The sequence below is a fragment of the Clytia hemisphaerica genome, unplaced genomic scaffold (genome assembly GCF_902728285.1).
Source record: "Clytia hemisphaerica strain Z4C2 unplaced genomic scaffold, Clytia hemisphaerica genome assembly, whole genome shotgun sequence".
Lineage (NCBI taxonomy): Eukaryota > Metazoa > Cnidaria > Hydrozoa > Leptothecata > Clytiidae > Clytia > Clytia hemisphaerica.
In genome coordinates this window covers 419,658-480,845 of record NW_027103359.1, presented here as the reverse complement: position 1 = coordinate 480,845, position 61,188 = coordinate 419,658, and the positions used below count along the sequence as shown (strand labels likewise).

At 34.7% G+C, this 61,188-nt stretch overlaps 4 protein-coding genes across 4 annotated transcripts; 2 read left to right on the top strand and 2 right to left on the bottom strand.

Annotated features, from left to right (window-relative positions):
* The first annotated feature begins 5,152 nt into the window (after positions 1 to 5,152).
* Positions 5,153 to 12,451, top strand: LOC136821971 (serine/threonine-protein phosphatase 4 catalytic subunit B). The gene is made up of 12 exons (XM_067078193.1): positions 5,153 to 5,318; positions 6,150 to 6,221; positions 6,440 to 6,542; positions 6,962 to 7,063; positions 7,307 to 7,369; positions 7,711 to 7,821; positions 8,478 to 8,528; positions 8,976 to 9,051; positions 9,289 to 9,362; positions 10,856 to 10,977; positions 11,421 to 11,499; positions 11,970 to 12,451. The coding sequence occupies exons 1-12, from the start codon at positions 5,293 to 5,295 to the stop codon at positions 12,018 to 12,020; spliced, it is 930 nt and encodes a 309-aa protein (XP_066934294.1). The 5' UTR covers positions 5,153 to 5,292; the 3' UTR covers positions 12,021 to 12,451.
* A 2,849-nt stretch (positions 12,452 to 15,300) lies between these two features.
* On the bottom strand, positions 15,301 to 31,863 carry LOC136821993 (pre-rRNA 2'-O-ribose RNA methyltransferase FTSJ3-like). The gene is made up of 26 exons (XM_067078213.1): positions 31,759 to 31,863; positions 31,435 to 31,540; positions 31,209 to 31,255; positions 30,743 to 30,822; positions 28,937 to 29,036; positions 28,619 to 28,689; positions 27,526 to 27,606; positions 27,254 to 27,295; positions 26,582 to 26,689; positions 25,803 to 25,922; positions 25,108 to 25,208; positions 24,807 to 24,881; positions 24,297 to 24,336; positions 23,865 to 23,923; positions 23,352 to 23,484; positions 22,881 to 22,992; positions 22,105 to 22,237; positions 21,650 to 21,749; positions 21,275 to 21,407; positions 20,279 to 20,389; positions 18,899 to 19,003; positions 18,293 to 18,371; positions 17,400 to 17,577; positions 16,694 to 16,788; positions 16,147 to 16,220; positions 15,301 to 15,784 (listed from the first exon to the last, which is right to left on the bottom strand). Exons 1-26 carry the CDS (start codon positions 31,823 to 31,825, stop codon positions 15,645 to 15,647), a joined length of 2,490 nt encoding a protein of 829 aa, XP_066934314.1. The 5' UTR covers positions 31,826 to 31,863; the 3' UTR covers positions 15,301 to 15,644.
* Positions 31,864 to 43,301: 11,438 nt separating this feature from the next.
* On the top strand, positions 43,302 to 46,623 carry LOC136821960 (trimethylamine monooxygenase-like). Its single transcript, XM_067078181.1, has 3 exons — positions 43,302 to 43,593; positions 44,048 to 44,974; positions 46,357 to 46,623. Exons 1-3 carry the CDS (start codon positions 43,324 to 43,326, stop codon positions 46,510 to 46,512), a joined length of 1,353 nt encoding a protein of 450 aa, XP_066934282.1. The 5' UTR covers positions 43,302 to 43,323; the 3' UTR covers positions 46,513 to 46,623.
* Positions 46,624 to 51,275: 4,652 nt separating this feature from the next.
* LOC136821430 (uncharacterized) lies at positions 51,276 to 56,672 on the bottom strand. Its single transcript, XM_067077668.1, has 4 exons — positions 56,567 to 56,672; positions 55,650 to 55,793; positions 53,303 to 53,476; positions 51,276 to 52,072 (listed from the first exon to the last, which is right to left on the bottom strand). The coding sequence occupies exons 1-4, from the start codon at positions 56,582 to 56,584 to the stop codon at positions 51,902 to 51,904; spliced, it is 507 nt and encodes a 168-aa protein (XP_066933769.1). The 5' UTR covers positions 56,585 to 56,672; the 3' UTR covers positions 51,276 to 51,901.
* Positions 56,673 to 61,188: the final 4,516 nt, after the last annotated feature.

Below are 61,188 nucleotides of genomic sequence, written 5' to 3'. Positions count from 1 at the left end.
CACAGGGTACGGATGCCCCTAAGAAGGCCTTCGGCCTTATATTGTGACTCTCGAGATCCAACCCTAACCCTAACTGATAATAACTGAACCCCCGTCTAGGTCCGCAGATTGAAATATTTCACTTGCATGCTGGTGGATGATATCGTCTGCTAACCCATTCAGTTAGCCACACTAGCGTCCCGCCAAAATACGTATCAAAGATTAATGCTGCGAAAGCGCTATATCGTTTACTTGACTCTCAAGCAAAAAAATGCACCGCAAAACTTCTAAAGGGATTCATGAAAAAATAACCAGGCCCTTTTTAACGAAATTAACATTTTCAAAAACTTTGAGAAATTGCCTAAAATTTGAGCCATAGATGAAAAAATTTGAGCCAAGCCAACCTTGAAAACTAATTTGAAGATCAACTTACCAAGAAAAAGATCTACGGGGGAGGCGGAACCCACCTAGATCCGCGCACTACCGGATAGGCTATATCCCGGAAATTTTGCCGGACCTCAAACAATGACCCATTTACATGTGCGTAATTGTTTTTACTTTAGCGTATAAACAAGGCCTTAAAAATTGAAGCGCTGTCTCGGGAATTGAATGACAAATTTTGGTTGGTTGATTTTGGCTGCTGCACGTTTTATTTTGTTTCCAATTTTCAAGTTTTAATTAATATTGTCTTGCGAACTTGATTCAGGTAACTCTCATCCTTGTTGTTGAAATGTATCCTGTAGATGACTGATGTTTTTTTTTCTGAAAGCTAGATTTCCTAGTGTGACTAACTGCCAATTGGTCTTGATAAACACATTCATTGTAAACTGGGTAATCACTCCATTCACCTCAAGTGTCTTGGCACTAATTCTAAAAATCTTGAATTAAACCATAAAATCTGGTTAAAACAAGTTAAAAAGCTCTAAATTATGCAAAATACTAAAACTTGGATTAAGGCAAATCAAGGCAGCGTTTTCCCTTCAGGAAGTACCGTGAGATTGGGTAACTTGCATCAGTGGAGGCCAACATGCATAGCCCTCAAATGAAAGACCTGGCTGGTCATTAAAATACAACTACGCAGCTCCGCTTGCAGCTCTAGTCTACCATTTTTGTTTTGATTTAACTTTGTATTTTAATGACCAGCCAGGTCATTCGTTTGAGGGCTATGCATGTTAGCCTCCACTGATGCAAGTTACCCGATCTCACGGTACAACTAACAACTAATTTTTTTTGGAGTTTTAAGCCATCCTATGTTGTTTAGACCCAAGCATCAGAAGGAACTTCAATTTTTGACATGGATTCATGTATAAAACCAGATAAAACACCAAATTTGGTCATCTAGTTCCGTTAAGTTTCAAATTTCAATTTCAAGTAAACTAGTCGGTTATTACTTATAATAAAACTGTCAATCAAATAATGTAAACACTAATTAAATATTCAGCGCGCGTGAGAGAAAAGGAAAATAACCAACTAGAAGCTTCTTCCAACGCCTTTTTTTCTTCACCTAAAATCGTTAGGAGAGACATACAAATTTCTGTATCGCCGTTTTTGCAGATTTTCATGGGATTTTTTCCTTATATTTCTATGTTTTTCACACAAAAACATTATTGATAACAATGCTCACCATCAAGCATGATTCAATCGTCAATAAAACTGATTTTTGCGACCAGAACTTTCTATTTATTTTTTCTCTCCCCCCATCAACAATCAATGATGAATTTATTGCGTTAATATGCATTTTCGCTAAACGCTATATTTTCTGACTGATTTTTTTCATTTTTCTCCTCGCATTGCTATCTAACTTTCATCGTCAGGTAGGTCCATTCAGCATCTAGCTTGTTCTTTTTGTTCAATTATGATTAAATGAGTTTGATTGTGATTAAATTAAATTGGATCACTCCGTTAGAGCTTTTTAGCGTGGACGGCCAAACGCTTTTAAAGTACCGTACGGAAGTGAATAAAATCTAATACAATTGAATCAATCGAACGTAATCGAAGCAATCGAACGGAAAATCCTGGGTACTCTAGTATTCGATTGCGATTCGATTGCGTTCTACAATCGAATTGTAATTATTCGGCTGTGTTCAGTTGCGTTCTTGATTCGGCGTTCAATTCGTTCAATTGACACCATCTGGTCTTAACTCTTTTATTACAACATAATACAATGCTGACAAGTTGACACAGCACATTGACAAGAGTAATCCCTGAGAGAAGGTTATATCAAAATCTGCAACAAAAACGAAAGTGGTCTCTTCTACTGATTGCTTCCTGGTGCTCCTTCACAGCTATTTATTAAATTTCCACCAATGAGGTTGCCGCATTTCAAACGGCCCTTCCTTTTTGGCACCTATGGCCTCTCAGTGTCTTTTAGTTTACGACGGGTGGCTGTAAAATCCCACCCATTATATATTTGTTTCGATCCGTGATCCTAAGGCTTAGGTTTTTTCTCATATCTTCAATTTACTGAAGAAAGCAGGAATTTGATGTGAGAGTTAGATTGTCAACAAATCAAAGTTCTGTAAAAAAATCATTGAATAAAAGAAGAACTTAAAATCTTAGATATTTTTATTTTGAAGAATTGGTGCAAAAAGTGTAACATACCGTAGAAAGGTTTCAATTTTCATTCCATTAATCAAAATTGGGTATTTGGAAAATTTTCTATGTTTTGTTTTGATTGCGCAAATCCCAAGGCTCAAATAAAGTTTTCAAGTGGGTTGGCAAGGTCTGAATGAGTTTCGAGCCCTAAAACTATGGGCAAGCACCCCGTTGCTAAGATGCTGGCTTGAAATTGAAAATGAAATCACAGAAAACGAGAGTAAAGTGGGCCCATACTCAAAATTCCGTAATTTTGGTGTACGAGTTTTAGTCTAAACTGCTTAAAGGAAATTCCGTAGAATTTATTAACATTTTCAATAAAGTATTAGAAATTCCAGATTTTTTCACCAAAAAAATGATTTTGTATTGGAAGTCCAGGAGTTCCAATTGTTTTTTTAATGGAAATCCAGGAATTTCTAACAAATTTCAAAAGAAATCCGCTGTTGTACACGCCTTGTAATGGACTTTACCTTAGTCATGTGAGCAACCAAATATAATTTTCAATACAGTGTTTACTGTAGTAGTAAACCTACCACCTCCTGCAATGGAGCACGGTGGAGATGTGAGACTGCTAAACAGTGTATTTGTGCATTTTGAAATTTTGGTGTGTGTCTTCATGGAATTTAGTAGTCTTTATTAATTTTAATTAATTACTGTTTTGTGAGTATTACTTCTTGTTTTGTTTTGAGTTATGAACTTAAATCTTTTATTAATCTTTGAGTAATATTTAGTAAAAAAAGGCTTTAAACTCCTATTTACCACTTTAAAGTGGGCATGAATAAAATGCAATACCTATGGTACTAAAACTGTTTTGTAACTTTCAAGCTTTTATGCCAGTTTGAAGTTTTGGACTTAAAAAAAATTGAAAATGTTCATTTTTTTCAAAAACTGTTTCGCTCTGGTTACTGTAAACAAAAATTTTATATAATTATAAAATTCTTTAAATTACTTTAAATTACTTCAAACTGCCCACTATTAAAAATGTTTTTTGAAGGTTATTAAAAATTGTTTTAAAAGCATTAAAAATACTTTGCAAGGGTCTATTAAATTTAACCCTTCAAAGCCGAAAGACGTATTTTTGACCACTTGGTTTAAAAGGGCATATATTATAAACAGAATGCTTTTTGAAATGTGTATAATTAAATGTCTTTCTTTTGGTACCAAAATCTTTATTTAGCTCTCAAGTTGCTTTAATGCCAGTTTGAAGTTTTGGATTTCAAAAATGATTTAATTTTTTTGATAGACTTATCACTGCACACCGCATCACTGCTTCCGATACATGTTTCAAAAGTAGAAAATTTTCAGATTTAATTTGAAATAAAATCCATGCAAAATTCATGATCAGATTTTGGCTTACAGTAAAACACTTTTGTAATACTCCTATTTGTGACAAAACCATTAACAGATTTAGTATCAATCTACTATGAAAGAAAAATGGAACTTTTCACTTTTTACAGGTTAAAAAATATTATCAATTCTGTTTTTGTTTTGAATTTCTAGTAGACTGTAGATTTCAATATCTGAATTTATAATGTAGGATCGATTGCACTCCTTAGAGATTTTAACATTTGTGGAGTGGCGTGATGCACCCTTAACTGGGGCTGAAGTGTAATTATAAAGGATAAAATAATAAGTTAAGACAATAAGACAATGCATAATCAATATTACATGCTTTAGTATTGTTAATGTCATTAATTGTTAATGAATTTGAATTGTAACTTTTCTCATAGGTAGGATTTGTAGTAATAACAATGGATTTTGATGAACCAATTTCCTTTGAGCAAAAACCAAGAAAAGATGGATTTGTTGGTATAAGATTTTGTCAAGAGTGCAACAACATGTTATATCCAAAAGAAGATAAAGAAATGAAAGTTCTACTTTATTCTTGTCGAAATTGTGACTATCAAGAAAAAGCATACAATTCTTGTATTTACGTGAATAGGGTTGTGCACGATACTAATGAAATGACTATGATTGTTGCAGATGTTGTGGCAGACCCTACACTTCCGCGTGCACATGATACTGCGTGTCCAAAATGTGGACATAACGAAGCTGTCTTTTTCCAATCTCAATCAAGTAAAGCCGATCATATGAAATTGTTCTATGTGTGTTGTGGACCTGGATGTATGCACAAATGGTCACAATGAAAAAAAGATTTTTGTTTAAAATCTGGGAAGCTTTTGTTTTGTCAATTGGTATTCCAATAAAAGGCTATCAACTTTGTAGTGTAATAGCACAATTGGATTTGTCATCTAGTCAGATGCCACAGTGAATTCTTTTAAAACTGCAAAATAGATTTACTAAATATAATTCATTTCCAAAGAATAAAACTTGGCATCAATATTTAATTCACATCTATAATGAGTTAATATTTTTAATTCAAAACTTTTATTCACTACTTATCCAATTTTTCGATTTAGAGTTTTAAATGAAGAAGTTTTTATTTATAAATACTAAATCTATGCTGCTTTTTACCACATGAACAAAGTTTTTATTCTGGTCAGGTTTTTCTTCCATTCTTGATTCTTGCATAAACTATTATGTATAGTATCCATTTACCCTCACATTATTCTTTTCTTTTTAGACTCGAACACAAAAAAATAAAATAAATGTAAAAAGAGCTACCTTGCTCTATGACATAAAAATATTTCATAAATGATCGAGAAGTGAAGACATTGGCTGTTTTTTGGAAAATAAAATCAGTCAATTATCTTTGGTATGGGTGATTGCAGTGACCTGGACAGGTTTGTGCTAAAAATTAGTTAAACCCCAGTAGACGTAGTTAGTGATTCCAAAGGGATCAAGTATTGGGGAATCAAACTGGTTTTTAGAAGGGCTGGTAAATGTTTGGTAAAATTTACAAAAGGTCCAAAAGTCCAATTATTTTAACGGCCATTTTGAAGCATCTATTTCAACTAACCCATACCAGTCCAGACTTTAAAATAAGGCCTGCAGACCGACCTAAAACTAAAATTAGATTGCCAATAGATTGCTCATAATACCCTACAAGGATTAGTACAATCTTCAGGTAGTTTTAATTACTTGGGACTCACATAATAGTCATTATAAAAAATTGTTCTATTAATTTATTTTGGTGAACAAAGCGTCAGCCTGGGTTTAGGTCCCAGGCAAAAATTAGGTCCCCCCTGAGTTTTAAGTCCCCCCAAAGATTTATGAATTATTTGTTAGCCTCCAGGACTTTTGACCCTAGACGCTTTCAAAAAATTGATTCAGTAAAAAAGGGTTTTCCAATGTAATTGCGCTCAGTTCTAAGTTTAAGATAAAATATTTTGCACACTTTCTATAAAAATATTGTGGCGCAGGCGAAAATTTGAGTAATTGAAGCCAACTATTAAGCTGAATTATTTTAGACCCCACGTTAAGTGATGAGATTTTAGCTCCCCCAAGTACATAGGTCCCCCCAAAAAAGTGGTGTACTTTCAGCCCCCTCCTTTTTGGGGAAAAATTTAGGGTGTAACCCCCCCCCCCCAACGAGCAGGGGGGCTGACGCTTTGAGGGAATTTGCAACAGTTGATTGGATAAAATTTAAGATGAGGATTTTTGTTTTATTTTAGGCAAATTGAACAACTAAGAAGATGTGAAATAATTTCTGAACAAGAAGTCAAAGCTCTCTGTGCAAAAGCTAGGTAAGTTAATAACATTAACAGGGCATTAAGTTTAATAAATCTTTTATTTTTGTCAAATCATTAAAATCAATTTAAACTTTTGCCATTATTTTAATGCCAGAAATATTGTGGCTGCTGTGAAACACTTTGTTTAAACCAATCACCTGTAGAATCTGGGTTGAATGTTATTACAATGATATTTTTGTTAACTTAAAATGTTTAAAAACCTCTTCATTTAGAGAAATCTTGATAGAGGAGAGCAATGTTCAACGTGTGGACTCTCCAGTCACAGTATGTGGAGATATTCATGGACAGTTTTATGACTTAAAAGAGTTATTTAAGGTAGGTCCATAGATATACAAGATTCCAAGTCAGTTATGTGTCAATCGTTTATCCATTCACTGTCAACAACAAGTATGCTATACTCTGTAGTAAGGTATTCCCAGTGGTCATTTTGGAAAATTTATTGTTCCTTTTGCTCATGATGAATTTGTACATCTCTTTTGCTGACATGGTTGATTCTATTTATTAGCAACAACCCCGAGAGTTAAAGGGACAAGGCTCAAATCTTGATTTCCCAGTATCTTTATTTCTGTTGTGTTAAGTTTATTGATTTAAAGTGTTTCTTTGCCATGAGCCCTGAGAAAAAAATCGAAACATGAATACTACATATTTATGAAATATCTGGAAATATCAGATCAACGTTCGTTCAAAAAGATTTAAAGAATAGATGGTAATTTTCTGCAAATTTCTTTTATTAGGTTGGTGGGCTGGTACCCGACACCAATTATTTATTTATGGGTGATTTTGTTGACCGTGGATTTTACAGTGTTGAAACCTTTCTTCTATTGTTAGCGCTAAAGGTAAACATTTGGTAATTTTTGGTATTATTGATCAACATTTTACTTTGCAAGCACTACCTACCTGCTCACTAAAAAAATATAAATAGAGACAAAATATTAATTAGAGTATTATTAATTAGAGTATTAATGGGTTCAACTACCTCATAGGACTGACCAACTACAGCTCCTTGTCAAACCCATTTAAATTCAAATCCAAAGCTTTATTTTGTCATTGCAAATTTATTGCTCTTTCGTTTCTTCAAGGTTCGATATCCAGACAGGATCACTTTGATTAGAGGGAATCATGAAAGCAGACAAATCACTCAAGTATTTATTTAAAATTTCTTAAAATTAATCTTTGTACCATTTGAGTATGTTTCGTTATACCTAAAACTAATTTCAAGGTTAGATCTTAGCCCTAAAACTGATAAATTTTAATAATCAGACTGAGAAAAGAACCTTTGAAAAGAACCTTTCTCACCAGGTCATATTCTAAAATAAGCAGGGTCCACTGAAGAAAACCAAAGCTAACACTCTTAATGTTTTTCCCAAAAAGGCTATTGTTACCACAATTTCAGTGATTTCAAGAAGCACAGTATCTGATAACCAGTTGGTTAAAAAGCATGAAAATTAACCTGGTCACCTAACCAGTGACTTTACATTTTCAGGTTTATGGGTTTTATGACGAATGTGTGCGGAAATATGGATCAGTCACTGTATGGCGTTATTGCACAGAAGTGTTCGATTATCTTAGTCTTTCAGCAATTATTGACGATAAGGTATTTGTTTATGACGATCCTAGCTACTTTCTTCCTTCCTTCCTTCCTTCCTTTTTAAATCTACATATTTGAGTAAATTTAAAAGGAGAAATATTGCGTTTATTATTTTGGAATATATTTTCGTGTAGTTTTTTTTTGACACAGGAAAAAGTCATCAGATCCTACGGGTGGGAAAACCCCATTTCCAGTGCTGGAAATTTTAAAAATTATTTGCTTCGCAGAATTTTTCTCAAGCTGTAAAGTGGAATTTTTTAAGCCAGAGGATTCGCAAAATCCCACTGCGGACTTTTTTCAAAAAATATTTTAGTCTGAAGTTTTAGACGTGTGTAATATTGAAATAAACCCTTCTTACGAGAAAAAGCACATCACGCTAGTGTGAAACGTAATTCCCCCCATTGGAATTTCCCTGCAATAAAATTCGGGTACAAATTTGAATATTTAGGATTTCCGATTTCACACCCTGGACTTTATCTAAAATATTTTGATACATCGATACATCGGTATTACTAATATCACACTGCGGAAACCCCTTTAGAGTCTTTTTGATATATCTTAGGTGTGAATTTCAAATAAACACTTAGCAATGTCAATTGACCTTCGATTCCTTATAAATTCAAAAAAAATCAAAGAAGCACTCTTTTACTTCTTCATTATAGATATTCTGTGTACATGGAGGTTTATCTCCTCATATCAAGACACTTGATCAGGTAATTATAATATTAATAATGTGCAGTAATTGTATAAAAAATATTGATTTTTAGGCTCTTTATACTGGATTCAAAGTCTGATAGATAGATCAGGAAGGTTCATCTGATGCGGTTGAGATACCATCAAATCGCTGATTTTTTCTGACCTGCCTTACTGCCTTTTTTGTTGTAACTATTTGGTAGCTTTTCTCGAGATTTTCCCAATCCTTTTTAAGTCTGTTCATTGTTGACAATTCTTTTTGACAATTTTTATCGCTATTTTACAATAAAAAGGGTCCACCGAAGTAAGTTGTTAGGTTTTAATAAAGCCTAACTTCAAGAAAAATTGGCCTAAAATGTTTGTATATATATGTATTTTGGAAAATGTATTAATTACATTCAATATACACAACCACAATAAAACTACTTCGCCTCGAGAATGAAAAATATATTTTTCTTATTTTACAGATCAGGCTGTTAGACCGTAAGCAAGAAGTACCACACGACGGACCAATGTGCGATCTCCTATGGTCTGATCCCGAAGGTACAAACATTAATTTCCATATGTCATTTATGACCTCAAATTTTGTCGAAAATTCATTTTAAATAGTGAAAGTTGAGAGATGCTTTATTTTGCCAAAACTTTTTACTATCAAAATATTTTTATTGCACAGGGCTGACTCCAAATTGTTGTATTCTTCGTTCGTTATCCCACTCCCAATGAAATATTGTTACTTTTGATTTGATTGTTTTCATTATTTTATCCATTTCTTTCTCAAAGATATCAAAAGCGAAAGTTTTGGAACAAGCCCAAGAGGTGCAGGTTTTCTTTTTGGAGCTCCCGTCGTTCAAGAGGTATAATTTTGAATTATTTTCAAAGTCTTTGAGATGTTATTTTCATGGAACGGACTTTATATTATACGTCATCTGATCTCTCAAATTTTCCTCTTCCCAATTCGAAGTCTTTTAGTTAATAGATAGAACTTATCAAGAGATTTGATTTTCAGACCTCGAAAAAAAACTTCTTGTTTAATCATCTTGAATTAAAGAACTTGTACCCTTCGGTTTGAGAAAATACATGTCTGGAAAATAACAATCTTATTTTGCTGGACTTTGTAATGATGATTTAAAAATACAACTTTTCATGTAAATTGGATAAACGTTTTAGTTCTTCCAAGTAAAAGTATTTTCTCGATTAAGTCGAACCAAATCTGTCCTGAAATAAGTATATGTAATCACATGATAACGAGTGCAATTCGAATATAATTGCACGAGTGATTTTTTTGTTATTAATTTTCCGAGTCCGAAAGGACGAGGAAAATTCGAAACAAAAAAATCACGAGTGCAATTTTCGAATTGTACGAGTTATCATGTGATTACGAGCTAATCGCACAATGGCTGTCACTACTTTATCCCAGTTAGGAAAGTAAATTACAGAAATTACACTGAGAGTTTTATATTTTTCTCTTCTCTCTGTGTCTTTCTTTTATTGTTGTTTATTGATTTTCCTTCTCACAAAATAAATTTCGAATGCAATTAAAACGTTCGAAGCAAAAAAAATGTAAGAAAAAACATTAAAATCAATTTTGTAAACATTGGCGCGGCATTGGAGAGTGTGATTAACGATTAATTGCTCTCTACAGGATGCAATTAACGATTAATTGCTCTCTTTGAAGGCGTGCCAAGTAAGAAAAAATAACCCATCGTGCGATTAAGAAGCAAAATTTCTCCTGTGAGTCACTCTTTTAATATGCATACAGTTCTTTGTAAAAAGATTTGTTTGAACGCTCTACTGCGTGCCTTAAAACATTTCGGACGTGAAACTCCTTTTCCGTTGAAATTGACATTTTGCAATAATCAAATTAATTCTATTATCTCATAATGAACATTCAATGACAACTTTAATTGCTACCTCATCAACACCACTAATTGCACATTCCAATGCCTGCTCGTTATCATTATCGAAGAATTTGGAATATTTAAAAAAAAAATTTAATTCTGCGAATTTACTTTTTTCAACAGTTATTAAACTTATTTGGAATTAAAGTCAAATGAACTATTAACGACATTATTCTTAGTAATGTCTAACAAGCACCCCCTCCGTTTGTTAATTAATTGCAAATTTTTCACGACTGACTAATTCTTTAAAAAACGATTGGCCATATAAAAAAAAAAGACATTAATACTTTAATATTAGGTACTTCCGGTCTTAAACCCTATGCTAACGTTCTTTTCTGTCCATATTATTATTTTAAATGTAAACGTACTTATAATAAAAGGCAAAGCCTTTTTTACTAAGAATACTTTTTCTTGCATATTCATCATTCGGAAACATACATTCATTTTAGTTCAACGAGACGAATAGTTTAGACTTGATATGTCGAGCACATCAACTCGTAATGGAAGGTATGAAGTGGCATTTCAACGAGTCAGTACTCACTGTATGGTCAGCACCTAATTATTGCTACAGGTATGAATTTTCGTTCTTCTGCCTAAAGGTGGAGTTTAAAGGTTTTGTTTGAACATAAGAACATAAGGACGGTGTACCCCCCAGCGGACGATTTTTTTGGGGGGCGCCGAAATACAAAGGGCGCAAAAAGACGCCTCTGATTACTAATTTCAGCGCCCCTTTGCTCTTTTACACCTTAGAAATGGCAGTTTTCAGCCAAAAAGAGAGAAAATACCCAAAAAATTTCATGCTCGCTTCGCTCGCATAGTTTTTACACAGCTATTTACTTTTAGTAGGGGGCACTAAAATCAAAATCCTTTAAAAACTGCCTCCCCAGTTTGCCCGAATTTTGGTCGACCCACCACGCAACTGCGTGGGACGCGCATAATCGGGTAACCGTAAGTTATGCGATTTTAATGTATATATCAGTAAAAACGAGCATTTCTCTCTTCCTTTCGCTTTAGGTGTGGTAATGTAGCGGCTATCTTGGAACTGGATGAGAATTTACGGAGGAGGTTTATCGTGTTTGAAGCAGCTCCACAGGTAAAAATAAACGTTGACTTCTTTTGGCTTAAGGTCTGGGTCAACTTAAAACAAATTTCATCAAAATGAAACATAATTAAGTTGCAGCTCAATCGCTACACTTTGTTTCAACTGGCCCCAGCCGCCTCAGAGAAATCTCAACAAAACCATTTTTGTCACCGTCACGTAACTGCAATGAAAGGTTTTCTGCAACTGTTTCTGCCTAAACTGTTGATGAATTTTACAAAAAGCCAGAAACTTATTTGTATCTTTTGTTTCCGTCCGTCATTCCGTCATTAATTTGAGGTACTACTAGTAACTTTTTTATCAAATTGTGACACTTTTTGTGTTTCAGTTTTCAAATGTTTCTATTTGATTATAAGATGTTTCAAGTGGCCCCCGATGACCTTTAAAATGACACAATTACTTTTTCAATAAGTATTCCCCTTCAATTCTCAATTAATTTGAAATCTTGGTTCTTTTTTTTTCAGAATGCTCGAGGTATCCCGGCTAAACGACCGCAAGCTGATTATTTCCTGTAAAGAGGGCATGTCTGGAAAGTAATAGAGAGAGGACTTTACAAATGGAGAAATGACGTGATAAATCAAATGAGGAGGGAAGATGAACAGAGATTTATTAATTTACGATTTGCTTATCTGCTCTATACTTTGTTACGGGCGAAGTGAAGATTGACACATAGCAAAGAAAAGTCAGCGTATCAAACTCATCGATGAAAAATGGCGTTAAGTTATTCCGCCTGCAACAGACGGGCGAGTGATAGCCAAGAACATTTACGAGCAGTACTAATGGTACTCTAAAAATCTTTTCCAAAAGAGACATTACTATTTAGGGAAGAGGATTTTTAATAATGTTTTGTCGAAGGTTTTTTCAAAAAATAGGAAGATTATAAGTTTTATTTTTAATTTTTTTTCAGCTTGTATAAATCTCAATAAAATGTATATTAAAAAAGTGATTAATTTTTGTTTAAGCGTTTGTTTACGAAATTAATGCAGCTAATTTTGAGTACATCATTTTGAATCCAAAAATATCTAATTTGGCTTATAGTTATAAGACAATAATTTTTGTAAAATAATCGGGTTAGACAATCAAAGATTTTTTTAGATTTAGGGATTTTTTCAGTCGTTAGCTCGAAATTGGGTAGACTTTTGCGAAAAAGACAAAAATTCAATCTACATCAATCAATCTATCCGAAATTTAATGCTCTTGTAAAGGTTTTGGGGACACGAGAAAAACCATGTTGCATTACACCAACACGAAAAAACTTGACCTGTCCCCAAGCCTTTACTCCTCATGTAGAAAATTCCTTTTTTATGATTTTGAGCTTGTACTGTTTACGAACAGGTTGAGTGAACGTTACGCTTTCTATGTGTCATGACACGAAAAACGAAGGAGAGACGTGTCGTAGTGGCAATGAAAACACTGATGATGAAAAAGTTATTTTTGCGAATATAAACTTTCGCGAATTTAGACATAAAAATGAATATTTTCACACGAAAAAAGGCGGAGAGGAACGACACTTCTTGAATCGGGGTGGAGCTCTTGTCCCTTGACTTTATGAGATCTTAACATGGTAAAAAGTGCCATAAAACTTACATTTTATTTTAAGTTGAAAGTTCTATTCTGCCATTTGCCAAAGAATTTTTTGCAAGCATAAACTTTCGCGAATGGCCCTTTCAGTAATCTTTAAAGACATTTACTTTCGCGAAATAGGCTAAAATTCGCGAAAATCGCAAAAGTTGTACGCTTAAGGGCTCTGACCATAGTGAATTTTTGATTTTTGCCACTTACAAAATGTAGAGTTCTACCTGATGTAGCCTACAAAACTGTGGCATCTTATACATTTTCTGTTAGGCCAATTATCCTTGAGTCTGAAAATTTAAGAATCGCAATGAAAAAATTTGATGAAGAACTTTGACGAGCTTAGTTTCGGCGGAGAAAAAACATTTTGAAAATTTTTTTGCGGTAGGTGTATCTTTTATCAAACTAAAATTATTTTTTCGGAAAATTTTTCTAAAAGCTTATTTGTCTCAAAATCTTGAAAATAGTGCTTTTTGACCAATTTTCCATCCCAATTCTTCATAGAAAAACAACCATAACTTTTGATGCATTAATTTAGAAAATTTTTCCGAAAAATCTAAAACAGTTCAATTCCTTATGCGGACAGTTTGAAAAAACTTCGAAACAAAAAGGTTAATTACCCATTAAAATTAGCACTTTTTATAAAAAAAGGTGATGCAACATATTATTAACGTCTTTTTAAAGTTCATAACGTCATTTTTTGTAATTAAATTCTTAATTACTCTTAAGGGATTTGATTAAAAAGCAATTTATGAAGGCAATTCTTTGTTAAAAGTGTTAAAGAACCTAAGATATAACTTTTATGTTCAATTACTAAAATCAATTTTCCGACCATGGTCAGAGCCCTTAAACTAGCTCTAGAACGGAAATTTTATACACGATACGCATGTCGCATCCCTTACACGCTTTTCTTGTTATAAGAATAGTGTACTTTGAACAAGGGTCAAGTATTCTTAAGAAATTGTCAAAATTGAGGGTGAAATATTCTTAACGCATTCTTACTTTTTTAGACTTGACTTTTTTACAAACGAGAAAAGATCAATTTTGAGAGTTTTGGACTTTTGGGTTAAAATTACATTTCTTCCTCAAATCTTCAATTTATCTCTAAGAAAGGAAGCAGTTTTTTTATGTTAGTGTTAACCAAATACAAAATGACTGTATTCTTATCAAATTCTGTGAAATTCACCCTAAAGGATATTCTTATAGAATAAGGTATTCTTATAAATTCATCACTTTTCTGTTTCCCGTTTTGGTCAAGGACTTTTAATCGTCCCCGAACGGGAAACAGAATCTTTGGAAATAAAGCAGATTTTTATTTCCCGATCGAGAAAAAGTTTCCAAATAGGGAAGTTTTTAATTGGGAATGGGGAAAGTAGAATTAAGAAGCGATTACCCGGTGGATTTCTTAACTACCTAGTGAATATTATTTATTCTCCTTCCTTTACAAGAGGGACAAGTTTTAAACTTTCCACGGCATTTCCGGAGTGCTCAGAGGCCACTTTCCCGATCGGGAAACTGGTGAACTTACCCCGGAATTATTTCCCGTTAAGGCAATAGTTGCCTTTTCCATGTAGTGGCCCCGACTGTGTAGACATGATTTACATTTCATGATTTTTTTTCAGATAAAACATTCAAGATTCATGCAAAATATCTTCTTTGTGGCAAAGTTCAGCCAGAAGTAGATCTAGTTTCTGGGTACACCAAACAAAATAGTAATAATTAAAGTATTAAAAAGACCATTAAAAACCCTTGGATAATATAAAGTCCTTTTCTTTTCCGTTGAAAATCGTAATATATGGAATCATAATATAAGTTTTTTTTCGAGATATATTTCATTTTTATGACTTTACCCGAAGTCAAAAAGGTAAAATCTAGAAAAAAGGTGTCAATCACATATAAAACTATCTATAAAAATACAATAATTTTTTGTATCATCATAGAAAATTTCTAAAATCTTTAAAAACCTTTTGACTTTTTCAAAAATTAACCATTCGATTAGGATTCACAGGCTCTTTGAATTCTTTGAAATCTTATTTTTCAAGTACGGGTAGAGATGTCAAATATGGCATCAAATAGTTGTGGATATTTATTTTATTTTGCCCATTGACAAATTCTACAGTCATCGGAAAAACCTTCAAACCATTTTTAACTAGTTGTTTTCTAAAAGCTGAGTTTGTTTGTTTAAGACTTGAGACTCAGAAAAAAAAAGGAATTGTTTTGAAGTATGTTTATATTTGTTATTTTCTGGCAAAAGTTTTAAAGAATTTCGGTAGTAAATTAAAAATAAAGAAGGGACTGGTCACTAATTTGTGGATTCTTCGCGAATGAAGACTACAGAGGATTTTATTCTGTTAAACCATGGTTAGTTTCTATAAGCCGTTTTTTCGTATCTCTATAACCACCACTATTTTAAGTGTCCCACAAAAATGTACTCATCAGAAATCAGACCCCCTGGAATTGTCTTTAGACCAACATCTATTCGTTTGGAATGGAATCAAGCCGACCGGTCTGTTCGATTCAATACATTCTCCGTTAGCTCAAAATGCTTAGTTCGTAGCATCCATCGGTTAACGTTTTTTGCCCTTCTTCCTGCCTCGACCTTTCGTTTTTTCTTTGCTTGCTGCAGCTTTCAGGTCTTTCTTCATACGTGGGTCGACAACTTTGTAGGGTCCTTTGACATTGTTTGGCCTCTTATACTTTTTGCCCGCTGAAAAAGAAAACAATTTTGTGCGGTCGAGTAAAAAATCTCTGAAAAGAATGATTCAAATTTGAAAAAAAACTCTGGCAAACGGCAAAATTTGCAAAAAAACCCTTGGAAAAATTCCTTTCATACCTTAAAAATGAGGATGGACGAACTAAAATCAGCCTTGACCATGACCACTGGGAATTTTTACTCTTTGGGAAAACGAAAAAATACTCCGTTATGCCCCCTGGAAATTCCTCTCCGATTCCCCCCTTGAAATGTTCGTCAACCCCCTGCATGGATATAAAATGGAATGGTCCATTCAAAGTTGGGAATTGGAGGAACAAAGCTTTGACAAAATGTGATATCAAATCAAAGTCACCAACCTAATCCCTTCTTTGCGACGACATAAGTAGTTTCAGCTTTTTTGTTTGATAGTAAACCAGCTTTCTTGTAAATTCTAAAAGGTAATGAATTATAAGCAAATCAGTTAAAATTCAAAATTTTTTCATCATACAAAAAGAGAAAAGATACAGCGAGGTACAATAGGAGAAATGTTTTGTTATTTCTGCCAAGTTTAAGATTTGAAACAAGGTTGGCAAATACATGCTATCTCCTCTACAGAACACCACCGGTGATGTTAAAAATACATCCTCGAAATATAAATGTAACCTTTTTATTATTGTAACCGGCATTGGCTGTTGTTACAAAAAAGTCAATGATTTTTCTGAATATGTCTTTAATAGTCCTTTCAATAAATTACGTCACGAACATCGCTTGCCTCGTATTCAAACAATTACCATGGTGATTATGTCCATTAAGACATTAAATTTTAATAAAACCTGCTGGGAGTTAATCACCATGGCAATAATTTCAAAACGAGGCAAGTGATGTTCGAGACGTAATTTATAAAAATGTCTGTTTAATTCATACCCTTTGATTTGTTGTGTTTTTTCTTGTGAAGAGACATCCGTCGCATCGAGAATTCCTTGAGCTCGTTTTCGCGCCCGTTCCAGTTTTTTCATCGTCTATATGTGACAAAAAAAAAAGAAGAATTAGTCACCAAATCGAATAAAACAAATTTAGACGGATAAGAGAGGCTTTAAGCTGCCATCTCGGATGTGGCAAAGTGTGCGTGTAAATTTGTCTTTCAAACAAAATCTTCTTCTTCGAACTTGAGTGTCTAGTAATAAGTAAGTGTAAGTGTTAGTGTAAGTAATAGACTTTTTTCGAGATATTTTAGGGGAAGAAACTTTCGCGGGAAAAAATTTGCATTTAGCATTTCAAAATATTTCGCGATAAAAATTTCTCCGCAATTCATTGACTTTTCTTTGTTTCACGATTTTTCTAATCTTTGTGAAACAGAAGGCTGAAACCGATTTTTTTTCGCGAATAAACTTTCGCGAATTAGGTTTTCAGAATATTTCGCGAAGAAATGTCCGCGAATTTACCCGAAATTTGCGAAAATTTCTTTCCGCAAAAGTTTCTTCCCCTAAAAAGTACATCAAAATCATTTCTGTCCTCGTTTTCCATCATCATTCCTCCAACGGTTCTGGTGGCTTGTCACCAGCAACATCAAAAAGACTTTAACTCACTGAATTCCAACAATATACAAAGAGGGAATGAAATGCATGATTACCTTATATTTTCTTTTAGTTTTAGCCTCCACCACTTTCTTGATCGGTCTTGCGTTGATCTCCATCATACGTTGTTTATAGTAAGCCACTTCTTCTTTTGTTACCGGAACATGACGTAATGTGTGCTTGGCCTCGTCTTCCGTAAACCAAGATGGTAGACCATTGTCATTGTATGAATACCTAATGTAAAACATATAATATTTTTGATACACGCTTTTTTAATAAGAATATCTTCTATAAGAATCAGGGTGAAAATTGGCCAAATCGTAAGAATATCCAGTATATACAGTCATTTTGTTTTTGGTTAATAGAAAAAAACTGCTTCCTTTGTTAGACTTAAATTTAAACTTTGAGGCAGAAATGTAATTTTAACTCAGATGTTCACTCAAAAGTCCAAAACTCTCAAATTGATCATTTCTCATGTTTGTAAAAAAGCCTAGTCTAAAAAAGTAAGAGTACGTTAAGAATATTTCACCCTCAATTTTGGCAATTTCTTAAGAATACCTGACCCTCATCCAAAGTACACTATTCTTATAAAAAAAAGCGTGCATGACTTTTACAAATGAGAACCAGTAAATTTTAGTCTAGGCTGCACACATTCCCTCTCATATCAATTACAGGGATGTGTGCAGGTTTAAAGGTCTTAAAATGCTTTCTCGTTATTTTTTGTTCTTATCTATAATGATAAAATTGGTGATTTTTTCAATACCTTATCGGGGAAAACTTCGTCAGGGAAAATTTTCGTCGGGGAAAAATATTCGTCAGTTGCTGGTAGTTGGTAAACGCATTAAGGCTGGGGAAAATTTTCGTCGGGGTAAAATATTCGTCACTTGGCCAAAATTTCGTCACTTTTCCCCGACGAAGTTTTCCCCGATAAGGTAACCTATATCTATACCTGTTGAAACTGTCTCTCTTCCGTTTCCTTGATGTCGCAATGGCTGCTCCAATAGCTAATGCTTCTGGACCAAGAGTGGCTAAGTGGTGAAAGATAAAAGGGAGTTAATTAGATTTGATAGAATTCAAAATACTTAATCTAAATAAGACGACAACACCCTTACCCTTACCCTCATCTCAATCGCTGCCAACAAAAAGAGATGTGTGTTGAAATTAAAAGGTAACCTTAACTCCTAAATAACTTTTTAAAGGTTTTGTTTTTAAATAAGAGTGATATCGTTTGCTTATTCATCAATTTTAATTTATGTTTTTTGGATTGACACGTATGTGGAGCAAGTTTGGTCAGGAAAAGGAAAAGAAAAACATTTTTTTGCTTATATCAGCATAATATAACAATAGCAGACACTGTCCTGATATGAAGAGGGAATAACTTATGTAAAAATAAAACCTTTAAAGCAAAGCTATAGCCTAAATGAGTTTCTAAAAATAAAAATTTCGAAAGATGTTTAAAAGTTAAAAACTCCAGAGACCTCTTTAGATGCTAAACTAAAATCGGTAAAAACCGGAAAATGCAGTATCACAAAAAAAGTATATCAGCCGCACAAACCATGGTTAACTGGTGCAATTTCAAAGCCATCTTTCTTTTTTTGATGGTCCTGTTTGTCTTGTTCTTTCCCTTGGACGATACTTCGATCATCTATATCACCATCATCTGAAACAAAGCAAAGCAAGTATATTTTATACAAAAACCATCCCAGCTATATAATATAGACTTTTTTGTGGTGTGATTACGTGATTTGGAATTTTTTTTTTTGATTGCGCGATGAGAGGTCAAAACGTGATAATGATTTGAAAGATTTTTGAGTCGTGATACGTGATTTAGACTTTTTCAAAGGGATGCGTGATTAGCCATTTTTTTGCTGATTTTCGTGATCGTGATTGAAGACAAACAAGCTAGATGCTGAATAGACCTACCTGATGATGAAAGTTAGATAGTAATGCGAGGAGAAAAATGAAAAAAATCAGTCAGAAAATATAGCGTTTAGCGAATATGCATAACGCAATAAATTCATCATTGATTGTTGATGGGGGGAGAGGGAAGGGTTGTAGGGAAAAAAAATAGAAAGTTCTGGTTGTAAAAATCAGTTTTATTATTGACTATTGAATCATGCTTGATGGTGAGAATTGTTATCAATAATGTTTTTGTGTGAAAAACATAGATATATAAGGAAAAAATCCAATGAAAATCTGCAAAAACGGCGATGTCCGGAATTTTAAGCCGGAAAATTTTTTTTCTCAAAAACCGGGCTCTATCATGTTTTGGGCATTGTTAATACGCATCTTTAAGCAAAAAATCAGAAAAAACTAATGATAAAATCTCGAGAAAATGCCAAAAAAACAGTTTTTCCGGCATATTTGCGGTATTTTCGGCCGGAAATTTTTTTCTTTCGAAAATCGGGCTCCGTCACATTTTGGCCATTGCCATTTTGCATCTTTGTGCCAAAAATCAGAAAAAACTAATTAGCCAATCTCGAGAAAAGCTGGTAACAGACGAACAGACGGACGAACAGACACAGGTTAATTCATAGGACCTCCACCGGGGTACCCGGAGGTAGGTCCAAAAATTGGGTGATATCGTGATCAGAGTTGCCGCTGGGGGCCTCTATAACGTCAGTGTGCAAAATTTCAGAGCCAAGAAATCATTTGCAGTAAATTTAAGCCACCCACTAGTAGATATTTTGATGTCTGCCATCATTCGACACTGAAATACACGTAACAAATCATTTAAAATCTATAGATTGAGAGACCGAGTCAGTTACTTTTGCTACAAAGGTTTCAAATCCAATATTTTGCAAAAGGTAACACTCTGGATTAGTATGGGAGAGATAAAAGTAGATTTTTATTTTTTTATTTTTGGTAAGGTCGGGCCACCGTTGAGCAACAAATTTAATTCTTTCGCCTTAATAAAAGGGAAAATTTGTTTTACCTTCGTCTGATGAAGATTCATCAGAAGTATCTTCTTCATTTCCATCTTCTTCATCTTGATGTGTTTTTCCGTTTTCCTTCTTTGAAGATTCTTTACTTGTCTTCACCGATTCTGTATATATAGAAATTATTGGAGATTATATTTTATTTTTTTTTATTTATTCTTTATTTTAAGTTGGGTGGTATCTAGAAAATTACAAGTAAGTTTCTAATCAAATCCAACTGTCATAAAAACATTAAAAATATATATATTGAAAAAAAAGAACTGAGAAAAAAAAAAACTATGTACAATTTTTACAAGTGCAGATAGGTAAGACATTTTTTAGAGCATTTTTAAAGGAATCTAAGATAAATTATTATTGATATATATATAAAAATACAGTATTACTTCAAAGAGAGGTGGTGGGTTCAATTTCCACTCGATTCGTTACCTTTGAGAAAACACTGGCAAGTACATTCGTGCAGGATCCGTTGATTAATTACTTCAAAGACGTTTATTAAAGTTTTTGATTTTAAGTAGGGGCGTTTATTCAAGGGGGCGTTTGTATAATGGAGATGTTTATTCGAAGTAATACGGTATTTCAAATGTTTGTCGAAGAAATAACAACATGACAACTATGAATTTCGCCTACTATTTGACCCTCAAATGTGTACATTGAAATATATATCAGACATATCGAAAGGATTGGCGAAAGAACCAATAAACACAGTCAAATATTAATACAGCCCAACATTCCACTTACAGACCATTAATTTGCTTTTCAACCATAAGCCGCTAAAATTAACTCCTTCCCACTTTTTCTACATTGTAAATGTTCCACAATATACAACAACACACCAGTATACTCCTTTTTCCCGCCTTTACAAGTAAAAACGTCTATACAATATCCTGCATACCAACTATACGCTAATGATTGTCTTTTCCCACTTCTTAATATCGTTACACGCCCTTATCTTTCCCGCCTCACCACTATCACCAATTAGCAAAGTAACATACCGAAAACTTTACCGCCTTTCTTTCTATGAGTTTTTAAGACTGCTTCGATATCATAATCTTCGTCTTCATCTTCTTCTTCAGATTCCGCCCCTGAATCGCCTTTATCACGCCCTTCAGCGCCCTTGAAAATGTCCTGTAAAATGTGGGGAGGAAAGTTAGTTTGAGTCATAATAAAAGTATCCGAAGACCAGCTGTGACACAAAGTTTTCCAACGTTCTACTGTTACAACGGACCGAATGGATATCATATGGACGCTGTTTTGACGTTTCTTGAAAATGAATTCGAGCCTAAGGCCTTCCAAAAGAGACACGGTAAAACGACTCCAAAATCTTTTGCAGTGAGATGTCTTCGAGAAAAAATGACTTCCTTGCAAACCTTTTGAAACCATTGTTTTGCTTTCGTGATTTTATTTGCTTTTTCGCTTATGTCTTCATTCATGTTGACTAACAACGGGTTTTCACTTTTACGTTGCAATCTAAATCATGAAGGTTTATATTTTTGAGACAAGTGAACTCAAGAGTTATATAGTTCTAAGACCTAGATGGTTATTAAGCATTGGCCTTACTTTTTTTTTAAACCATGTGGAGTTTTAAAAAAGTTCAGCTAATGGTAGCACTACTGGATTGTGGGTCAATATATTTGTAATACAATGGTGTATACCGTTAATAAAATGATGGCGTTAAAATTACTGAGCGCACCATCTTAATAACTCCGATCAAAGATTTGGATTAGGAAGGGATTGAGAAACTATCTAAAGGATTGTTTGTGATCACGTGTTATAGCAAAAGTTGTTAGAAAATACATTTATAGAGAGAATCAACTGAACTTACTTTTTGAGTTTACTTTTCTGTAACGACTTTTGTTTCTTTTGTTGATCATCTTGTTCCATTCTTCTCTTTTTTGCAGACTTTTCGTAAAGTTCGTCATCTCCATACGCATATTCTTCATCAGAACTGTCCGCTTCTATATTGTAAATAAATAAAGTAAGAATGAGAAAATATGAGCCATGTCTTGCTCAAAACAGCTCCAGGGTTGAAGCCCCTGAAATATCCAGTCCTACACTCGAGTTTGATAGTGTCTTAAAAAGAGACTCGTGATGAAATATCTTATCCTAAATCCGAATAGAAGAATTAATATTGATAACAAAAGAAAGAGAAAAGGACTTTTAAGTAAAGATTCCTATTTTTTCGATTGGTCAGATCAAACAAGACACTAGACTCACAAAGGTCGAAATAATTCAATTGGCAAACGACAGGGACAAGTGGAAAGTGGAATGACGATGTCATCACTTTCAAGTTTGATCAGTCATGTATGTAAGAATGAGACTTGAGTGAAAGTCTCTAAGCGGCTTCTTTATCCCATTGATATATTTAAGTTAGCAATTCTGCCGATTCTGTAGTTGCTAAATATAAAAATTTATGAATTTGATAGAACACTTGTATTTTTATAAGCTTGAAAATGGTGATAGCATCGAAATATATCGCTTGATTGTTTTTAGAATCTAAACTTTGAAAAATGGCTTCAAATTATAACACAAATCGTTCAATCTAGTTCATGCTAGCATAGCATAGCTATTTTTGTTGAGAGATAAATATGTTTATCATACCACTATCATCATTGTCGCCCTCTTCTTGGTCAGATTCAAATTGAAGTTCTTCGCCTTCAGAATCTTCATCGTAGAGACTTTGATCGTCCCCTTCGTTCACGTCGTCTAGTTCCTAACGAAAAGAAGTGAGCTTGATGATTAAGTTACGCTCGTTAACATCTCGTAGAAAGTTGTTTTTGAAAGTATATATAACGCGCTATCTTTATAAAAGCATTTTCTTCTTCAAACCAAACTAGATGGATGCATCTGGAAGGGTGTTTTATCTTCTTCTCGTCATTTTTGAATTGAAGATGAAAGTACCGGACTTTTCGAATCACAAAATTAAGTTGAAAAACACGAATTTGACAATGTCTCACTCGTAATAAATAGGAATATCTTGTGCGCAAGGAATCATCTTGAGTAATATCATTATATAAGTGTAAATCAGATAATTCATACAAACTTTTTGTATTTTTTTGAATTAGATTATACCTTTTTACTATTGATCTGATTGAGTGCAAACATCTCTTGATCTTGATTTTCAGTTTCGCCCATAGCGTCCGCCAGTTTGCCTGCCAGTCTCTCCCGTAATTTCTTTTTCTGCTCACGAACTTTTTTCTTTTTCCTTCGAAGAAAAAAAAAAAGATTTATCGTCTTACGCCAAAATTAATTAAACCAGGGAGGGGCTTTTGAAGTCCATAACACTTTTCCTGGGGATAGAGGCAAGTAGTGGTCAGTTCGAAAGTTGATGAAATTTTAGACTCTTTGGAGGGGCCCTCGATTTAGACCAGTGCGAATGACGTCAAATTTAGTCTGAAATGATTAATTCTGAAATTAGATAAGGAAACAATGCAAGGTGTTTCTTTTACGCTAAAATGATGGCCAAAAGTACCAGTATTTCGATAAGTGTTTTATTCCTAAGACAAGTAGTAAAATTATTTTTCCTAATGTCTATTTAAAAACACCAACATGATGATTTTATGAATCAAGAATGCTGGAGCTTACTTTTTAAGATCTTTTTCTTCTTCGTCTTTTAAATTACTGACCATTTCATCTAACTGTTCCTAAAAATTACCAAAGAAAATGTTTAAAGAATGAATGAAATATTCTCACCTGTCATTCAAGAAAATCTAGACAAGTCGAACTACCTTGAGCAACCTCTAAAACCTTTTTGCTTTGCTATAATTTTTTCAAAGTGGTAATTCTCGAGTCACAAGATTTTTACTTTTAGCAAGAGAAAAATAGGATTCCAACGCACCATTCTTAAAGATTTCAAAATTACTTGACTGGAAAAAGTTATCTTGCAAAAAAAATTTCAAATCAGTTTAAGGATTACTTAAAGCAGTCTTATACAAAAAGTATAAGACATGCCACCGCGCTGTTTAGAACTAGGAACGCTGGAGAATTCAGTTGCCAAATTTTCCAACAAGTGAGTACCTCTTCATTCATTGGTTCTTCTTGAACTTCTTCTTTTGATCTGAAAAATTTGAAGAAATAAAGTTCTGCGTTATTGCATTCAGTTTTGGTGAATTCAGTTGATTGTAAAAACCGACATCGTCATAAACCTTGGTGGTTTTTAATATTTATGAAAATTGATAATGATGACTCTTTTACAGACCGACCGTAGTGCAGTGGTAGAGCATCCGGCTACAGAGCGCAAGGTTGTGGGTTCAACCCCCAGCCAGGTCATACCAAAGATTCTCAAAATGGTACTTGATGCCTCTCTGCTTGCTAAAATATTCAAAAATCTGATCCCACTTTCAAATCATTCCTGTCAAAAATATCCCAGGGTTCACGACCACGGTTATTAAGGGGGGTTTGAAAAATTTATATATAGGGGAAAGTTTGGCCTTTAGGGGGGGGGTGATAATAATGTAGGGCGGTTTGAACCACCCAATTAACCCATGTCCACTCCTCCCCGTGGACGAAAAGTAACAAATGCTTTACTTGTCTTCTGCTTCTTCTTCGTCTTTGTGCAATTCCAATGCCTTTCGAAGTTTCTTTCTCCATGTGAATAGATTCCTTAAGGATAAAACAAAATAGATGAAAGTTGAAGTAGGAAAATTAAGATAAATCGCTAAAGTTTTGATTCGCAATAATTCGAAAAAGAGTCAAGAAAATCGTTTTTAATTTAATTGTAAATTGTAAATTACAAACAAACATTCCTGTTTATCAAAACCCTAACAAAGGTATTGAAGTTGTTTTAATTTTTCTTCCTCGAATCAGAAAAAAATGTAAATGCAGTTACTTGAGCTCCTTTCTCCCAAGAACTTTAATGTCTTCACAGCAATGTAAGATTTCTTCGTTTGTTTCTGCGTGATTTTTGATTTCTTCGTTTATAACTTCGATCTGAAAAGCAAAAAAATAATGGTCGTTTGGAAAATGCAAGGCAAACGATGTGTATGTAGTCCCTTTTGGTGATAATTATAATAAGAGCCTATCATCCAAGACTATTAGAGTTTTACAATCGTGTTTGGCATTCTTTGAAATAAAAGATGCTTGAAAAATACAGGGATGAAATCAGGGAACTTTTGGTTTGCAACATACAATGATGCCTAAAAGCACTCAGCTATATTCTTATCACAGACAAGTTCTTGAAAAGGTTTGGGAAACCTTGATTGGCTTCCGAGAAAAGCCCAAAGACAAAACATAGTATGAGAATATGTATCCAGTCCCTCTGTATTTTTTACGTTTGTATGTCGATGAATCAGTCCGAGATATGAAGAATTTGAATTGTATGGATATTCTGGAAAATGTGTCAGATTCATAGAGAGCTGCTTTGAATCATGGAACATAGTGTTGATAAACAGTCTTGCAACCACTTTTAGTAGTTCCCGAGGGGATTTCGTTCTTCCAAGGCTTAGAATTGGGAAGGAAAATTAAGTTAAAAACCTCAGCCTACAGACGGAAAAGTTGCAACACAACACTGCATAATATACTTACTTTGTTAACAGTGGATAAAACATCAATAGCATTTGGACTTTTGAAAAAATCCATAGCAGTTATCTTTTCAAACATGGTAGTGTTGTTTTCATCGTATCCTTCTCTGTGTCGCATATGTTTCTAGTAAATTGGATTTGTTTGGATTTTATACAATCACTATGCCTTGCTAGTTATTTATGGATTTTCTTAAACATATTCCACATAATAACCAATTTTTAGACAATATCAGACCTTACCATAATGTTGAAAAAAGGAATTGCGGCCAAAAGGTTTTTTTAATCAGCCATGATATTTTTTGGTTTATGGTGAAGTGGTTCAGAGATATGGCCTGTTGACAAAGGGTCAGAAAATGAGCCTATTTTGAGTGTTATTGTATTTCTAGAGGTTAAGGTAGGTCTTGATTTTAATCTGAAGAGAATTTCCTTTGCTTACTCGATTAATAAGGGATGATCAAAATAGAAAAACAATACAACCACTGACCTTTATACCCTGAACAAGTTTCTCAATCCTGGCCAAGCAAAATCTTTGATCGAAGTTTTTTTGTAAGTAAGTACCCTAATGGTAGCACTACTCAATAGTGGTGTAAATGCATCGAGAGCGCTATGATCTACTTTCCCTCGAAAACTTTTGATCATGTAGTGCCGTTAGACGTTAATTTTTAACACTACAATGGCTTCTTTATGGGTACCAATTCAAAAAAACGTCAATCAAAGATGGCGGATATAGCTTGGTCCAGGGACATATAAAGGTCAGCAAATACAACAAGGAAATTATTTTACCTCCGGTCTTAAAACATCCAATTTTACTTTAGAACTGTCCTGAATCTCTTTAAAAACATGTCTAGGATCCAAGAATTTTTCGTCCAATTTGTCTGGTGCAAGGAAGCCCTTGAAAAAGAAACAAATATTGATTCATTTTTAATAAAGTATTGTATTAATACCAGATAAAGTAGATATCAAATCAAAAGAGCACTTATTTTCATATTCTATTGTTCCTAAACTTATTGTTTTAAACCCAAATTCAACCTGGTTTTATTGTTTGGGTATACTTATAAAACGCAGAGCTAAATTTTTCACAACCCCTTCTCAAAAACCCGGTATGATTTTTTCAGCCGGTGGGGATAAAAATAACAGAATGAAACCCGATGGGGATTGGTATTCCCATATTTTTTATGACCAAGGATGTAAATTATTTTGTTTTCAAGTCAGGAATATCAGCGGAGATGGGAAAATTATCATAATATTTTGCAGTGAGGATTGGTTTATTTGATTATTTTCAGTGGGAACAAAAATTGGAGTATAATTTTTCAACCAGAGACGATAATTTGGCTAATTTTTCCAATGGGAAGGGTTCCCATAGTGGGTCTGTGAGAAGAAGTGTTTTTACATTACTTTACTAAAGAAGTTTGTGTGTGTTTCTGGATCCAGATCTTTAAAACACATGAGATTTACCTGACAAACCACAAAGATTTCTGCAGATTCACTACGAGAAGCCTGAAATAAGTAAAAAGTATGACTGAAGGTTTAGTTTCACTTTAAGCATTCTTGTTTCTCATTTGTCAAAACATATATTGATTGATTTTCTTTTCTCTTTCAATCTTGCTCAAATCACTTAAACAAGTAAACAAAGAGATTTGCAATCAAAAGAATCAATTGAGGTCTGTTGAAGTCTGGAGCCCATGATTTTAAATAGTAAACTTGATTTCAAATGGTTAGTACTGTACCTGTGGCTTTGTAGAATGTACTTTTTTGAATAACTGTTGAAAAACCCACAGTAAAGCTGTGTAATCTTTTGAGCGGAAAATCTAAAAATAAAGAGGATCAGTCATCTCTAAGGTCATGAAGCGGTCATATATCCCAAAGGTAATGAACAGGTAATGAACAAATCGCCATGTCAATTCAAGACAGACTTAAGTCCATTTTTTCGAAAATGGACTTAAGACCATAGCCCCTATTTTAGCATGCACGCTTTCCAAAAACGGCCTTAAGTCCACAGAATCCTAATGGGAAAGAGGTGTATTTTGCAATTCAAAAAAAATTAAGAATTTAGAATGTTAACCTTAAGTCCTAAATTTTAGTGCAAATTTTATTTTCTATGAAGCATTGAAATGAAATGTGTAGCCTTAAGTCCAACACATCTCAACCTTTAAAGTCAACTATCTCAATATGGAAAAAATGGACTTAAGGCTGTCTTGAATTGACACGGTGAAATGTGACCTCCCAAGCAATTAGGAGTATATCAAAAATGAGACCCGTCTTGGTGCAGTGGTGCTTCTGCCGCTTTTTGCACTGGTTAATTATGCAACTAAACCTAAAAAAAGCAGGCAAAAGACAGTACTTTGTGGTCCATGCAGACAGAAAACGCCTACTTAAGCGGACGATGATGCAGACCCACTGTTTGTTTATATTTCTTTCGGTTGACGTAAGAACTTCAGCCTCGAGTTCAAACAAGCAAAACAACAACAACAAAATGTCTGCATCATGACCGCACTGACTACCAGACTTTTACTAATGGTGCTCATTAGTGACCGATCAAGTGCGTATGAATGGAATTTTTAGGAAAGATTTTGGATGATTTCTGGTCGATATAAAGGTATCATTTTACCGCACGGTAATCGTTTTGCTGCTTTTTTTGCCACACATTTTATCTGTTAGACTGGTCTCATTTTTAATGTACTCCAAATCGGTTGGGGGTCACAAATTATAATGCATATGTTGAAATTGTTGATGCAACAGAACGCTCTTCCTGCAAAAAAAGTTACTTATCCAAATAAATTAAAAACACAGTATTCATCAATTTTTTAAAGTTATGCTAACCTTTGTGATAAACCAGCCTCCTTTTCTTAAAAATTCTGACGCAAGTTTCAAAGCTGACAATGCCAATTGTGCTGAAGTATAAAAGAAAAAATTGTTAGTCTTAGTATAGTTTAATTGTTTAATAGTATAGTTCAATTGTAGAATTTTATTTCATAATTGTCAGATAAAAATCACAAAATATCATTCCAAGAAGCAGTTGTAAATTAGAACTAATATTTATTATTTATTTCTCAAATCGTTCGAAGTTATGAAAAAAAGGAAAAAAGGAGAAATGCTATTCTAAATGAGAGAACAGTAATAAATTCAATAGCATCTCACATTGAGTGAAAGCATCTTGTATCCATGCTGAACCAACGTTGGGTGCACCATCATTGAGTACAACGTCTGCTTTCCATCCTTTTAACTCTTTTTTCAACAACTAAAGAAACAAGAAAATAATATTTAGTAGTTTAAAACAGAGACTTGAAAATAAATGAAACTAGCCGGTACCTGGCGTCGCACGCCGGTTTAGCTGTTTGCTGAACGCATTTAAAGTCCTTTGAGATGTTGGGAAGGTGACTTAAACACGATGAAATCAATATTAAAGGGAAGAATTCTCTTCAAAGTTTGACTCTATCCCTCCCGGGTGACATATCTTTTAACCACACTTTGAAAAAGATTTTTGTGGCAAAAATGATCAGAAAACAGAAAGGGCGTCATTCCCAAATTACACCATACCATCGACCAGCGACCAGCGACGTCCGAGACGGCTCTGCAATTAGATTTTTTTTCTCGCTTCGCTTGCGTTATATTTGCCGTAATTCTTGATGTTTAGGAAAACTTTGATGTCAAGATAAGCGGAGTGAAATAATAGACATGACACGCGATTCGTCGAAAAAAAGGCAGCCCGGGGGAGGGGGTACTTAGGCAAGAGAAGGGTATGGGTATGGGTATGTGCCAGCCTTAAAGGTGCCTTTTTTGAAACATGACAGTTTGAAAAATCGGAAAATCAAACTTCAGTCCCACTAAGAATTGGAAAAATAGGAAAATTTCAACTTTTTACCCCCAGTAAGATAGAAATTTGGTCAAATTAGTTCCAAAAAGTGAATTAAAATTCACACAATTCCCTTGTTTCTTCTCCTCTTATTCTGCTAAGGGTCCGAGGGGCAGGGCCGAAAGTCAGCTCGCAACCATAGTCCCCCCGGAAGGCAGCTAGGACACGCAGACTAAAAAGCGTGATAGATAGCGCAATTTTATGTTGCTTTTTATAAAATAACTTTGTCATAACTTCAATAATTTTTCAAATTCAACAATGACTTAGATTTACAGCAAAATAATTATCGACATACATGTTTAAAGGTCCCTTTTTACGAAGAAAGAATTCTAGTTTTTACCGCCTTTTGAATGTATTTTTAATGTTGCTGTTGTTCTAACAAACTTGTTATGTGATTCTTGTGTTTTATTTTATATTTGTTCTTTTCTTTAACAGATTCTGTTTAAAAGATTTCTTTTGTTTTGAAAAGAATTTGAATGTCTCAAATCAAATAAGGTCGTTAATTACATTCGAAAACATAAAACAAAAGAAAAGAAAGAAAAAAAAAGAAAAATTCTAATCTATTAATAAAAACAAAGTCTTTGTAAAACGGCGCGAATCTGATTTAACACGTTTGTGGAGCAAGAACAAAATAAAAGTCATCTTTTGGAAGAACAAAAACATTACGTGCGAAAACGAAAGTAGCACAGACAGAAAGAAAGAAAGACGACAAAACGACATACAGACTACCACTATTAATATATAGATGATTTTGACTTGAGCTTGTTTGATTATTGTAAATTAAGATTTTAAATAATACCAGGTAACCCACGAAAGATTTGGTTTTTGACACTCTGTGTTAATGTGCAATTTGATCAGAGCTTTTTAAATATCTAGAAAGTCAGTTTTCATAAATCAAAAAGTCCGTTTAGTTTTGAAATGAAAACAGAAGCTAAGGAAATTCACAATTCTTAATCTAAAGATGGAACGAGATAGACACGATAGAGGTTTTGATTTTAAGAAAAAAATTCTTTTTTATTAAAGCAACAAATGTAGGGTAGGTCGGATGACGGCAAACCAAAAATTTTTGAAGTCTAGTTTAAGGGAAATACCTGACGACAATTGTCAGTTGTAATATCTGAAGCAAAAGTTGTGACATTCTTTATAGCTTTAATTGGAACCAAATCAACACCTGTAACATAAAAAAGATAAACTGATTAAATCAGGAGTATATCAAAAGATTATAGAAATTCTTGGTGGTTAGTGTTCCTCTGGGCTCTGGGGTGCTGTTCTTATTAGAGGTAGACACTACGTAACTAAGGGATAAATAAATGGGATCAATCAATGGGATTATTTTGTTCATTATATTTCTTATGTTGATTAAAACATTTTTCAACTTTGATAATGTAATCTTTAAAATTTCAGACTATATGTTTTACTGAAGCTGATCATTTCCTAAATGATGAAATTTTCTAATTAATCTGACTTAACCTTTGAAAACATTTCAGTCATTCATGCATTGCCAGAAAGGAAATCCATATTAAAAAAAAACAAAGAATGAGATTTGAACATACTTACCGAGAATAACACTTGACATGGGCATAAAGTTTGAAGCAACTTGAAGCCTATAAAATTTATAATTATATCATAAATTATAAGGAGGATAAGACAGAATTTATTCGCATCACTTTGATTCATTATATTTTAACCTAATACACACCACACCTTAACGAAATGAGTGAACGAAATAGTCTGGCAGAGTTAAAAATATTGAAAATAGAAATCTTTGATAAAAGTAACATACCATCCTCCAGGGGCAGCACAAAGATCAATCAAAGCTCTTGATTCTTGTAAAAAGCTAAATTTCCTATTCAATTGAATCAACTTGAAAGCAGATCTGGCCCTGTAACCTGAAATAAAAGTCACAATTTTCAAGCTTTTGATAAGCTCTGCCAACAGACAGTTCATTTGTAACAAGGTATACAAAAAATCATGAATCCAAACGTCACAAGAAAACCAATCAGGACCAAAGAAAAACAAAGCATTTAGAAAACAGTTGAGATTGAATTTATAAATGATTTTTTGAATAATTTATTTGCTGTTCTTAGTTCTATAACCCCATACGTACCTGTTTCTTTAGCTAGATGGTAAAACTTATCTTTTCTCTTCTTTCCAATTTTAGCTTTCTTTCCCATGTTTGCAAGCTTCTTATATTAATCTAAATGTACGAATAAGGGATAGTCACTTCAGTCAGTGGATTAAATGTCAAAAAAGCTACATGCTGCATGAGCCTACCTGATAAAGGTAGTTGAAAACATGCTGAATGAGTCTGCTAAATGATGTGTCCTGTTTTTGACATGCCTTTGAGCTCGCATGCCTTACGTGCCTACGTGCCCAAAGTTTTGACATGCCCTCAAATTTTGACGTACCCTCAAATTTTGATGTGCCCTTAAATTTTGATGTGCCCTCAAATTTTGATGCGTCTTCAAATTTTGACGTGCCCTCAAATTTTGACTTTCCTTCAAGTATTGACGTGCTCTCAAATTTTGACATGTTCTGGAATTCTGATTGATGGGGCCCCAAAATTTCATAGAATAAACAGAAAATTGTTTTCTTTGTCAATTGAGATAAACTAAATGGCGAAAAATCCCTTTACTGTAGATCATATTTTTGGATTTTGCTCCAACCAACTGTGTATCTCGAAGGAATATGTCGATATGTCTTGTTCACTTGTTTGTGAAATTAGTATGTGTCCAGACAACTCTTCATACAAAAATCACGGGAAATGCATATTTGGACTTTGTACCCTATGCTGCACGCAAGCACGTAAGCTAGAGTCCCGCAAAAGCGGGACAAAAATCAGTTTTTGAAGTTTGCAAAAAAACGCCACATATAGAAGATCTTTCAAATTCAGTATTGTCAATGATGACAGTGTCATTATTAATTTTGTTAGATCTGACAAATTGATGTTTGTAAGTGCACTTTATAGTTTTGATTCCCATTAAAGACTCAAATTCTGGTTTTCATGTTATTAGGATGATGTTTTAGAGCTTTAGAGCTAGCTAACCTGCCAATAACGACAATAACGTAAACTCAAGCAATAAACAAAACCATTTTCATTATCATGAATTATACTACACTACATAATTATGTAGATACGAGGTTGAGTTTAAAAGAGGTTGGAAGAAAAAAATATGAAGAATCCTGTACTGTAACAGAATCAACCCAGAAATCAGCTTTTTTATGAAGAATACTGTCTATTTGAAGTAACAAAAGTCTACAAAAGAAGTGTGCCAAAACACTTTTTTATATATCTGCTTGCTACCTTTTTATCAAGTTATAACTTTGCTTCTGTCTTATCAATTCTTCGATTTTTCCGACTTTCCAATATCGGAAGTTTACCGAAAGATTGGAAATCTGGGAAATTTTTTCTGACAATCCGAAAATCAGGGAAACTTTTTCCTGAAAATCAGAAAATCTGGAAACCTTTTTTAAAAAATTGGAAAAACGAGGAAATTCTTTTCCAATATCAAAAATGCGTGAGAAATCAGTGTTGGAATGCGTGAGTCTCCACATACAATGGGTGAGAGTTGGTACCGTGAGATTGGGTAACTTGCATCAGTGAAAGCTAACATATATACCCCTCAAATGAATGACCTGACTGGTCATTAAAATACAAAGTTAATTAAAACAAAATGGTAGAGTAGAGCTGCGAGCGGAACTGCTGCGTAGTTCATTTGTTATTAAATTTTGCTGCTTTGATTGGTCAGTCATTTGATGACTATACAAGTTTCCCTCCACTGATGCAAGTTACCCAACTTCACGGTACCTCAGGACCCTCCCGGGGCTCCGGAAACTTCCAGAGCTTTCCAGAGCAGCTAAAAAACACTATTTTTCTCTCCGGAAAGTTCCGGAGCTCTTCCGGTGCTTCCGGAGCAAGTGGTTTTTAACACGTTCTAAAAAACTGTTTAAACATGCATGGTTACAAAAAAATATTTGTCCCAGGTGATGGACTTACTATTACAGTCTTTGAGAGGATGGGTTCGGCAATACACCTTTCCTGTAATTCAAACTTCTCAGAAATGGCCCAGGAAAATGTGCGCTCCCCCGTTGTGTATAAAATTGCTTGGGAGGTAAACGAACGCGTTTTAGCCAGCGATGGGTTAGGGAAAGTGGGTTTTCAGCTTCTAACTCTTGATAGCGATCTTCTTTTGGCAAAAGATTTCCAGGGTGGTATAATATTATGAATAGATTGAACATACTAAAATTTGAGGAGATTTTACTTGACAGAACTTAAGAATAGCTCAAAAAACCAACTTTCCCTAAGGAAACGCAGGCAAAAACGGGTTGGTTTACCTCCACAGCCCAAACAGTGGAGAGCATCAAAATAATGCGCGTGCATTAGTTTTACGAATTACGGGAAAGGTATATTCGAAAGCATCACTGGTTCAAATATAGAAACTACCATGAGTTGGCTGATTTTTCAAAAATACGCGCGTGCGCAGTTAGTTCTCACAATTAGGGTAGCGAGTGACATCGTAATTATATCGCGGATATCTTGCTCCGAAACAACAGAAATGCACCTGGAACGTTCCAGAGTTCCGGTAAAGACCATGCCAATCACTGAAAAACGTGCTCCAGAACACCGGAAGTGCTCTCTGCACAATTTAATTCAAGATGGTGGATGGAAAGGCGAAAAGGTCTATTAGACGATTCTACGGTAGTCAATCGAACGCAATCGAATCAATCGAACACAATCGAACACAATCGAAGCAATCGAACACAATCGAATCAATCGAACACAATCGAATCAATCGAACACAATCGAATCAATCGAACACAATCGAATCAATCGAACACAATCGAATCAATCGAACACAATCGAATCAATCGAACACAATCGAACACAATCGAATCAATCGAACACAATCGAATCAATCGAATCAATCGAATCAATCGAATCCAGACACTATAATAATCGAACGCAATCGAATCAATCGAGAAAATCGCGATAATATTAGATTGGCATTCGATTGCGTTCGGCAATCGAATTTGAAATCATATTCGATTGCGTCCGATTGCGTTCAATTGATTTGGCGTTCGATTCGTTCGATTGACATCGTCTGGCTATGACAAAAAGTTCTTTTTGGGCATTTTTCAAAATGTCACACTATTTTTGATTGGGATCCAAAAGACGACCCTGTCAGGTACAAATGCTGAAAATTAGTAAATTTGGGACCCTGTCAAATATCTTCAGAGCCTAAAAAAGGGACCCTGGCCAGCGACATGTTCCTGTTCCCTATATACTCACCTGGTCTCCATGAGTCTTCTAGCATTGCTATCTTCATGGCCGTTCCCTTTTCAAACTCCTAGGATACAAGATCTTTATGGTGGTTACAACCTCTTTGACATACAACTTGAGCTAATTTTTTTATTAACAAGCATAACACCAGACAATCTCAATTGAACGGAATCAACGATCGAACCAGTCAAACCAAATCGAACGCAATCAACCGATTGAAATTCGATTGTCGAACGCAATCGAATCTCAATTGAATATTACCGCAATTTTTTTGCACAATTTCTACGGGAAATCGAAAGTAATTTCATTTGGCTTGTGATGTTTGAGAGCTTGGGTGTTGGGAAGCTGCAAGAATAAAGCCAGACGATCTCAATCGAACGGAATCGCCGATCGAACCAGTCGAACAACAATCGAACCAATCGAAAATATTACCCAGAATTTTGACATTTGATTGAGATTCGATTGCTTCGACAATCGAATTTCAATCAGTCGATTGCGTTCGATTTGGTTTGACTGGTTCCATCGTCGATTCCGTTCGATTGAGATCGTCTGGATGGATAACAGATACAGTGTAAAAATTTTTGAGAAACAGTAACAAATAAATAATATATATTTTCAAAGATCTATTTACCTTCTAGCCTTAAGATATAAACGTGTATATAGTAGACTTTATATATTTTGAGAATAAAGAAAACATTTAATTCAATTCAATTCCCAATTTTGTCTGAGTGCCTCCTCCCCTACATCAGCCTGGCAGCAGCCCGCCGGCGGGGGCTCCAAGCCAGTCAAACTAGACAGACCCTAGCTTACACTTTAAGAAATACAAACAGGAAAAAAAGATGGAGAATCGACGAACATCTTCAGATCTTGATTACCCAAATCAACAGAAACATTCACTAAATTAACAAAACTATATATAAGGAGCAAGGCAAAAATAATGTCAGACAAGTCGACCATGTTGAAAAGCACATGCTGTGGTCGTGGTGTTCCACATGCTGTTGTTTATCCGTGCAGTGCTGGATGAAACCTTTTTCCGTCATGCTCTGATGCCGGTTATCCCGGGAAAAATAGCGGAAAAGTCTCGGAAAAGAAGAATCTTGAGTAGTGCGCGCGGGAGAGAAATGGAGTCTTATGCAAAACGACGGTGTAAATGCTTTGAGTTCGTGGCCTGAAAAACACGACTTGAAAACCCGAGTTATGAAAACCGAGTTATGAAAAACCCGAGTTATGACTATCCCGTGAGTATCACAGCTCAAATAAATATTTTCTCTGAAGAAAACTTGGCATCTGGTGGTACACCCAGGGTATATTATGACATCTCGGTGCAAGTTGGCTCTGTGCACGAGATTGGTTTGAACGTTTGAACCTTACACGAAAACAACCAACAAAAAAAGACCGTAAATGAATCAAAATGGTTATAAACTGTCTGATATCTGTACGTGCCGTCGTTTCTCTGATTTAGTACGACACAAATAATTATTTTGAAGGGTTCGCAAAAATAAAATGCGGATTTCAGAAGCGGTACAAACTATTTAGCCGTACTGTTGATTAGAGGAAAAAACACATACCTAACCTACCCACCTAGGTCGGACACTAGACCGGATTCACCCCATTCTTTTCCAGCCATCTCTATCCATCATTGCTACCCTGAGTATCAGAGGTTAAGTTCTCAAAGAGAATAGTAACCTCTGAAGACAAATAATATAAATTTTATCGCGCATGTGTCAATCTAATCACTCTAGAAAAAATCAAAGATGAAGAGCAAATATTACCATATTAATGTCTAGCAGAGTGTATCAGTATGCAGTTTACTATTTACGAATTCCCTAGAAACCTCCAAGTGTAGTTGGAAATGAGTTTATTTCGAAAGAAATCTTTTACATGATCCCCAAATGTATAACAGTAATTACTAAACTTTTAATTATGGAAATGTCACTTTAATTGAATCGAAATAATAGACAGACTTTATGTTATGATTCTCTATCACTGACTCTTTTTACAAAGCATTGATGACTTTTTGTAAGTTGTGTTTTCAACGACGGGAATAAAAATATCGACTATGACGCTCATCCAAGATCTTGGATGGTCGTCATGGTTACTTTTGTCTTCGCTGATTGCGCGATGAATAGAATCTCGATTCGTCGGCACAGCGTAAATATATGATTTTGAGCTGTGCTTTTCACGGTACATCATTGCCGTTCGTATCTCGTTTTCATTCTCACACCCAGTGTCTCTTAACAATGTCGCCTTGTGCTTTCCTCTCTTGATCTACCTCCATGGGCACCAAAGGACAAATTTTGAAGGTTCTTCTTCATTGTGGCAATCACACCTGCAAGAGGCATATTTGTCTTTCTCTTATTTTTGATGAGAGCTTGGGCAATGTGCCGTATAAAATGTCAATTGAAACATGATCTCGCCAAGAAATGTTTAATGATGAGCGAAGCAGTAATCTCGTCTAAGTTCTATCAATTATTTTCTCTGTGGATTTTGTAAGACTAAGAGTGCACGCTTTACAACCGTCAAGAAGTACAGTCTCCACTGTTGTGTAGCAATAATCTTAAGGTTACGTGACAAATTAGAAAGTTTATTGCATTCCGTCCAAGCCTGGGCTTTTCGGCATTTTATGTCCTTTTCAGAGTTATCGACATACGAACCCATGTATTTTTTCAATAAATCAAAAATCAAAAATCACCAAAGTAAACCAAAATAACCGTTTAAAACTTTAAAAACAGGTCATAACGAAGATGATAAGCTGCCGCTGATAATTAACTTTTGCGGGCTTACTCTAATAGGGGTCATCTATATAATTTTTTCAAGCTACATCATGCGCTAAATCTCTATTGGTTTTTAATATTTAACATTTTTCATCTACATTCTTTCCGTTTTGCCCCTTCATTACGCAAACTTGTGTTCACGACTGGCAGGCTTGGTTATTGTCTTCATAGCTATCATATTTGAAGAAAAACGATTTATAGCAAGATCGTGGTTTTTCTAAAATGGGGTTTGCAAAGTTGTGCAATATTCCACAGGATAATAAGCCCATAATTGTATAATTATGATTTAAGGCGATTAATGCGGATGAGCTGGAGTTTTTACAACGTCGGTCATGATTTTTGATGTGTATTTCACAGAACGCAAAAACAGAAGTTGAGAGAGTTGAGAAAAACTTACACCCTCCTAAAGTCCCGAGGTCCCGAAGTCCCGAAATGTCAAACTTATGAAAAAAAAATTACACAAAACAAAAGTCCCGAGGTCCCGAAAGTCCCGAATTAGAAAAAAAATACACAAACCTAAAGTCTCTAGGTCCCGAAAGTCCCGAATTAAAATATATCAAAATTCTACTAGAAAAATTTTTTTACACCAACCTAAAGTCCCGAGGTCCCGAAGTCCCGAATTGAAATACATCAACTTTCTGAAAAAAAATATTACTCTAATCAAAAGTCCCGAGGTCCCGAAGTCCCGAATTTCAATAAATCAAATTTCTGAGAAAAAAAATTACACCAACCAAAAGTCCCGAGGTCCCGAAAGTCCCGAAATATCAAACTTATGAAAAAAAATTACACCAACCAAAAGTCCCGAGGTCCCGAAGTCCCGAATTGCAAAATATCAAATTTCTGAGAAAAAAATTACACAAACCTAAAGTCCCGAGGTCCCAAAAGATATGGTGTGATTTTAAAAAAATAGATTTTCGATATTTTGCAATTCGGGACGTAATATTTTTTCTCAGAAATTTGATTTATTGAAATTCGGGACTTCGGGACCTCGGGACTTTTGTTTAGTGTAGTATTTTTTTCTCGGAAAGTTGATGCATTTCAATTCGGGACCTCGGGACTTAGGTATGGTGTGATTTTTTTTAAATAGGTTTTCGATATTTTGCAATTCGGGACTTCGGGACCTCGGGACTTTAGGTTGGTGTAAATTCTTTTTTGATAGAATTTTGACATACTTCAATTCGGGACTTCGGGACCTCGGGACTTTGGGTTGGTGTAATATTTTTTTCAGAAAGTTGATGTATTTCATTTCGGGACTTCGGGACTTAGGTATGGTGTGATTTATCAATAGATTTTCGATATATTGCAATTCGGGACTTCGGGACCTCGGGACTTTAGGTTGGTGTAAATTCTTTTTTGATAGAATTTTGACATACTTCAATTCGGGACTTCGGGACCTCGGGACTTTTGGTTGGTGTAATTTTTTTCTCAGAAATTTGATATATTTCAATTCGGGTCTTCGGGACCTCGGGACTTTTGATTAGTGTAATATTTTTTTTCAGAAAGTTTATGTATTTCAATTTGGGATTTCGGGACTTCGTGACTTAGGTATGATGTGATTTTTTTAAAATAGATATTTGATATTTTGCAATTCGGGACCTCGGGACCTCGGGACTTTGGGTTGGTGTAATATTTTTTTCAGAAAGTTTATGTACTTCATTTCGGGACTTCGGGACCTCGGGACTTTTGGTTGGTGGGACTTTTGGTTGGTGTAAATTTTTTTTTGATAGAATTTTGACATACTTCAATTCGGGACTTCGGGACCTCGGGACTTTTGGTTAGTGTGATTTTTTTTCTTCAGAAATTTGATTTATTGAAATTCGGGACTTCGGGACCTCGGGACTTTTGGTTGGTGTAAATTTTTTTTTGATAGAATTTTGATATATTTCAATTCGGGACTTCGGGACCTCGGGACTTTTGGTTGGTGTAATTTTTTTTTCTCAGAAATTTGATTTATTGAAATTCGGGACTTCGGGACCTCGGGACTTATGATTAGTGTAATATTTTTTTTCAGAAAGTTGATGTATTTCAATTCGGGATTTCGGGACTTCGTGACTTAGGTATGGTGTGATTTTTTTTAAATAGATATTTGATATTTTGCAATTCGGGACCTCGGGACCTCGGGACTTTGGGTTGGTGTAATATTTTTTTCAGAAAGTTTATGTTCTTCATTTCGGAACTTCGGGACTTCGGGACCTCGGGACTTTTGGTTGGTGGGACTTTTGGTTGGTGTATTTTTTTTGATAGAATTTTGACATACTTCAATTCGGGACTTCGGGACCTCGGGACTTTTGGTTAGTGTGATTTTTTTCTCTCAGAAATTTGATTTATTGAAATTCGGGACTTCGGGTCCTCGGGACTTTGGGTTGGTGTAAATTATTTTTTTGATAGAATTTTGATATATTTCAATTAAGGACTTCGGGACCTCGGGACTTTTGGTTGGTGTAATTTTTTTTTCTCAGAATTTTGATTTATTGAAATTCGGGACTTCGGGACCTCGGGACTTTTGGTTGGTGTAAATTTTTTTTTGATAGAATTTTGACATACGTCAATTCGGGACTTCGGGACCTCGGGACTTTAGGTTGGGGTAAATTCTTTTTTGATAGAATTTTGACATACTTCAATTCGGGACTTCGGGATCCCGAGACTTTTGATTAGTGTAATATTTTTTTTCAGAAAGTTGATGTATTTCATTTCGGGACTTCGGGACTTCGGAACCTCGGGACTTTTGGTTGGTGGGACTTTTTTTTTGATAGAATTTTAACATACTTCAATTCGGGACTTCGGAACCTCGGGACTTTTGGTTAGTATGATTTTTTTTTCTCAGAAATTTGATTTATTGAAATTCGGGACTTCGTGACCTCGGGACTTTTGGTTGGTGTAAATTTTTTTTTGATAGAATTTTGACATACTTCAATTCGGGACTTCGCGACCTTGGGACTTTTGGTTGGTGTAATTTTTTTTCTCAGAAATCTATATATTAATAGCCGTAGTCTGTATGTGTGTTTGTTGGTTTGTTTTTTGTGTGTCACTTTCGTTTTCGCAAGCAATGTTTTGTTCTTTCAAAAGATGACTTTTGCTTCTTGCTCCACAAATGTGTTAAATCAGATTCGCGCCGTTTTATAAAGACTTTGTTTTGATTGATAGATTAGACTTTTTCTTTTTTTTTCTTTCTTTTCTTTTGTTTTATGTTTTCGAATGTAATTAACGACCTTATTTGATTTGAGACATTCGACTTCTTTTCAAAACAAAAGAAATCTTTTAAACAGAATCTGTTAAAGAAATAACAAATATAAAATAAAACACAAGAATCACAAGACAAGTTTGTTTAGAACAACAGCAACATTAAAAATACATTCAAAAGGCGGTAAAACTAGAATTCTTTCTTCGTAAAATGGGACCTTTAAACATGTATGTCGATAATTATTTTGCTGTAAATCTAAGTCATTGTTGAATTTGAAAAATTATTGAAGTTATGACAAAGTTATTTTATAAAAAGCAACATAAAATTGCGCTATCACGCTTTTTTGTCTGCGTGTCCTAGCTGCCTTCCGGGTAGTCTGATTCGCAGACCTATACTTCCTATAAGAAACTTTTTTCGCTAGAGGATGAGCAGAAGCCTACCTTCCGGGGGACTATGGTTGCGAGCTGACTTTCGGCCCTGCCCCTCGGACCCTTAGCAGAATAAAGAGGAGAAGAAACAAGGGAAATTGTGTGAATTTTAATTCACTTTTTGGAACTAATTTGACCAAATTTCTATCTTTCTGGGGGCAAAAAGTTGAAATTTTCCTATTTTTCTAATTCTTAGTGGGACTGAAGTTTGATTTTCCGATTTTTCAAACTGCCATGTTAAAAAAAAACACCCTTAAGGCCGGCACATACCCATACCCATACCCTTCTCTTGCCTAAGTACCCCCTCCCCCGGGCTGCCTTTTTTCGACGAATCGCATGTCATGTCTATTATTTCACTCCGCTTATCTTGACATCAAAGTTTTCCTAAACATTAAGAACTACGGCAAATATAACGCGAGCGAAGCGAGAAAAAAAAATCTAATTGCAGAGCCGTCTCGGACGTCGCTGGTCGCCGGTATGGTGTAATTTGGGAATGACGCCCTTTTTCTGCTTACTGATCATTTTTGCCACAAAAATCTTTTTCAAAATATGGTTAAAAGATACGTCACCCGGGAGGGATAGAGTCAAACTTTGAAGAGAATTCTTCTCTTTAATTTTGATTTCATCGTGTTTAAGCCACCTTCCCAACATCCAAAGGACTTTAAATGCGTTCAGCAAACAGCTAAACCGGCGTGCAACGCCGGGTACCGGCTAGTTTGATATATTGCAATTCAGGACTTTGGGACCTCGGGACTTTGGGTCAGTGTAATATTTTTTTTCAGAAAGTTGATGTATCTCAATTTGGGACTTCGGGACTTGAGTATGGTGTAATTTTTTTTGATAGAATTTCGTTATATTCAGTATTTCAATGAATGTAGCTTTGTAATTTTAAACATTGTAGTAAGAAAGGATGAATTGATGCTGTTCTGCAAAATTCAGCATTTCTCTATCTTGTAAAAACTCCAGCTTGTCCCGATTAATGAATGTTTTGATTAAAAAGTCTACAAAATCTCGATCTTTCAAACCATTACTAACTGTTGCATGTTGATGTACGTGATGTATACATGAGAAGACTAAATGAAATGTATGTTTTGAATTTAAACTGTCTTTTCATCTCTGGTGAAATGGTACACGTTTTTTTTATTAGAACACCTTAATTTCAGCCTCATATGCGCTCTTATATTGACATTCTTATTTGAAACCAAATATTTTAAGAAAAAAATTACGTTGAGGATAGACGTGAGGATGATGAACTCATCGAAAGGGAGCTGAAAGCTCTATTCGAAAATGGGTGATTTAAGGGTGAAATTAGGTATTCACTTATTGGAAAATATAAAGTCGGATTCTCAGATGGAGACGAGGACTCGAAGGACTCTCTCTTTTCCCAGGCTGGACATGTTCTTAAGATGTTCTAATTTTTTTGCCGAATTTTAGCCTCAATGTTCTTATAAACTGGATTCTAATAAAAAAATCGTGTACTACCATTTCTAGGAGTGTGAAATTGTCTTAAAAATGATTTCAAAATTACGAGTAAATGCTTTCCCCAAGAAGCTGATCTATCTATTCTTTACTGTCGTTTTTTATAAGTTTCCCATTTCACACTAAGATTCCTTTATTCCTTTGTCACTTTTCTAGACCTGGACCTCGGGTAGTTGAAAAACAAGCTTCAGAAAGTTAGACAGTTTTGTATGGGTAAGCACAAGATTTTCCGTACCCTTAGAAACAAATCTTTTCCAATCTCACGTCGGTTAGCTCGGGAAATATACCGCAGAAATACTTCGAAAAAGTAACAAGCATCTTATAGTGTGGAAATGGGAAACTTATAAAAAACGACGGTATGATCAATTTTCAACGTCTTTCTTGAAGAAAAATTTGCATTTGCGCATTTTCCCCTTTAAATTAAATATCAGATGCACAAATAACAAATGCACAAATCCTATGAAATAGGCTAATACGTTCATTTTAAAGTTTGTTTTGATAGATATCTTATATTTCAATCAACAGAAAAATGGTACCCCAACCCCATAAGATTACACGAAAGCGTATTGCTATCATAGGCTGTGGACCAAGTGGAATGTCTATGTTGATAACTTTAGTGAAAGCAAAACAAAATGGTGATCAGATTCCTGATATTGTATGTTTTGAGAAGCAATCTATAATGGGTGGACAATGGGTGTATGAATGGCAGACGGGCGTTGATGAATTTGGAACGCCCGTTTATAATTGTATGTACGAAGCTTTGAGATTGAATAATGCAAAAGAAGCCCAAGAATACCAGGTATTCCGTTCAACATCCTATCCAGTCCCTTAGTCCATAAGAAAAGCATGGCAGTTAGAAATAGTTTTCAATTGATCTGTAAAAACAACCAATGTCAATTGAATACGATTTCGGCTGCAAATTCCGGTAACTGTCATTTTTAAATAGCGAACCATTATGTTAACATCTTTATCGTGGTCGGTCTTTCTTAATAAATCTAACATAAAAATTAAAAGAGTATATCCTAGTAAGTGCGAGCGCAAACGCAAACCAATTCAGGAAATCAAACCGGAAAGATCGGGAAATCTAGCCCGACTATCGCGATTGATCGGATTTACGCACAATTACAAATGAAAAACACTGATTTTAAGAAACTTCTTAACCGGAGTTTAATAATCCCTAATTTATTATTTTCTCTTTTATTTTACATATTCAGGCTTACAAATGTTATATTTCTTATGTTATATTTCTGCAGGATTACACTTTTGACGAGCACTTCAAAAAACCGATATCATCCTACCCTCCAAGACATTTGATTCACGACTACATCCTTGGTCGAGCTAGAAAATACGATATCAAACGATTCGTGAAATTTTCAACATTTGTAAAGCAAGTGGTCAAAAATGAAAATGGTGTCGGATTTTCGATCACTTATGAACATTTACCTACTCGAACATCAAGTCAAGAGTATTTTGATTACGTCATCGTAGCAAGTGGTTTATACACTACAGCGTTCTTTCCTGCATACCCTGGGATCGAGACATTTCCTGGTCGAGTTATTCATTCTAAAGATTTCCGAAGAAATGAAGAATTGATTCAGGTTCAGAAACTTTTGATCGTTGGAACGAGTTTCAGTGCAATGGATATTGCTCAGTTTCATCAAAAGTTGAACAGTACTGCACACACTTATCTATCCTACCACAAAGATGCGCCTTCAATCGTATATCCTGAATCGCCAAAAGTGCATAACATACCATGCTTGCTCAAAGTCTCGGGAAAAACTTGCTATTTCAAAGATGGAAACAGCTTCGAATTCGATATGATAATTTTTGCAACGGGTTATCAAATCAATTTCCCCTTCCTGGAGCCTGATTTGAAATTAACTGCCAAAAAACAATCTTTGATTTACAACGATCTTTACAAAGGTGTTTTCTTGCAATCAGAACCCGATTTGTTATTTATAGGAATACTAATTCCGTCTTTTTCTTTCGGGTTATATGATGCACAAGCATGGTTGATAAAAGAATTCCTTCTCGGTAGATTCGATATACCAAATAGAGCTCAGCGACAACAGGAGATTGATTTCTTGTGGGATAAATATCAGACTCTTGCAAAGGTAATGAAAGGTGACCGAAGATTTGCATACGTGTTTCTAAAGTTCTACTACGAAGAACTGTTAAAGGTAAACTGTTGTCTCTTGATCTATTTTTCAGATTTCTGTAGGAATCTGTCAAAAATACCTCAATATGAAAATCACAGAAAGATTTGCAATACCCCTTTTCATAGACCCACTGGGACTCTTTCCCACTGGAGATATTGGCCAATGTCTTCAGCGGAAAACTAAACACCAACTTTTGTCCCCGCTGAAAATAATCAAATAAACAAATCCTTACGGCTGCAAAATATTGTGTTATTTTTTCCACCCCCGCTGAATTTCCTGACTTGAAAACAATAGAGCTCGAATACCCAGCCATAAAGAAAATGGAGAATGTCACTCCCCATCTAGTTTTAGTCCATTATTTTTTACCCTAACTAGCTGAAAGAAGCCTACCGGGTTTGTGAGAAGGGGTGCTTTGCAACAAACTTTCAGTACACATACTTTAATAGTATAATGCAAACCCTTTGCACTGATTACATCAGGTGGAGTCACCAAAAAACAAAACAAAACACAGTCAAATTGCTCCCGATGAGAAAACACCCTCAAATTTTAACACATCAGGGAAACACACCCAGCTACCATTTCCACTGGGAGAGTTTTACTGGATTTTTGAGTTGTAAGCGATAAAGGGATAAAGTTAGAAATTCCGGGATGTTAAAAAGTAAACATTTTATCCCCTTTGAAATTTAACATCATAAAAGAAAAACAGGGTATTGGTATTATAAAGTCTATTCTAAAGACTCTTTGATCCGAGAAATTTCACCAAAATATTTATTCAATATAAAGTTATGATACAAAGTTAATAAGTGATTGACCCCAAAAAACAGCAGAAAACAGCCTTTTTAGACGTCAATCAGCTTATAACTTTGTTTGATATTTTTTGACTGGATGATTATTTTTGAGAATTTTTTTCACAGTGATGACGTTCGATGAGCAAGGATTCATTTCAGTGAAAATAATAGTTATAGCACTTTTCTACAAGATCTTCATTTTTTTCTTCTTCATTTTCATCTTTATTTTTGGATTTTTTTTAAAGATTTTTTTTATTTCAAATTGCTCCACTCACTAATATCTTTTCAATGATACCAAATTTATAAAGATTGAAGAATTCCTTCGAAAGTTATAGGTAAAAGAAAAAAAGAGTGCACACTGATCGTGAACAGACTTTAGAGATATAATGACATATTCGGCTCTAAAAGGCCCTAAAACCTTTTTGAGAATAATTCACGAATTTCGAAATCGTACGAAAATGACAAAAAAATACCTTTTATTTTAATTTTGGTGCAATTTGGCGAGAATTAATTTTGGCGAATGGCCTACAAATAAAATTGTTGGTGAATATTTGGCCGAATTAGCCGAAATTTTTTTCCGCCAAAATATTTTCTTTAATTTATATCTTATTTTAGGAGACTCCGGGTCATCCTCAGTTTATCAACGAACTGATGGTCGACATGCAAGCAAACAACAATGAACGAAGAGCTACGAATGCAATCACTTTCCGTGAAGATCAATACGTTTCGACGTTCACAAATACTAAAGCAGCCTTTAGCACTTCTGGATAGCCAACTAAATTTGGTTTTATTGTCTACGTTGTTTGTCAAATTTCTAACTTCCCTAGGATTTGTACATTTGACCATTGTAGTAGCACGAAACTCTGAGAAGTGTACTTTTTACTTACTGTTGCGATGAAAGATATCTTTTAATTTTTTACTTGGCTCTGGTTTCATTGATCACTCTGCAACATCGACCACAAGTAAAACTAACTAAGGAAATATTTTTGTTTGATGTTCCGGGAGGGGGGTATTTAGGCAAAATGGGTGCTGGTTGTGTGTGGACAAAAAGGGTCGGTTTTTTCACCTTGCAAAGTCTCTCTAACGGTTTTAAAAATCCAAAGATTTCAAATTAGTCGCTCTAAGAGTCAATCTTTTTATAGTTTTGAAAGAAAAAGTTGTGAAGAAAGTCTCTCTAGGGTAAGACGTTTTCCGAAAATCCAAAAGAAACGTTCACTCAGAAAGGATCACTTTTTCACTAAAAATTGGTTTCTCTCTTGGTCGGTTTTCGGAGGTCTGGTCAGCACATATCTTACATTCATCTACCCTAGTAACCCAACCTGGCTTTAAGATACATGCTGATGAAGTCACGTAAAGAAAAGGTGAAGAAAATTTCAATGTAATAAGTCGCTTTATCTTCTGATCAATCTGCTGCTTTTACGATTTTAAGTTATTGTGTAAGTATAAGTAATTAAGTAGACTATGCTATAGTCTAAGACGAGTTTCATCTAAGAAGAACAAACGCGAAGACGGGAGTTTTTTTCGGGGGTAGCTGTTGTAAACACAGACTCTATTTTCCACAACGCAACATATTACGTTTTATAATATACAAACAAACTATGTTATATCCTAATAATATATTATAGGGACGATAGCATCGTCTAGTAATTAAATATATTCATTTGGTGGATGTCGGTGGAGCCGAGAGTGGAGTCTATATCCCCTTTTTCTATGTGCGCTAGACCTGGGAGATTGAATGCTGAGGTGGAGTGCTACATCTACTCTCATCTCCCAGTAACCGCCTAGATCAGATTACCCAAGCTGACACAATAGACGCTTTCTTAACATTCATCCAACGTTATAATGAATATTGAAAATGTTAAATGAATATTGAAAGAGCATTATTTGCCAGCTAAAGGATCAATTGGTCTGCTCGGCTACTGACATCCATTAACGGATTCGTGCTCCTTATATTACTGGCAATTTTTTTAGAGGTCTGCAGTGCAGACTATTTGTCTGCATGATAACCTCCAAGGTAGTACATAACCTTGTTTGATTGTTCATCAAACGCCCATAAGATCCAATAATGTTATCAGATTGATGAAACAAGGTCATCACTTACTCTCGGGTACTTAATAGCCGTCCCCCCCCCGCTAATTAATTTTTCGAAAATTTTCCACCAAGGACATTCTTATTCCAACCCCCCCGCTTATTAATTTTTGGGAAAATGTTTTTGAAAGTTCCCTTTTTCGTCCTAATTCAGCTGTATTAGCCTCCTTTTCAAAGATTTTCCACCCAGGACATTTTTATTCCAACCCCCCCCCGCTTATTAAGTTTTGAGATTTTTTCCAACCCCCCTGCTTATTCCAACCCCCCCGGCTATTAGGTACCCGAGAGTATGTGCTAACTGGAGTAGGTTGACTAACTTAATCCTTGAATAGATCTGGAGCATTTCATGTTGGATTCCATCCACAAGGAGATCTCAAACGATCTTGTTCGATTTCTACCCTAACCTACCAACCTCTGCCAAGTACAAAAGTTTAGATTTTTTATTAATTTAACTTGTGGAGGCAGCAATTGTAATCTACCGAATACTAAGGAGCCACGGCCCTTAAAGTGATCAGACCCAGAGGAACAACCGTAAAAGTGGAGAGGCTGTAGGCTCAAAATGAGATAAAATTCGTTAAGGGATTTGAGAAAAAATCTCACTCATTTGCTCAAAAATTGGGAGGCTCCCTAGTCTCCCCGCTTCCACCAGGCCTGGTGATTGATGCGTGATGTGGATTAACTGAACACGAATAATTTCTTTTGTTCCGCGAGATTCAGGATGGACAGTTCGTAAACAGAATACATTTTGATTGCAATAATACGTTGTTTTGGTCGAAGTTAGTATATATCCTGACTTAATAGTAAAGCATACCTATATACACGTTTTTTTTTATAAGAACGTCAAAATTTTTTGAAGCCTTCGGATGTTCTTAGTTTTTTGAGCATTTTGATGTAATTTCTTAAGAAATTGCATGTTTTTAAGTCTCCAAAGCCTTAGTATGTTCTTAGAATATTCTTAAATTTTTGGCCTCGAAGTCTTATGTTCTTATATAGTTTGTTCTTATAAAAAAAAACGTGTACCTATTTTGCATCAAAACTGTTTAAGTAGATGGTTTGAAAATCATTCTTTTTTGAAAATCAACATTCAATATATTTTTTATGGAATATTTAATCAAAGATAAAAAATATACTTTCCTTTTTGCAGTAACCTTTTACCTTACCGTTAACAAACTTAGGGGTGCAATACCGAACTTTTGGATGTATAATACAATTTATTTACAAAGATTTTCAACGATTGCATGCATCATTGAGCTCCCTGCTAAGAAGTTTGTTTTGGTATATTAAACGGAAATAATTTTTGAATTTTTCTATTACTTATCATCAACAACTTCTAATTGTATTTTAAATCATTGTATAGAATTTGATCAAATTTCGATAAATAATGCCATTAAATATTATATTATTTGTTATGCAAAGTCCAAAAACTTCTTATCGTACTTTAAAATAATTTGATCAAGTTTTGAAAATTATAAATAATGCAAAATAAATGTTGTATTTGTAATGAAGTCTCTTGCACAAACAAATAAACAACATTTCACCTTAAAAACCCTATAAAAGGGTCAACATATGAGAAATTTCAAAGTATCAGCTGACAACAGACAAGCTAAAAGGACAACTACACACAAGGAAGAAGAAACAACAGCAAAACAAGCAGTATGAATTTGACTTTAAACATTGTAAGCTACCCTATCTTTCAAATTTTATGTTTTTATGTTTATTTTTCCCCAAAAAGGGACTGGGATCAGTGGCACGGATTTGCTACCACCTCAAAGAAAGCCAAAATATCAAGTCGGGCCAAATTACACCGGGCCACTTATCAGCGTCATCCAGTCTATCAAAAAGCTATAAGTGGTCCCCGGGCTATAAGTTCATTGACCGTACAATAACTGGTGCGATCTTACACGGTCGTGAGGTGAGTAACAACATTGTTATTTTAGATGACAATAGCTCACAGTTATATAATAAGATGATTGAATAGTCTTATCCCCTCGATGTGGCGTCTTAAAAAAAGCCTTTAAAAGTATTTTAATGAATGAAATGACAAAAAGACTAGTAACTTTTGAACAGGCATTCCATAATTTCATCTGTTTTTATTTTTTAGGCTCGAATCTTGATCTTTGTTATCTTTGCTTTACAAAATATTTTGGGGACGCAAATTAACACTGATGATGAAATTGAAATCAAGGTTTCCAAACATGACCAAAAGGATCATATCCAACCTTTCAAGAATCATTTGATGTCTGTCTTTAATCGAAACAAAAGATCATTATCTCCAGTACCTGTCTGCAAACCAATAACGACTACCGTCAATCTCATTGTTGGACACTGTCTGAAGAATGTCACCATTGATCTCTGTAAAGGTATTTGCCAGCCTGGTGATAAAGGAGAATGCAGACAATGTCATGAGAAAACATTTAAAAATGTTTCTATAGTTGAAGGTTGTAATGGCAACAAATTGGACAAGCAATTCTATCTGCGTTCTGCCACATCCTGCTTTTGCGGGACATGCGGTGGCAAAAAAGTTATCAATTAACTCTTTCCAAAGAATATTATTGTAATGATTATGAATGAATATATGAAAATATTCTAATTGCAAATATACACTAAACTAAACGACTCCTTCAAGCGAAAGTTACTTTTCAATTTTTTTTACCATTCTAGAAAACAAGTTTATTTTGAAAACATTATTTTTAAATCTCTGACTTTCAAAATTAGATAGGGAAACTCAAGTGAGGGTTGTATACAGCGAGTCCCGAAAAAAGCAAACAAATTTTTATATCAAAGTAAAGTCCTCATGATTTATGCCAAATCATACTTATACTTAAAATTTTAATTTGGGCTGTGAGACAGGGTTGTTTGTTGCAATCAAAATTTTTCTCAACTTCTTACCTAACCGGGGGGGGGGGTACTTACGCAAGTGAAGGGTGCAGGTATGTTCCGCCCTTAAGGGTGCATTTTTTGGGACCTGAAAAGTCTCTGTGAGGGTTGGAAAAACTGAAAAATTAAATTTCAGTCCAACTAAGGGTCGGAAAAAAAGGAAAATTTCTACTTTTTGTTCCTTGAAAGATTAAAATTTGGTTAAATTATATCCAATAAGAGTCATAAAAATCGCAAAATTGTCCAATTTTTCTTCTTTTTAGTCCCGATAATGGTCCGAGGGTGGCAGGTACCCGTCAGCTCGTAACCCTAGCACTCCCCCTCGGGTTACCGGAGGAAGAGTTCAAAATCTATCGTTTAGAACACAAAGATGAGAATTCATTTAAAATGAAATGCACTTTCTTTCTTCATGGGGAACCCGAAGAAGAACTGTGTTCAGCTATCTAATTGCTTTTTTTCTCATTGGAGAAGATATTCTGGACAATTTATTTCAGCTTGCAAAGGGTTTGTTCTATATCGGTCTGTGTCATTGTCGAGATAATTGAGTGCGAGACATAATTTTACTCATTCTACGTTTTTTTATCGCTATTTATCTTTGCTTTATATATTACAATACGTAAATTTCATCTGAACTATTCCTCAGTCACCGATGCGTAAGACATTGGCTGATGGTTGACATCCATATGTGTGGCACGGAACTTTAAACACCCCCTTCTCACAGACCTGGTAGGATTTTTTCAGCCAGTGGGGATAAAAATACCGGAACGAAACTTCCATATTTTTTATGGCTGGGGATTTGAATTCATTTGTTTTCAAGTCGGACAATTCATTTGGGATAGAAAAAAATAGCATACTATTTTGCAGTGAGGATTTTTTTATTTGATTATTATTAGTGGGGACAAAAATTGGAGGATATTTTCCCACCAGAATGATTTTTTGGAAAATTTTTCCATTGGGAAGGGTTCCAGTGGGTCCGTGAGAAGGGATAACTTTCAGTTCCAAAAGTCTCTCTTAATTTTTACAACGTTTTGCCAAGGGATTTTAGAATTTTCAAAAGTGACTTTTTGTTTCTGAGTGAATACATCAGATGATAAAAGTTAAGCTTCAACGTTAAAATACATTAAATTTTACAATAATTTTTTTTGATATTTTAATACAATGATAATTTGGTTGTAATATAGAGTGCGTCACAACTTTAGAATTTTGGCAATTTCTTGCATTCGCAATGACTTGCATCTTTGACCATAATACTCGGTTTGATTGTGGTTGAATCAGGACAATGGAGATCGACCTCTAACTCTCGTGAGCCTGACATCCGACATCCAAAGTAATCTGTTTCATTTGCTGGGCAACTACCAGAGCAAACCTAGTGATGAAAAATTATGTTCACCCAGCTGGCACACAACGTTGTTTCAACGTTCATCTAACGTTATATAGACGTTGTGAACATTAGGTGGGCGTCGAACCAACGTTGTGTGTCAGCTGGGCAGTAACTAAGAAAAGTGTCAAGATAAGTTGAAAAATCCAGGGAAAGAAGTGGTGCCCTCCTCTACGTCTTTGCAACTGCTATATTCAAAACACTCCCTTTTCACAGACCCACTGGGATCCCTTCCCACTGGAAAAATTAGCCAAATTATCGTCCCCAGTGGAAAATCATACTCCAATTTTTCTCCCCACTTAAAATAATGAAATAAACCAACCCTCACTGCAAAATTTTTATCATTTTTCCCATCCCCACTGAATTTTCTGACTTGAAGACAAAAAAATTGAAATCTCCTGCCATAAATAATATCAATCCCCAAGTCCGTAATTTTTATCCTCATCGGCTAAAAGAATCCTACCGGGTCTGTGAAAAGGGGATGTTTCAAAAATTAATAATTTCCAAGGAAGCTAAACAACCCTGTTTCAAAACTTGGTGTGACCATGAAAGAATCGGTAAAAGTTATGAATCCACCACATAGGAGAATCGCAGTTCTCATCCAAGTTGAAAAAAAAAATCAGCAACTAACTTTTTTTAGTTATAAAAAGCTAAATTTTGTGAATCCCAATCCATCAAAACCAAAAATGTTTCAACCCTATTGACATTTAGCACTCCTTTCATAGGCGGTTTTAGACCTCGTCGAATTTATCAGATGAAGAGATTTGATTAATGGTAATTTCATTTTTTTAACGAGCGTTGCACTCCTTCGCATGTTTCCGACGTACTTGCTCTATGTATTGTCTTAAATCTGCCAGTGCCTTTTATTCACCCCAATTTTCACCAGGTAACAGGGATGTCTTAAATGAGCAATGAATTCTCAATGGCACAGACTCGCTTGGTTCCCAGAACCACTGATGGCAAATTTGGCAAAACTTTAAAATACTCTAGGATTTCACTTTTACTGGGAAATTGAAATTGATTTCATTCTCTTTCGAATTTCGACAATGTTTTAAAATTGCACTTTAAAACCATTCCACTGGATATTTTAGCCTTGGAACAACATAATTTTCATTCCCATTGAGATTTCAATATAAATCTTTATCCCCACTGTGGGAAAAAGCTCCACCGGGGCTGTGAGATAGGGTGTATCATTTGCTTCACAAGGAAGCAACCCACCTTCAAGTTATAGATCGTTGCATTGCACTTGTTAACGAAAATATCTTGGTTGATTGTAGAGATAGTGCAACTATCGACAATATTATGTCGTTTTGATCTTCTCACCATATTCACCATTGAAGCATAATGAAAAGATTTGTGGGCTGGTAATGCTCTTTTTTGTGGAGCATAGATCTATGTAAGAAAACAAATCATGATGAAATTAGTTAATTGACATTGTATAAACTATTTACGGAAAAGTTGGTCTCCAAAAATTTCCAAATTTGATTTGAAAGATTAGCCTTTGTACTGTATAGCGAGGAAAGTTCAAGGAACTTGACGAGGGCTTCTAAATTATAAAATGTTGAATTATAGTGACTTGTTAATTTCGCATAGCGAAAGTAAATTTAATTTACAAATTACACGCTCGTATAACCACGGACGATTTTTGCGGGTTTTCTTTGGATTACGTCATATATCTTTGTGTCTTTAGCTCCACAGTTTGTATTTTTCTTTATTTTCTTATAAGCATATACTTTATAAGAATCAAATCAATAACTCTTGATAGACGGTAATATACCTTTCAGTAATTAGTTCTTACAAAGTAAACTTTTTTTTCTTATAAGCATATACTTTATAAGAATAAAATCAATAACTCTTGATAGACGGTGATATACCTTTCGGTAATTAGTTCTTACAAAGTAAACAAAGAATGGAGCACAATATGTGCATATTTATTTTTCTTATAAGCATATACTTTATAAGAATCAAATCAATAACTCTTGATAGACGGTGATATACCTTTCGGTAATTAGTTCTTACAAAGTAAACAAATAATGGCGCACAATATGAGCATATTTATTTTTCTTATAAGCATATACTTTATAAAAATCAAATCAATAACTCTTGATAGACGGTGATATACCTTTCGGTAATTAGTTCTTACAAAGTAAATAAGGGATGGCGCACAATATGATCTTATATAGTTTTCTTATAAGCATATACTTTATAAGAATCAAATCAATACATCTTGATAGACGGTGATATACCTTTCGGTAATTAGCTCTTACAAAGTAAACAAGGGACGGCGCACAATATGAGCATATTCATTTTTCTTATAAGCATATACTTTATAAGAATCAAATCAATAACTCTTGATAGACGGTGCTATACCTTTCGGTAATTAGTTCTTACAAAGTAAACAAGGGACGGCACACATTATGAGCATAATCATTTTTCTTATAAGCATTTACTTTATAAGAATCAAATCAATAACTTTTAATAGACGGTGATATTACCTTTGTTTATTAGTTCTTAAAAATTAAACAACAATTGTTCTTAAATTGGTCTCTCTTTTTTTTTTTAGCGATTTTAAGCCTCGTTGTTCTTGTAAAATTGTTTCATCAAGGCTCGATGTAAAGAAGATTTCAAATTGGCTTCAATCTTAACTTCTTGTTTTTCCTATGTAGTTTAAGTTCTAGGCGAAATTTTCGACTTCAAGTCGTCTTGTTTGATATTTGTTAAGCTTGTGATCGGATAGCAAAATGAGCGATTGTTCTAAGGCCTGTAGTAGGGGGGCAAAAGGCCTGATAAACAAATTTGAGTCACAGCGTTTGGCTTGGTGAGCTTTATAGAATTAGAGAGTGTCAACTTTCAAAGTTTATTGATATCGTATTTCTAATCTTTATAGAGTATTCGACATATTTAACTTTATTTCAGGATGACTCATTTCAGTGTAGTGAATTTGTATCCTATGTATTCTAGAATAAGAGAACTCCAACTGGAGCACAACGTTGGTTGAACGTTAAATGGACATATTATTAATGTTTTGTAGCAGCAACGATACACAGTAAGGGTGGAATTTTCAGCAAATCTTTGCAGAAAATTTTGAGATTTAAAGATTTGAGAAAAATACACTGTAAGAGTATGATTGACGATTTTAAAAGCTAATTTATCCGCCGCACATACCCGTCAGTTGGTAAACCCACGCACCCTAGCCAAGGGTCCACTTAAAGTTTTTTTATAGACTGGATGGCGCGATTAAGTGACCCGGTAATATGCTTTTGCTTGCACCGCCCTTACGCCAGGAAAAAAAGAATGAAGCAATGTTTTTATTTGAAAATAAGGAATTCAAAATCTATTATTGATGTTTGTTTCTCATTCTTAATTATATTTTTCAACTTCAAGCAGCTTTTTTGTTATTTGGATTTTAAGTATTTTTTTCTCAAAATGGCATCCTCGTCAGATGCTCCTAGTCTACTTCACTGGACTAGCGTCATCAAAAATTATTAGAAAGCAAAGTTCAGCCAGAAGTAGACTCCCGTCTAATCCCCCGGGCTAGGATAAATTAATAAATTCATGTACGTACATTTTCATTGTTGTTGTCATGAATTTTCTCATAATGAGTGACTTCACCGTTTTGTCCAATTGTCTTGATTTCAAGGTTACCATGAGATGCATGAATCTCAAAACTTGCGTCAGAAAACGTCACAAAAATTAAAGCAACGGTAATCTAAACAAGATTCAAACAGATAGTTTTTGTTTAAGTAAGTTAGTAATAAGTACATAAATTTAACCTGAGATCAGATTGTGATTGTTTTATCTGCCCACCACGCTAAAGCTCCGTAAGAAAATTATGACCAGCTCTTATCAGGTTACATAGATAGGAATGAGTCTCGTGATTCTTAAAATTTAGCAATAATACACTCTTCTCGAAATGTATGAAATAATTGCGAGCCTACTCGTTCTCAAAGACTTTCTTCTACGATACTTCAACATCGTCAGATACGATTAATGTTTGCAAGTGTCTACGGTTTTGTGTCAAAATCGAAAAAGGTTTTTTAGGAAACATATTACATACGTAAATGTTGCTGTTTGAAGTAATTATTTCATTTGAAAACGAGGCCCGGCATGCTGTTGATTTATCTCGAGAAGCGTGTATTTTGAGCGTTAAAAAACATTCTTAAATAATTCTAAATCATAATCAATTAATCAAAATTCAGGCAAAATTTCTCTACTTTTCTCCTGTGAAAAATTAATAATACCCTGAAATTTTATTTCCATTTTCAAACTGAAACCGATTCTCGTCATTTACACTGAAAGAAATGCTGAAAATTACGTAAAAAAAGATTTCATCGGGCCACTTGGAAAGAGATGTATGATCATAGGCACAAACTTTGAAATGTTTGAAATTCAATGTACACGTTTTTTAAAAAAAAATTGTACAATCTTATAAAAAAACGTGTAGATCCTAAAATGTAAATGTGACGCAGAGTTGATACTTACCAATAGCTTCCAAACCATCTTATTTGTTATCAGATAATCAAGTTTGATATCTTTGAGTTTCTCTAATGTTTCTGGCTGACTTCTTACCTCGGTAGGTTGTGTATCAGTGAACCTTATACCTCCTCTTTATATAAAGATTTCACCTTTTTTAAGCCCACTCATTTTCCCTGGTGGTCTGATTACCAAATATAGTTATATTCTAACTGAGAGAAGCTGTATTAAGATTTTAGTTATAGATTTATTGCTTAATGGTTGATATTTTTAGATTTTATTTTTTAAACTCGAAAGATCTTTATAATGAAATTACAGTTTTTAATGCAGTACAAAAGGCTATATTGCTTGGTTGACATTTGGATAGTATTTAGCATCCGAGGGGGGGGCGCACTTACGTAAAATTGGGAACGGGGACATGCCGCTGGTCAGGGTCCCTTTTTTAGGCTCTGAAGATAGCTGGCAGGGTTCCAAATTAACTGATTTTCAAAATTTTAATCTGACAGGGTCCACTTTAGTCTGAATCGCAGACCTCTACAAAACCCCAGGTAGTATAGGTCTCTGCTTAATGATCTACCAACCGCTTTCCGGTTTGCAAAGGAAATCTTAGCGAGTTAATAATTTGATTGACATTCTTGATGTGCACGCAACGATCGTTTCGAACGTTTTCAATGGAATGTTTACATTTGAAATTCGAATCCCAGACCAGAAAAACAAAACAGAAAAAAGTTATCTGATATTCCGATGGCGTATTGGCGGCCGCCCACGCTAAAGCTCTAAAGGAGCGGGCCAATATACCATCGGAGAGAAATAGTAGTCATCCATTGATGTGCCGACATAAGTTTAGCCCTCATTTTCGGGGCCGTGCTGAACGCTCAAAAATTGTTTTTTTGAGATCTGGCGCCTCAAAAAGACCGTCAAATCACTGTCGTTAGTTACCACGTCATGAGTATGTCGGCAAAAATTACAAACAACATGGCTGATGTAATTTTCAAAAATGTGTGCTGTCATGGTTGTTTTTGGTTTCTTTTGATGGATTTTTTTGTAGTTTAACTGTACTTATCACTCCCTGAATATTAGTTTTAGTATCCAGTGTAATTTCTGTATGTGCACCAACCCAAAAAGTGTGTTTCTACCACAGAAAAGTTGATAATCATAACTTTTGTTTTTGTTTGTTTTGATGGCTGATTTTTTCTGCACTTTCTCAAATTTTATACCATTCAAAGACCAAAGAAACTAAAGCAGGTATGTTCCTATGGGCTTAGGCTTTTATCAGTAACTTTCATGTTGTTATCTATCTTAGACCGTCCTCCAAATATAACTGTTGTCCACCGGCCGACAACCGACAAACAACAAACCGACTTCAGTGTTCCAGAACTGAAGTTTTTTGGATAAAATCTTTATTAAACTTCACAAAAGTGTTCATTGAGGGTTAGTATTCATTTTCTATAGCTTTAGTTTTTCTTTTAGTGTTATTTATAGATGCTGATTATGACTTTTCTCTTCTTTCAGGCTTTTTTGTGTACAATGTTATTTCTATTTTGTTTTTGCTTCTGTGATCAGTTTAAAGAAGGAAAAATACTTATTTGAGTATTTCTACATGCCCTCCTTGTGAAAAGAATGATAATATTTTGCATGATTCCTTCTCCAAAAAGTTTTGTATTTGAATTTATTTCGTGAAACCTTTTGAAGTTTTTTCTGACCCAAATCTTGTCGGCCATGACACCTTCCCTGTCCAAATTGCACTCGGGCCCATTTTTCTAAAAAATTACGTCAGGCGGCGAAATTCCGTAATGTATTTCTTCCAGATGTTGAAAATTTTCCCGACCTTCAGAGCTTTAGCGTGTCGGAAGAAAATTTCTACATCGGGTGCCAGATAAAGAAAAAAGATAAAAACAATCTGATGCGCGCATTTTGTATAGTCTGTAGATTTATTTTTGACTTTTGTTTTAAAGATATCTTGTCTGTAAATTTATCAAAACTTTTCCATCAGCTCTTCGGTGGAAGCTCAAAAAAATACAAATATGAACACAAAAGTGAAAGAAAACAACCAGAAACACTCCAATCTCTTCAAAGAACTGAAGCTAAGTACCTGAAAAGATACAAAGGCCACACAGTATTAAAAAGTGAAATGCCTAAGCTGAAGAAAAGTTCTTTGTTTGTTTTAACATTTAACAAGGGAACAACAACACTCCCTTTTGTAAAATCATAAAGAAGTATGTAATGTCAGAAATATTCATTATGACCCCCAAAATGTATTGTATATACATAGCTAGAATACCTTGAAATAATCTGCAACATATCTGTAGAACTGACAAAACATTATCTGGAGCCAAAGTGATCAACGAATCCAGTGTGGTAAAAAATTATACACTCATACAAGTCCAAATTCAAGCATCAAAATGTAGTTTTATGAAGCAAAATTTTGTTGGTGCACACAGAAGATACATCAGGGCACTTAAATTCAATAAATCTAATTTCTCATCTTTTACAAAATCTCCACATTAAACAAGAAAAGAGGAAGAAAAACAAGCAAACTTCCTTCCGCCTACTTTTTTTTCGAAATCCAAATATATTTTCCAATCTATGATTTGGTGCCTTGCAGAAAATTTAAACATTACGTAATGTTATATTTGTAGACACTCGCCAGCTAAAAATGTCTTTAGCCGTTTATCGGCTAAAGGCGGCAAATCTCTGGACAAAGGAAATATCGCTTATTAAGCATCCTCTCTAAGGAGCACGAATCCGTTAGTGGATGCCAGCAGCCTAGTTCGGGAGGGGGGGGGGGTTTGTAGGGGTTCGAAATACCGTTTTCCAGTCCAAATTTTTGCTGAATCCCGGAATCCCGAAAATTGGAAAAATAATAACACCGTCACACCGGCTTGTTCAGGGCAAAATGTACCTAAGCTAAATACCGTCACCGTCTGATTTTAAAATGCCGTTTTTCCGTGTCTTTTTTCTTCAAATCCTGTAATACCGTACTAAAAAAGGGCCAATCCCGTCACACCGTAAAAGTACAACCCCCCCCCTAGGTCTACTTTCCATTATTCTGGATAATTTTCAAGGTGGAAATTAGAAACGTTTTAAATTTTTCGTCTACTTTTAGGCATTTCTACCAATTTTCAGGGTGAAAATTAACAAAATTAAAAAGAATTTCGACTTTTTGTTCTGGCAGGGTCCCAAACTTACCAAACATTCATATCTGACAGGGTCCACTTTTCAAACTCAAGTGGCACGTCCCCGTCGGCCGTCAACGTTAGTGCCCCCCCCCCCCCACAGAGAAACAAGTGTTCTTAATTCGTGATTTTCATTCCAGAATGTTCTATCTAGAAAACTTCTAAGCTTACTTTATTCATTAATAGGGACCTTTAGCATCTAGGATGGCGACTTGAATGAGGACGTGACGTAAATCATAAAATCAAAAGGAAATTTTTATCCGATTTTATCTAGATTTGATATCACATAGATAAATTTGAAATAAAGTCAAGTTTTTGTTTAAAAAAACCGTTATAATTTTCCAGGGATTCATATAATTTAAAACTATTGTACTCTTCTTTTACCGTCTTCGTCCCAAAGGCGACGTCAAAAAAGAATTTTCAAGTCGTCTTGAGATTTAAAAACGTCCATTAATTACCCTATTAAAAATTCACTAAAGAATAAAATCTAGCTGCGATCCAGATATCAATACCTAAGGGCTTTCTTTTTGTTCAATCCTGCCGTACTTTTTCAAAGTCCTAGATGCTAAAGGTCCCTAATAACTTCATTAACGAGGGAGGGGGTACCACTAATTCTTTCCCCGATTTCCGCCAAACCGTCTAAAAAAAGGACCTGAGTTTTGCAACCGAAAATTTCTTTGAAGTTAAATGTTTTTGTCAAAATTCCCGCGAATTTCGAATATCTTTTATCAATTTCAAAATTCCGTTTTTCAGCACTAAATTTGTATCCGTCGGAGGACTGATTTCAGAAATTCCGTCTAAATTTTCGTTAAATTCCTCCACTTCATCCGAAAGGGTCAATTCCGCTTCTCCAAACCATAAACCAACCCCTCTTTAACGCACTAAAAATATCAGTGATTTTTTTTTTGATTGATGGTTTGGATACACGTTTTTTTTTTTATAAGAACGTCAAAAATTTTCGAAGCCTTCGGATGTTCTTAGTTTTTTGGATTTGAAGCCTAAAAATGTTCTTAAAATGTTCTTATTTTCAGCATTTTTTGAGCATTTTGATGTAATTTCTTAAGAAAATGCATATTTTTAAGTCTCCAAAGCCTTAGAATGTTCTTAGAATGTTCTTAAATTTTTGGGCCTCGAAGCCTTATGTTCTTATATAGTTTGTTCTTATAAAAAAAAAACGTGTAATTGCTTTAAATTTGTAAGAATTAAAAATCTTATAAAATTGAAACAAAAAAGCCTAAGCAGCTTAAAGACCCAGTAGTGTTGGTAGTACATATTGGTGGTACTTATTTTCTGTGACAGCGGGTCGCCATACAACTTGTGTATACATGTAAAAATCTGCAAAAATTTACAAAAAAAATCCTCAAAAAAAATTTCACTCCGGTCCTCAGGACCGGGGTGAAATCAACCCCGGGGTGAGTTCAACCCGCCTAAAAACGATTTCACCCCGCCTAAATA

Excerpts from the sequence above, each read along its gene's own strand:
- LOC136821971 (XM_067078193.1), top strand. The coding sequence starts at position 5,293 with ATGGGTGATTGCAGTGACCTGGACAG. Across the intron at positions 9,052-9,288 it reads CCTATGGTCTGATCCCGAAG|ATATCAAAAGCGAAAGTTTT; the intron begins GTACAAACATTA and ends TCTTTCTCAAAG. Across the intron at positions 10,978-11,420 it reads GCACCTAATTATTGCTACAG|GTGTGGTAATGTAGCGGCTA; the intron begins GTATGAATTTTC and ends CTTTCGCTTTAG.
- LOC136821993 (XM_067078213.1), bottom strand. The coding sequence starts at position 31,825 with ATGGGAAAGAAAGCTAAAATTGGAAAGAAGAGAAAAGATAAGTTTTAC. Across the intron at positions 30,823-31,208 it reads CATGTCAAGTGTTATTCTCG|GTGTTGATTTGGTTCCAATT; the intron begins GTAAGTATGTTC and ends TTTATGTTACAG. Across the intron at positions 22,238-22,880 it reads GGGCGACAATGATGATAGTG|AAGCGGACAGTTCTGATGAA; the intron begins GTATGATAAACA and ends TTTACAATATAG.
- LOC136821430 (XM_067077668.1), bottom strand. Across the intron at positions 53,477-55,649 it reads ATGACAACAACAATGAAAAT|ATCTATGCTCCACAAAAAAG; the intron begins GTACGTACATGA and ends TTTCTTACATAG. Across the intron at positions 52,073-53,302 it reads CAACGATCTATAACTTGAAG|GTTTGCTCTGGTAGTTGCCC; the intron begins GTGGGTTGCTTC and ends TTTCATCACTAG.
- LOC136821960 (XM_067078181.1), top strand. The coding sequence starts at position 43,324 with ATGGTACCCCAACCCCATAAGATTACACGAAAGCGTATTGCTATCATA. Across the intron at positions 43,594-44,047 it reads AAGAAGCCCAAGAATACCAG|GATTACACTTTTGACGAGCA; the intron begins GTATTCCGTTCA and ends ATATTTCTGCAG. Across the intron at positions 44,975-46,356 it reads ACTACGAAGAACTGTTAAAG|GAGACTCCGGGTCATCCTCA; the intron begins GTAAACTGTTGT and ends ATCTTATTTTAG.